This window comes from Patiria miniata, unplaced genomic scaffold (genome assembly GCF_015706575.1).
Source record: "Patiria miniata isolate m_02_andy unplaced genomic scaffold, ASM1570657v1 HiC_scaffold_19, whole genome shotgun sequence".
In the NCBI taxonomy this organism is placed as follows: domain Eukaryota; kingdom Metazoa; phylum Echinodermata; class Asteroidea; order Valvatida; family Asterinidae; genus Patiria; species Patiria miniata.
The window spans coordinates 1,052,420-1,124,508 of NW_024037057.1; the positions used below are offsets into that span (position 1 = coordinate 1,052,420).

Here is a 72,089-nt window from a genome sequence, read left to right on the forward strand (position 1 = left end):
GTTATCGACCTGTTTCCAACATTCCTCTTCTGTCCAAGGTTATAGAGAAGGCTTTGACATGTCAAGTTATTGACCACATGGAAAGCTACAAACTAGGTGAACAGTTCTAGTCCGCGTACAAGCATCATCACAGTACCGAGACTGCCCTTCTTAAGGTCAAAAATTATATTCTTTGTTCCCTAAAGCAAAGCTGTTTTTATGGTTTTGCTTGACATGTCGGCTGCCTTCGACACGGTCGATCACGACATCCTTCTACAGAGACTCCAGAGCCAATTTGGAATAAGACGTACCATTGAGTCTTGGTTCAGCACATACCTAAAAAACCGCACAGCTAAGGTTTCCATCAAAAGAGATTTGTCGGAGGAGCACATTTTCACCTATTCCATACCCCAGGAATCCGTAGTAGGTCCGTTGGGACTCATATTGTACACCAATCCTATCGGTGAGATCATTCGTAGGCATGACATTTCATTTCATGAATATGCAGATGATATTCAGCTTTATGCTGAGTTCGACCCTAAATCTAAGGGTGACTGTCAACAGGTGCTTGGCAATTTATCATCTTGCGTTTTCATGATCAATGAATGGATGTCTCAAAACATGCTGAAGCTTAACCAAGACAAGACTGAGTTCATTGTTTTCGCCATTGTTGTTGCTAATCTCCCTGATCTCCAATTAGAATTGGGAGACTTATGCATTCCAGCTTCCACATCCATTAAGGAAACACACTGGATTCTCTCTCATCACGTTGGCTCTCTGTGTAAAACTGTTAATTTCCACAAACGCAACTTGTGGCGTATTCGCCGGTTTATTACACAGGATGCCTGCCATCACGCCGTCAGAAGTCTAGTCCTGTCCCGTCTCGACAATGCGAACTCTCTTTTGCTATAGGTGCTCGTGAAAAAAGATCTTAAACGGTTTCAGCGCCAACAAAACAAGGCTGCTCTGCTAGTCTTCCCATGCGGCCGGGACCAGCCTTCTGAGGGCCTGCTGGCAGAGCTACATAGGCTCCCTGTTAAACAGAGGATAACCTTCCAAATCTTCACCCTTGTGTACAAAATTCTCAACACTCAAGCTCCATCATATCCGGTTGACCTGCTACATTCACATCACTCAAATATTCCTGAACGATGCTTACAGACACCGACTCCGCTCATCATCCGATCAGACCCGGCTTTCTGTCCCTAGAAGTAGGAAGGAGGCCGGAGATAGCTCTTTCGTTGTGGCCGCCCCTCGCATGTGGAATGAGCTTCCTTCTTGTCTGAGAGAGGCGGTCTCACTGCCTGTATTCAACGTCTCCTTATGACATATTTGTTCCAAGTCAATTCGTTATCGTACTGTTTCTGTTTTTCTTTCCTGTTATTTTTGTTGTGGATGTGTGTTAAGCGCTTTGTTCTTTGTAAAGCGCTATATAAATACTTTGTATTATTTTTGTTATTATAAAGCTTTTTGTGAACGAAATCCCCAAAGTTGCCAGCCACAAGTCTAAAATGTTTGATTTCCAGAAAATGTTCTACAAAATGCCCCAAGTATAGGCCGCAAGGACCTCTTATTCCAAATTTCCTGTGGGATCACACAATATTAATGAACTCAGCACACACTAATTATCAGGTTTTAGTAGCGTGCACCCTGAAAACTGTTCTTCCCGCAACAAAATAGAGATATCTCTATATCTAGAGTTTCTGTTTTGACGAAGTGGCGAAAATCTTTGTTTTGGCTATTTAATTGCTGGGCTATCGAATCAGTTATATATTTTGCAATTCTGTTGGACAAATGTACGCGAACAAGCGATTTAAAGAAAATCGACAAACTTCAAACGGACTTTCTCAAAACTCGGTTTGCAGCTGCGTGCAAACATTCGTCTTTTTCGTCAAAACGGTGACGATATGAAACCTGTTACGAGGAAGATTTTAATTGGCACCGAAGCATAAAAGCAACCGACGCCGGGTCATCAGGCTGTACTCAGGGCCAAGTTCAAGACGGGCCGCATTCAAATGTATCATCATTCAAATGCAAATATAAAACTATCAATTAACAAATATTTGCAGGTAAATTTATCTCCTTTTTTGATTAGTTATAATATTATTACTGGCTCTGTACCAACAAACTTCTATCGTAATCATTGTATTACAAATTGTAATTGTTCCTTGTTAATTTGACACATGCAAAGTGGGGTCTTTCTGGATGCCTCCATCCATACACAATTCCAAATGTTAGATAATTGTATTTGTACATGTAATGTGTTGTTAAAAATTGCAGATTTTGATTTGTTTGATTAATCGAGCATGTAAGGGGGGAACGTTTCATCAATTTTAGGCATTACATTTTTATGATCGATAAAGGAGAGAGGGCGCTTCAGAGAGGGAGGTCATGCACTTACCATCGGCGGCAAACTTGAGGGATAATCACTGCTTTTTACCCGAGATAGACACAAAAACGAACTTAAATATCAACATCCATCACAAGGAATGCTTACACCATCCTTTTATCTTCAAAATGCTGAAGTCTACTTAATCAGTGGCTGGTTTTCCAGCACCAAAATACCACCCTGACGGTCGGCCTGTGACCGCCATATTGGTCAGCCATCTTGGATGATTGGTTTATGCGCATATGCATGGAGCTGATGCATGTATGTCAAACACATGATGGCCCTGCATCTGTTTTTATCAGTTGTCTCTTTGCTACTTCTATATCAACAAGTCATCCCAGAGCACAATCCAGCTATCTCCAACCCTGCAAGCAACATGACATTATTGATGGCAGGTGACATCCATCCAAACCCGGGACCTCGTGTAAAATATTCCAGCATATACCCTTGTGGATTATGTGAGTACCCTGTCACATGGAACTGCAAAGGTGTTGCCTGTGACGATTGTAGTATCTGGTATCACCAGTCCTGCATTGATTTGTGCTCAGCTGACTTTGAATTATTAAATCATTCCAACATTCAATGGAAATGCCACAAATGTGATAGCACAAACTGTGATAGCTTTACATACCATAGTTATGAACTACGCTACCCCAGCGATGACTTGAACATCGACTCAAACATCGAACTTGGCAATATACCATCATCAGAAAATTCCTTTAGACCACTGCAGACAAGTAGTCCAATAGCAAGTACCCAGACTGATGATGAAAGAACTAGGGAAAGTTACACATTGTCACAAGTATGTAGCCCAACCATGGCAACACAAATGCCAAGGGCCCACAGCTCAGTCTCATATCGGCCAGGCACACAAAATCTAAGAATAATGACAGTAAACTGCCGGAGTGTGCTGGCCAAAAGGTCAGAACTTGCCATCGCCATTGAATATATCAAACCGGACATTGTATGTGGAACCGAATCTTGGCTGACAGGAATAAAACCAGGCCAAAACCCTTCTGAGGGTTATGTGAAATCAAGTGAAATCTTCCCAGAAAATTACATTGCCTACAGAAACGATCGCTGTAGCCTAGGTGGAGGAGTCTTCGTACTTGCTCATCGAAACTTGGTCACAGTTGAGCTCCCGCAACTTGTGACAAATTGTGAACTCGAATGGGTCAAAGTAAAACTGGAAAATAATAAAGAACTGATCATTGGATCCTTTTACATGCCCCACCGAAATATTACCACATTGAATGAACTGGATAAGTCATTCAAACTTTTGACAAGCTGTGGTTTCCAAGATAAGCATATTATCCTTGCAGGTGACTTCAATTGCCCCGACATAGATTGGGAGCACTGTATTGTTGACCCAAGGAGCAAAGACAATACAACACAACAAATGTTGCTTGACATAACTTCTCACCTCACTCAAGTCCATATGTCACCCACGCGTGAGGACAACTTACTGGACCTTGTACTTACATCAAACCCAAGCCTTGTAAAGTCCTCGGTTTCTGCACCAGGGATATCTGACCACGACATTGTGATCACCGACATAGCAACTAAACCGACTATTACTAAACAAGCACCAAAGAAATACTACCAATTCTCACAAGCCAATTGGGAGAGCTTAGCTGGAAACTTGGATGCACTCTCACAGGACATCATAAGTATGCAACAAAGCGGCTCCAATGTACACCAGATGTGGGAAAAATTCAGTTCAACGGTACTAAGCGAAATTGACAAACACATCCCCCACAAGATCAGGAAAGGTAACAACTGGTTACCCTGGCTAGACAAATCCATCGTGAAAATGATCAAAAGGAAAAGAAGACTGTACAAGCGTGCAAAGAAAAACAACAAATGGGAAGCATACCGTAGCCTCCAAAAACAATGTAGGAGGAAAATCCGAAGAGCCCACTGGAACTACATCAATAAAGTCATTCAGGAAAGTCTCGCAAACAACAACAGTAAGCCATTCTGGAGATACATCAAAAACAGACGCCAAGATAATGTCGGTGTTGCCCCACTAAAGCACAAGGGGACCTTGTACAGTAATAGCTCATCTAAGGCAAAAATACTCATCGAACAGTTTAAGTCAGTGTTTACACAGGACAAAAATCGTGATCTCCCAGAAGTAAACACAAAAGTAGATCAACCAATTCCACGTATCGTCGTCCACTCAGTTGGTGTAGCCAAACTGCTGAAGAAGATTAACATTGCAAAAGCACCTGGACCAGACAACCTACCAAACGCCGTGCTGAAAAATTGTGCTGACAACATCGCACCTGGTCTTGCAGCAATATACCAAACTTCTCTTGACTCCGGCATCCTACCTGGAGATTGGCTTAAGGCCAATGTATCCTGTGTTTTCAAGAAAGGAGACAAACACCTAGCCGAGAATTACCGTCCAATCTCCCTAACCTCAGTACTCTGTAAGCAACTGGAACATATCATTTACAAACACATCATTTCACACCTTGAATATCACCAAATCCTCACACAGTTAAACCATGGTTTCCGTCGTGGCTATTCCTGTGAAACACAACTTACAGTTACACTACATGACCTACAAAAATCTTTTGACGAGAAAAAGCAAGTTGATATTGCCATACTCGACTTCAGTAAAGCATTTGACACCATCCCACACAACAAACTCCTCCACAAGCTCCACAACTACGGCATCAGGGGCCCTCTACATCAGTGGTTAACCTGCTTTCTCACCCAACGCACAATGAGAGTGGTATTGGAAGGAGTAGCTTCTCGGGAAGTGCCGGTCGACTCTGGGGTCCCCCAAGGGACAGTGTTGGGTCCATTGCTGTTCCTTTGCCACATCAATGACCTTCCAGCCAGTGTGACATCCAAAGTCCGTCTCTTCGCAGATGACTGCCTGCTGTACCGACAAATAGATGACCCCAGTGATCATGTCATCCTCCAACAAGACATCGAAAACCTGGAAACTTGGGCGGGAAAATGGGGAATGCGCTTCAATGCCAAAAAATGTAACATTCTCAGCATTAGGAATAAATCAACACGTTTCTACACATTAGACAACACTGTTCTTCATCAAGTACCTAGCAACCGGTATCTTGGTATACACATCTCTGAGGACCTCAAATGGAATACACACATATCCAGTATATCCAAGAAGGCTGGCTCCACTTTAGGTTTTCTTCGCAGAAACCTTAGGGGTTGCCCAGTCAACTGCAGAAGAACTGCCTACCTAGCTCTGGTACGACCAATCTTGGAATACGGAGCTACAGTATGGGACCCTTACATAAAAGCCAATATTGACCGACTGGAACGCATCCAACATCGAGCGGTACGCTTCATCACCGGAGACTACAGATCACAGAAGCCCAGTTGCCTCACAAAAATGCTACAAAATCAACAACTACCATCTCTGCAAGACAGAAGGAAACAATTACGACTCACATTCATGTACAAAGTGGTTAAGGGGCTAGTGCCAGCCATACCATCTCAGCTCTACCTAACATCTAAAAAACCTGGGAGACAAATTCGACCAAGAACACTTTTCAACTCTGCAACAACACACTCCATTGAAAGCTCCGTAGCTGTCAACTCAAGGTGCTACAGAGTTCCTCGGAGCAACACAGATCAATTCAAGTACTCCTTCTTCAACAGAACTATAATTGACTGGAACCATTTAGAGGAATGCGTAGTCCAAGCCGACTCTGTTGACACCTTCAAATCCCTCATCAGCCGCGGACCTCTCTCTCAATAAGTTACTGTACAGTGAACACCCTCTCTCTCTCCCGTTGCTCTTATGCCAGAATTGGTTTCTTGCAACGTACACCTACAGATACAGAGATACAGATCTATGTAATCTTGGAAATACTCAGGTGCTTCGTTTTAAGCAGGTGGCACGGCACGTTTCCAAAACAACCACTTGTAAAAAAAACGGGGATTTCGTAAAAAATAAACCCAAAACGTGAAAAAACGCATGTTATGCTAAACCCGCTAATCATGGTAACTTATAGGACTGTGCTTCTCACCTGTTGCTTGTTGGGGGAGGGGGCGACGGGGGTGGGGCGACCACCTTTTTTAAATTGAGCGATGAAATGGGAAGCAAGAACGACTCTATCGTACCTTTTGTAGACCAACCTTGAGTGTCATTTTTGTTGAGTGGAGCACTTTTTCCGGCGAAAGTTCGTGTCAGCAGCGTATCCAGCATTTGATGTGTGTGTGTGGGGGGGGGGGGGGGGGGCGCGACCGCACATCCGCAAACATATATTTAATTCATTGCTGACCAAAAAAAAATGTCAACAAAAATCTGCCGGCCCCCCCCCCCCTTGATACGCCACTGGTTCGTGTTCTAGTTCACACGCACGGGAAGTTGGTTTTGCGCGTTTCTTTCCAAATCGTCAAGCGGTAAAAAACAAACGTGAAACAGCCATAAAATTTGTAGTTTTGATGGTCTTGCTTAAGTGAAAACAGACTATAGGACGAATCTTAGTTCTGATCGATTTTAGAGCGGGGACTCCGCGTCTTGAGTCATCAAATGAGTCGCAAGATAAGACACGTTTTGTGAAATCGGCCCCAGGTGATGCGTGGAGTATTCTATTTTCCCTCAGCTTCGCCAGGGAAAATAGAACGCTCCACGGTTACCTGCGTAGTTTAACTTAACTATTTGCGCCCCCCCCCCGCCTCGAACTGATAATAGCTGTCATTGGATGGATTTTATTTAGCCTATATGACCAGGGGCATAGGCGTGACGAGAGACAAGTGGGCATTCCACCACCCCACCCCATCACCCATGGAAATGACAACTTCACAACCACTTCTAGTATTAGAGTTGATGGACACCATTTGCAAACATTCAAAAATAAAAATGTCAAAATATCAAGAAATATCCCACTTGATTATTAGTTAATAATAGGATTCTGCGTCCATTGAAGTCAATACGCAGTGTGCTGTCATTTTGAGCGCAAGAGGAATTCCCCTCATTTCCTTGCGATGATTTGGACCGAACCATCGCGCTGACAACGGAAAACTATGCTTTGAGTAGAGAAAAATAAAGATGAAGTATCAGGTTAGTGTTTTCACAACCTGCTGCAGATTGTTTGTTTTGTTGTCATTAAATCGGCGAATGCACTTTTTTGCAAATGCTGTCCTGTAGTTGTAAGACCAAAAATATCACTCAGTTATGTCCGCTTCGAAGAGCGCCCTCATTAGTCAGATGGTATCAACCTCCACATTTTGAATTTACCGCAGCTGGGTGGCGATATATTTTCCCAAATCACACAGTCGCTACTATATTACATGCCAAAATATGGTGTTCAAAACTACCATCTCGATCAAGTCACTGATCACAAATCCAATGGTGTGAGTTCGATTCCCATTGGATGCTTCTTTTTGTTTTATTTCTTCTTCTTTACTCCTTTCATTTTTTAGTAAAAAGGGTTTGTTAGTCATTTTGGAACATTTTTCTTTTACCGATTTGTGTTTTGGAGGATTTGTTCAGGCAGACTAAAGTCCCATAAAGTGACTAGCACCTCAAAGTACACGCCCATAGCAAATTGGTATGGAATTCAAATCGCGGCCAGGTCACCGTACAAAACCCTTGCAAGGGGTGGTCTGTTGGCAAATTTTGCCCACCAGTGAACTAGTAACTCTGACCCCCTTCAGAACAAATAATAAAACCTGGTGACGCCCAGCATCCGGGGTCAACTGTTGGGCTTTCATTTGTCATTTGAGTTACCAAGTTGCCAGGGTCAATATCATTATTTATATTTCGCCAACTCCGGAGAGACTCACCCTGTAGATTGTTTCTCGTATTGCAATCTGATCCACCCTTAGAAGCTAATAGAACATACCTCATTAGCATAACAAAAGGCCCTTCCCCGGCGTGGTAGTGAAGCTGCGTTCTCCCAGGGTATCTGTGTCTTTGTTTTTTTTGTGTCGCAGTCTATCCACACGCTTTTATCTTACTCGCGTTCTAAACGACAACTTTCCGTGATAGATTACAAGGATTTACTCCATCATGCCGAAGTCTCGTCAGAGTTTTCCTTCAGCTCCGTGCACGGTGTCTCGACCCCCTGACGATGAGAAACCCCCTTCGCCTGCAGAAGACATCTTAGCTATGGCAGCTAGAGAAATTTCCCCGTCGGGGGTAAATTTGGCGGACCAAGCCAAGGCTCCTCAGTGGGCTGACGGCTTTTCGGGCGGCGGGTCTCCATGCCCAAAGCCCCCTGCAAGTGTAACAGATCCGCGGCCTAGTACGTCAGCTCCGTCTGGTACTGGCCCTGGTGCGCCACGCCCACCGACTACAGCTCAACCGCACTTTCCACAGTTCCCCGCTCAGTCGGGCTACTGGTACCCTCAGCCACCATCAGCTCCCTGGGGAACCCCTGGTGGCCCTGGCCCATCAACGATGCCTGCTGGTTTATTCAATCAGTGGGGCATCCCTGTCCAGTATTTTCCGCAGCCGATTTACAGCGGTCTCTCGGAGCATCCTCCCGCTAGCGCTCCAACTCTGACGGCCCCTGGCTCACATGCACAGCGCCCTCCTGCTGCTGCGGCTGATGACGGCGGCCATCTTGAAATAGTCAACGTTAGTGACGACGAGTCTGAGTCCTCCTTTTCCGCAGTTTCTACTGCCGGTAGAGAGCCCTTTCGCCTTCCTCACAAGAAAGACACAGGTATAAATCCTATCTCAGAGAAGGTGATTTCATGGTGGGAGGAACTGAGAACCCACAAGTTGTCCTCCGACGATTATAAAGAGGAAATTTCACCGTACAACGTCCCGTCGGGCCAGGGAAAATTCTTTTCCGCCCCGGAACTTCCGTCTGGTTTGAAGAAGGTGTTCAAACAGGTAAATTCCTCAACCATTAACAGTGATGAGAAGTTAAGAGCTTCCCATACTCATATCCTCGAGGCAGTCAAACCCTTGCTACGCCTTTTTGACGCAGTTACAGATGATGAGTGCCCCAATGAAGTTCCTAAAGAACTCGTCCAGGATCATCTTTCGTCGGCCATTATTTTACTCGGCTCTGGCAGTCAAGGGCTCGCCTTGGCGAGACAACATGCATTTGATGACATTGTCGACCGCAAATTTGATGTCCTCAAGAAGAACCCTCCTTCGTTAGGTGAACTCTTCGGATCATCCTTGTTGAAAGACATTGAGGAGACAGAAAAGGTCAACAAATTGGCCTCCAAAGTCACGGGCACAGGCGGAAAATCTCAGCAGTCTAACCCTTCTAAGGATAGACGTTTCACGCCTTATCAACTGGCCTCCAGGTCGTTCAGAGGGCGTCGCCCATCACGGGGTGCCTACAATCGCTTCCCAGGTAGGAATTACCAACAGTTCAAGGATTTCCCAAGATCGCGAAATCCCAAGACGGCCTACGCCACTACAGATAAGTCTAGTTCAAAAAACTAGATGCCCAGCTGTTTATGCCCATCACTGGTGCCTCTCCAGCATTTTCTGTACCCCCTGCTGGTCGTTTGAAATATTTTTCTCACAACTGGTTGAAGTTGACTCATGACCCTTGGGTTCTTCAAGCCGTGGATGGTTACTGTATCAGTTTCACATCTACGCCGGTTCAGTCTTTTGTTCCTGTGACCCGGGCTCAGTCCGAGGAACACGCTTCAATTTTTAACCTCGAGATACAGAAGATGCTCGATAAAGGTGCAGTTTCAGAAGTTCAACCCGTTCAGGGACAATTTATTTCTACTTTGTTCATGGTTCCTAAGTCTTCTGGGGATCTCCGTCCAGTGATTAATTTAAGACCTTTGAATAGGTTTATCTCGTACCATCATTTCAAGATGGAAAACATTTCTTCAGTGAAAGATCTCTTAGTGCAGGGGGATTGGATGTGTAAAATAGACCTGAAGGATGCTTATTTTTCAGTTCCTATTAATTCTGAGCATAGGAAATATCTCCGTTTTTTCTGGAACAAGGTCATTTATGAGTTTACTTGTCTTCCTTTCGGATTGTGTAGTGCGCCCCGAACCTTTACTAAGATACTTAAACCACTTGCCTTCCACCTCAGACAACGTGGTATTCGTTGTATTTTTTACCTGGATGATATCCTTATCCTCGAGTCTTCCTACGAGGGATGTGTGACAAATACTCAAGTGGCAACCAGTCTCCTTCAAGATTTGGGTTTCATTATCAACATAGAGAAATCCATTCTTGTCCCTACTCAGAATTTAACATACCTTGGTTTTCTTATCGACTCTTCATCCATGACTCTCTCTCTGAACCAGGAGAAGATCGTAAAGATAATCAGCCACTGCCAAGAGATTTTGGAGGCGCAAACTGTCACAGTTCGACAACTCTCAAGCCTCATCGGCAGGTTATCGTCCACAATTCTGGCAGTTTTTCAAGCCCAGATCTTCTACCGCAGTCTTCAGGAGGACAAAATCTCCGCCCTCCACAGGGAGAACAGTTACGAATCAGCTGTCACCCTTTCACAAGCTTCCCTGGAGGAGCTGCGAACATGGGTGCAATGTCTGCATGCATGGAACGGTCGGCATTTTCTTCATCCGACGCCAGATTTGACCCTTCAAACGGACGCTTCTATGTCGGGATGGGGAGCTTGTCTTCACTCCACGATAGGCGGCCGTTGGACAACTCTAGAACAACAACATCATATCAACTACCTCGAACTGTTAGCAGTTTGGTATGCCATCCGATCTCTCCTCGCAGAGAGGCGGGACATCCATGTTCTTCTTCAGATGGACAGTTCAACAGCCATTGCATATATCAACCACCAAGGAGGGACTCACTCGGTTCCAATGTCTCGACTAGCTGTCAAGATCTGGGTATGGTGTCTCAAGAGAAACATCACTCTAGCAGCTCAACATATACCGGGGTCCCAGAACATCACAGCAGACAGGATGTCACGAGTGTTCGACGATCGGGCGGAATGGCAACTCCGCCCAGAAGTCTTCCGCAGCATCATGGATGCCCTACATTTTGTCCCATCGGTAGACCTCTTTGCGTCTCGCCTGAATACACAACTAGAAACGTTCGTTTCATGGCAGCCAGACCCCATGGCTTGGAGGGTCAATGCTCTTCTTCTAAACTGGAAGGATGTAAACGGCTACGCTTTTCCTCCGTTTTCACTTCTTCTGAGAATCCTTCAAAAGATCCGCAGAGAGGAAGCTACAGTTGTTCTTGTCGCTCCAGTATGGAAGACTCAAGCTTGGTACCCCATGCTGCTGGAACTAGCAATAGACGTGCCACTGCTCCTCCCACGGAGAACAGATCTCCTTCAGCTTCCCCACAATCGGTCACAAGTTCATCCACTGATAGGCCACCTCCAACTGGCCGCATGGAAGTTATCAGGGCAAATCTCTCTTCAGAGGGACTTTCACAGACGGTGTCAGCCACAATCCTTGCTTCTTGGAGACCACAGTCCAATGCCCAGTATAACTCAGCATGGAGAAGGTGGGCAAGCTGGTGTTTACAGAGGAAACTTGATCCAGTTCACACCCCTGTAGCTGATTTCTTAGAGTTTCTTCAGCAGTTGTTTGACGAAGGTCTGTCCTACAGAACCATTAATGGCTATCGTTCTGCGATTTCATCAGCTCACTGCTTAATTGATAATTTGCCTATGGGTCAACATCGTTTAGTGAAACGTTTCTTTAAAGGTATTTTTGGACTTCGCCCTCCAAGACCGAAGTACAACAGCACATGGGACGTTGGGAAGGTCCTTGGATTCATCAAGTCTCTCCCCGACAATCGCCGTTTGTCCTTGAGGCAGTTAACCCTCAAGTTAGCCATGCTGCTTGCACTTGTAACTGCCAGTCGCCGAGCTTCCTTGACAGCTATTGATGTCGATAACATGACTCGATCATCTGATGGAAAATACCGTTTTCTCCTTGTCAAGCCATCGAAGTGTGTTTCTGTCAGTAAGCCCTTCCATCAAATTGAGATTTCCAAGTTCCAGCCGGTCAGAAATCTCTGCCCAGTTCGTTCTTTAGAAGAGTATCTTCAGAGAACCCAACATCACAGAGGTACTGGTTCTTCTAGGATGACCCAGCTTTTCCTCTCCCATTCAAAGCCATTCCATCCAGTGGTCCCCTCAACAATTTCTAGATGGTTGAAAGACTTAATGTCTCAGTCTGGCATTGATACATCACAGTTTCAGGCCCACTCAACAAGAAGTGCAAGTACTTCAGCCGCAGCTCGAGCTGGGGTCTCCACAAGTGAAATTTTAAAAACAGCAGACTGGTCATCAGCCTCTACCTTTGCCAATTTCTACCACAGACACCTCCCTCTGTCAGACTTTGGAGGTGCTGTGCTGTCATCGGCAACACAACAGCTTTAAAGTCTACAGGGTGAGTCTCTCCGGAGTTGGCGAAATATAATTCCCCAATTATGTAAAGTACTTACCTGCAATATAATTGGAATTATATGAGACAATGGAGGAGAGACTCAACCTCCCTCCCTTTTTCTTCATTTTCTTACTGCAGATAACCCGCCCGAGTAATTCTGGTTGGTTTCCGATGAGGTTTACCTTACTACCGTTACCTTACTACTAGCTTCAAAAAGACACAGATACCCTGGGAGAACGCAGCTTCACTACCACGCCGGGGAAGGGCCTTTTGTTATGCTAATGAGGTATGTTCTATTAGCTTCTAAGGGTGGATCAGATTGCAATACGAGAAACAATCTACAGGGTGAGTCTCTCCTCCATTGTCTCATATAATTCCAATTATATTGCAGGTAAGTACTTTACATAATTGGGGAAATCTACGCGTTGATTTGTTCGTATATTGTTTTGCAAGTGACCGATCAATAGTGCTTTGTAAATCTGAGTTTCTTTCACAAGATTTTCGTTAAAAACAGATTAGCGGTCGCCACAGCTCTTGGATAAGGGCGGTAGGGACTAGCCAACTTTTACTTCACCAAATTGCAGCCAATTAAACAATAAAACAGCATCGCTACAATATCCTCACCACTAAAAAGTACCTACGAAAAAAACACTTTTCGCGGCAGCAATCTGATGTTAAAGTGACTAGTTTTGTTGGATCTGAGTCAAGGACTTTAATTTACAAAACAAAAGGCATTCTTAGGAAAATTGATATGTTGGTCATCGTTTTCAATGAATTTCGCCATTCAACAACACTTCAGGTTAAAAACACAAATTAATGAAAGTAAGGCTCTCGAAAGTCAAAAAGAAATTCATTTCATCAATAATTTTGTTGAAAGTATATTTATGGGAAAATAATTGGTCCTACGCCAAAAACAGGCTAGATGCCCGCCGATTAAAATGCACAGAAAACAGTTACAGAGTAAAGACTGGAGGTCAATTGGCCTTCATGAAATCCAAGCGGGTGACGTTGCATATACCTCGTCCAATGAGATACGATTACCCTTACAACTATGTTTATAGCTGTTTGCAGTTGCCATAGCTATTCTATTTTTGTCCACAGAAGAAGTACCAACCTGAAACGAAAGTATAGGCTTGTTATAGGACCGCGTGTGTTTGAAAGAGCAAGATCCGTGTTCTCTTGTACCAGAACAAAGGCGTGCAGTTACCTCAGGCCTACCTGAAACCGGAACAATAGCTATAGTACAAAGTCTACCTTGCATTGAGTGAGATCAAATACATGTACATGCACGTACAACCCGTTGCACTGCCATCCCCTTCTAGTTAGCCGGAGCTGAAAAGCCATGATGATGATGCAAATTGCACCAACAAGATTACTGGTACGTTGCCCCTTTTTCCCCGACTATTTTGATTCGATATGTAAATTATCCTTACTTCTATAAACAGTAGAGAATGTGGTTTCTAAAAATTTGCGATCCTTCATATTTTTTGTCTGATGGCATCAGCATCTGCATCTCTTGCAACTGTGTTCTTCTGTACAAACGCCTGGTGTGGCTATCCGGCACAGTTAGCGCAATGCAAGGAGTCGGTGCAAATTTTGTCTGGTGGCCATGATCAGATATAGACTTATGTAAATCAGCAAATGATTTATGTAGATATTAAGCAATCGCGATATTATGCAGGGTTCACACATTCCAAATTTTAAACCGAATCGCCGCGAAAAGCAATTCTTGAGTAAATCGGGGAACGGTTCTTGGCTGCCTCGGGATGATTCTGTTAGTTCGGTGAAAGATCGTTAAAGACAGGTAAGCGACCCGACAGTTTTGGATATGTTCAAAATTGACGGGGTGACTCAGGAACCAATTTCAATTCTTGGTCTATTCTTCTTGTAAACTAATTCTGAAAATTCTTACAGCATTCGGACAAGTTTCGTAGAATTATTCGTGTTGTTAACAGTCCAGAATCAAATATCAAGACATGTACACAACTTATAAGAATAATTTACAAATACAGATTTTACTTGGAATAAATGAGAATAATCAAAGAACTTAGCAAGAATGAATAACGAATAATGCTGAACTATCCAGATTTTCCTAATAATTGAAATCGGCATATTTCTCGGTCATTCTGGATTTATTCTGGAGTTTTTCATATATTATTGATGACAAAATCGCTACAATTCGGCTTTTTATTCTGCAATAAATCGCAATAATTCGGCTTGATTTGGTCTGGTTCGGCTGCCAATTTCTGTTTCATTCTTTAGTTATTCTTACAAACAGCGAATGGGGGCTAATTTCTCCTGATGCCATCACTGAAGAATTTTTTTCGGGAAAGATCGGGGTATTCGTGGCAATAGCTGGGGAATGTGTGAACTAAGCTTTGTAACGTTGAGGCACAACGGGCGACACCGGGTAGCATATTCCACGCAGGAAGTGTTTTGAGATACAACGACTTCTGATAGAAGATTTCTAGATGAATCTCCCAGTAGTCTGACGTTTTTTGGCCTTGATTGACACAAATTGTGGTAAATGAGATAATGAAACATGTTGTTAGGGATAGGGCCATGGGTTTCTTTGTAGATGATTGTGAACGAGTTGCCCCATAACAGCTTCCCGGCGCGCGTCCAGTGCATATTTTGTCGTTCAAATCTCTCGAAACACATCCCCACGCACCCAATCGTGTTCACACCGTCGATCGTGAACGTCCAAATGTCCCTCTTTTGTTGTACCTTAACTTTTTAGGAAGACTCCCATATGTTTTGTACACGACCACAATAGTAGTAGTAGTAGTAGTAGAAACATTTATTTTAATGTTGCCATTTGCACACAATGACATGTTACAATGCCGTGTAAACATACTATACAGAGCAAAATGCAATGAATTATGTAATTGTGTATAATAATGTACATGGATCAATACTGACACAATGTTACGACAACATTTAGGTATGAAGTGAAGCGTCACGCTTTTGTACCCTTACCTATCGACAGACAGTGACAAAGGACAAAATGGACAACAGTGAGACACACAAAGACACAATCGAGGACGTATGCTGGGAATCGTGGACGATATTGTTCTCTTTTGTTCTCTGGTATGTTTTGCCCACGGTTTGAATAAATGAACACACCCACCTATTCATTTAGTTGACTAATTACGTGTACAATTGGAATTCGTTACAAAATCCATCTTCCGTTACATCTTGGTTAAGTCACAGCATCAGATAAAGGGCCTAGCTTTGTGCGTGAACTTACCCTGTCCTGGCCCCCCACAGTTAACCGACTTCGACTCTTGTTTAAATATCAATTGGTGAAGGTTTGTGGTAACACCATTTAGAAATCTCTTTTGAGAAGATGTGCGATTCTGAAAAGAACAGGTTGGTTGTGAAACTCTACGTTCCGATCATTTTGGAAAAAAAACCTGCCAAAATGCCAAAGAATGACCTTTGCTGTCAAATTTTGAATAATTATGAAAAACCAGTCCGTTTTAATTTGCTTTCTGAAATAAAGATGGCGATTTTTCTCTGTTTTCATTTGCAAGTTTTCGTTCATTCATGGAGGTGAGAAAATGTCCATGTTCCATTGTAATGGGTATTCATCGGTTCGTAGAACGGTAAATAATCAGTGGTGGACAGCTGAATTTTCTGATGTTTTTTTCCTAAAATAGATATAACTTTGGAATAAAGTATGCAAATTACGTTAAATTGTCACAATAATTTGTCAATAACGTGAACTTTATCTGTGTTATTTTAATGAAATGGAACTGGCTAAATTATAAAAAAAAATTATTATAATTCGGTCTCTGTCTTTTTGACCTGCACTGAATAGTTTCGAATTTCCACGGCCGTGCTATTTTATGACTTTTGGTCAACCGCCCTCCCCCACCCCCACTCGCCGACACAGATTTAAGCCATTGTTTGGCAACCAAAGGCACATGCATGGTGGTGTTAAATTATTTTCAGGGGATGTTGGGTTTACGGTCGAATTATAGAAATGTTCCGGTTGGTGGCCGGTCATGGACATTTAATCATAAGGTGGAGGGGTGTATGGAAAACGGAACTCTCATTGTCTTTTTCCCTTTTTTTCTGTTGTTCTTTTTGATGAGCAGGACGCCTTTGTTTTTCACTCTTTTTTCTACTCTCGCCTGCACAGTGCTTCTCGGTTAAATGACATTTCAAAAGGTGGAAACCCAGTATTGGAAATTGACGCAGGGTTTCCTGAAAGTTAAAAAACGTGTTCGAAACCTTTCTGAAACCCGTAGGTCGGACAAAAAGGCTGTAATCGCGCTTTTATTTACATTTAACGACACTTGACAAGTTTCCATTGTCCATTAATTGGCACTTACCAGGCCGGCTTCGTGTTGAATTATTTGCATCCGCGCATAAGCTGTTTACCGCGACCTTGGGGTCATTTGGTTTATGCACGGTGAATGCTACACTTGCTGAAGGCATTCGTCATTGTCTGTCCATACTGTATATTTGGCGGCATATCCTCGCTATGCATTGCATAGAAAATACAGCGCGAACAGGGAACTCATGCGGCCACTAGTTATAACAACAACAGCAACAGCACCAACAACCAACAACAACAACAACAATACTACTACAAGCATTTATAAAGCACATTTTCCCCAATAGTTACAATGCGCTAACAACTCCAGAAGGTACAACTAATGAAACATAACAGGTGGGGAATGAACAATAGAAGTACAGTTAATATGAAAATAGATATGATATGATTTGAGTTTACTTTGAAACTAGTGGATGGATTTACAATGACGAACACTGAGAGGGAGTGAGTTCCAACATTTAGGTCCAGCTACAGAAAAATCCTTGTCACCTGCGTGTTTGAATGTGCTTGGTATTTTTAAGTTTTGCTCTGAGCAGAGGCCTCTTTGGTTCGGAGGCCTCTTTGGATTCTAGATGCTCTGTGGTGGGATCTGAGGCAATTTCTGACCACTTTGACCATTTTTTTAGAAAAAGATGGTGGTGTATGTAGTGCCTGCCTTTATTGCGTCGTCACTTAAAAAAAATTGGGTTCGTTCTTTTTGGGGGGAAGAAGGGGCCCCCGATCCGCCCTTGGAGGGATGGGTGTATGTATCCCCCCAATTTTTGACCAAGGGGGGGGGGGGCTATTGGATCACACCCCACAACCCCGCCCACGTGGTGAGAAGACAAAAAGGGCAGATTTTGAGGGTTTTTTAAACTTCTCTATGCAACCAAAATGTATTCAATAGAGTACTGAAAAAGGGAGAAAAGGTTTTAAATGTTTTAAATGCGCCGTTTTGATGTAAGGTCAAGGGGCGTAGATATACATGATGTACATCTGTTTAATGAATAACTCCCCTGGTGTCATTTTGTGGTGCCCAGCAAGCGCCCCCCCCCTTCTTTGTTGTATTCGCGTTTTTCAAATTTGTCTCTGAAACACGCTCTAGGCATTATGTACCTACACTGGTATCGACATCCATACCAGTGTAAATCAACAGAATTTTCCCCTACAACTTACAAGACTTAGTCATGCTGGTCGCAATATAAAGTCAAAAATGTACATCAGTTCGCAGAGCCTTCGGTCCTCGGATCATTTGACTCCTATCCCCAAAAGTAAAAGAATGAGGAACGGTTATGCTGATGCTGATAACAAAACCCAATTTTCTTCTCCTTTAAATCAACTTTACTTCACGGCGGCAAATTGGCAATTTTCTTGGAATTTTCCAACAATAAAAATTATTCCCTAAATAAAGTTAGCATGCACATATCGGTCAATCCTTGCTATTTTCTCAACTAAAAATCACTTCTCCAAAAAGAAAAATACCCAATCAGACAAAAAAAATTGATCATGGTGGCTGCCCCCCCCCAAAAAAAAATCCCCCTCCAATTCGACTAGACATGTAACATAGTGGCTTCATGTATGATTACGCCCCCTCCCAAAATGCAATAAACACAAAAGTTGCACATGTACAGTCTATGTAGCGCGGCCGCGCTGCAGTGATTGGTCTGGTTACCAGACCAAAAGATTCTGACTGTTTCTGATGAGCGTCGGGAATAATTGTCAGGTCTGGGAACCAGACTATGATGTAACGAAATAATGAAATGAAAAGGGCTAAGGAATTTCTTTTTCATTGTTGAACTTTTCTATTTTGGTTAAAAATTTGAACAAATCCTTTAACTTTGTTTACTGTTCTTTTGTTGCTGTAAACTGGGGTTTTTTATTTATCGCTGATTCACCCATCGATCTCTTGACGTGCAAGACGCAGTGGCGTTATCAGGGGTTGGGGAGTGCAGAGTGGCATTTGCACCGGGCTAAAAATCAGGACGGCGAAATTGGCCTGTCGGAAAATCCTACGTCCTTCGGGAAATTTGCAGGGATGAAGAGCGAAAATGTCCATGATTGTTTGCTTTTAACAGTGCCCCCATCAGAAGATAGTGCGAACCACTCTCTCCCCCAGAATTTTACAGAATACGAACATGCAGCAATTCCAAAAAGATGCTTGAACAAATTTGAAATATGTTTACCCATTAATGAAAATGAATGCCCGATCAACCTCTTACTGCTGGTTCAGACGAAATTGAATGAACAGTATGATACTTTTAAAGGGACACTAGGTCCTGGTACAGCCCGATTGGGCTACAAAACGCGCTTTGAACGAGATAATGTTAATCGGAAAGAATATTTAAAACTAGGATGTAAACATCCACACAACTATATCCTTTAAAAACTGGGCGTTTTGTGTTATTCACGTACTATGCGTGCGAGAAGGAATTTCGGGTCCACTTTTGCGACCCCATAAATGCGAGCTGTTTGGATGCTAGTTGTGATTTCGTTCGTAAAGTGTTTGCCTTTGTCGGACGTTGAAGAAACTACATTTTTTTGCATTAGTGATTGGTCACCGCTGTTCCCGAGACACACAACGTGTATCGTACACTGTGTGAGAATGACACGAAAAACGTATTCGTACTCCGTCGTGTCCGATGTAAACAAGCGGGGATTTTTTCTCTTTTCTCGGGAACGGTAAGACATTAGGTTGGTTTCCTTTTAACCACATGTTTGAAATAGGCTAAGTAACCAATCCAAAACATGAAATTTTCGGGGATTTCAGGACCTAGTGCCCCTTTAATTTGAATGCATCTTTTACAGGGACGAGTGAAGCTAAAAGACAATAGAATGTTAGGATAGTGAAATTGGCCGGGAAAACCTATATTACTTAACAAGTGCCGTTTTTGTTTGTTTGATGGTTCATTCAAAATGGATATATTGTTTGTTTTCTCTAGCAAAAGCAACATGGTAAATAAATCTGTTTCCGAAAATGGAACGGATAGAACATCTATAAATTGATTTGAAAGACGTTATGGTCAAACGCTGGAATATTTTAAGATATCCCTGCTATTTGTGGTATGCACCATGCATGCCTTCACCTAGCCTTGGTCAATGCGTTCGTCATTATCCGTCCGGTATTCAGCGGTATATCCTCGGCACGCCCTGACTGTTTGATATGCAGTGCATGTAAAAAAAAATACAGCACGAACAGCGACCTCATACGGCCACTATTTATATGCAAATTGCTTGGATCGATCTAGACTAACGCCTTGGTCCAATCGTCCATGTGAGGTTTTAAGGATGGTGCTTATTATGCTAATGGCCTCAGCTGACCTTAAAAGTCGGTTTTTTTATTGGTCGACAGCTGCGTAATACTTGCATAATAGTAAGCGCGGGGTGAAAGGTCATATAGCGATAACGTGAGACCATAGAGCTATATCAAATTACTGAGTGCTAACTCCTCATTCTTGCGCTCGGAGAAGCTGTGAAGCCGTCCTGGGCGCAGACATTTTGAATTCATGTGCGTGTTGTAGAAAATTATGAATTGAGATGGATTGAATTTTGAAGGTTTACTCTAAATGCAACGCACAAGTATAACGTACGCAAACAACTTAACCGCGCCATTACGGTTTAAAAAAAAAAGTCACGGTAAACATCTGCAGCGAAGACGCGCACGCATTGCGCTGTTTAAGTAGAGCCAATAAAATGCTTATTTGCTGATCGTGCGTTGCGCAAAATAATGAAAAACATAAGCTTTCGCCGACGATTGGACCAAGGCGCATGAGGTCGCACTTTATTTTTACATGCACTGCATAGCGAGGATATGTCATGGAATATACCGTACAGACAACCTCGTCACCAGTGCTTACTTTATTTCCAACCTCGTTTCCAATAGTAGGCCCTGGATAGGAAATTTTCTTCCTGTATGCTGATTCGATACCGAAATTGTGTAGTAATGGATTTATATCGTGTACTTGGTGTTGTTATATCCAACGTGCATTACGTGTTTTCACGATCATTGTAATTATAACGTCCACGCCTTCGCAAAAATACACCTTTCCTTTCCAATTTGCTCATATTAATATGACATGTGATACTACATATTTGCGGGATAAGATTGTTACATTTTTACTTCGAAAATAATCGCGTGTTCTCGTAACTCACGGCGCGACGAATTGATGCTGTCTTTACCCCCAGACACCGCATACAAAAACAACCGCTAATGTAACGCGCATGCAGGCACCAGACTATTCCTTATTTGCATACGTGTTCAAACAATTTGCACATGCAAATGATCCAATACCAGGGTGAGAGAGCAGGTAGTGGGAGGCTGACCGTACGGGCGGATAATGACGAACGCCTTGACCAAGGCTTAGTAATAAATAAGGCTAAATAATGAATGTTTCACATTCGTGATAGGAAGAAAATAATTTCATTAGGTGACAGAATGCATGGAATGTTCCATTCCACTCGGCTTCGCCGGCCCCTTTGAATGGAACGTTCCATCTTTCTCAGCTCATGAAATTACACTGAACAGTGCACCCGTAATTATTCATTATTTATATTGACCCATCTTGAAATAGTGAAACAGCGTTCTCTCGTACCTCCCCCCCCCCCCCTCCCCCGCCCTGCAAACAAGACGCTGGGACACTCTGATGAATTCACGCTCTGATTGGTTGGATTTTGCGTGACCGCTGACCTGCGCGTCATCACGATCAGGACTCTGCAAGGTTTGAAACTGGCCGTTAAGATTGATTCATTACTCTTTTATTCCAGTTTAGAGATGTTTTTTTTTCGTTGAAAAGCGAAATGATGTAGGAAATTCTGTGAAACTTATCTGTTTTGTAAATTTACAATTCCCGTCACTTGCTCAGGCTCCGTTTCGAATCACGAACGGTCGGATTGCGTTATCATTATGCGACGCTCAAAATTTCAGAAAATCAAAGTTTAGAATATATCATACCTTAAAGTGACATTGTGCACTGTTGATCTATTTATAGAAAATAGCAAATACACGGCACACCAAACTACATTTTGTTCCCTTTGCACAGATTAAAGCGTAACCGGGGAGTCAAACTCCACGCTGTGGTGCTCTTCACGTAGGTCTACACGGCAGTCCTGTTAGGCCCGCCTGGCCGGGGTACCACTTTTGGTCCTGTGAAGACTTCAATCAAAACCGTCATCCTCCGCGCATTGATAGGACAAGCTCCTATGCTTATCATCCCTACTCATAATCAAAGGAAACGACAACATGATCATGGAAGAAGCTTCTCGTCACACAAGGTGTGCCCGTCCCAAGGATTACTGGTGGAGTAGTAAACACGTCTACCCAGACAAACCAAGGATCACCTGTCCTTCCATCTCTCGCTGGGCCGTACTGCGCAGTAAACGGGTATTGTCAACTCCAATATGCCGATCAATTCTTTTTGTGTTGACCTTAATGGTCCTTACTTCAGTCATGCTCAGTAGTCCAACCACCGATTTCGAGATGGAAGACAGGAGGGAGAATGTACAATTACGCAAAAGTACTCCTACCCTGGCCAGTGTAAGGTCGACAGCAATCACCAATACGAGGTAAGATCTGAAGAATATGTCTGACACAATGGTATCCCGATACAGTAATTCTCAAGACATTAATTTAAGCACATGGATATGAATCGTGTTTGTACGAAGTGGTTCTGAAAAAATCGGAAGTGATGATTCGATAATTGTCCTAATGACATTCAGAACATCTCTGGTGGAGTTAACATCGGTGGTTCGTTTCAGTACCACTTTTCAAAAGCTTTTACAAGGCAAATCCGTAATTGTATGGAGGTTTATATAGTATCGATACTCATTGAACAAATATTAAGCCCCAAAATAATTATTGTTGCCCTCACCCGACCTACACAACAATCTGGAAATCTCCTGTCTTTTTTTTTTACCTTGAAACAAATGAACATTTACATTGCTCATCTTTAAGTTTTTACATTTGTTTCTTTGCAATGCCATAATTTTGCATTTCGTTGCAAAGCGTACACAATTCTAACTTACCGTTATTGTTTTGTACGTGTAACTGAGGCCGAGGCCTAGGGCATGTGGTATGAATTTGTGATGTGCTATGTACACCAAGGGAATGTTTGCAGGGAGGCGTTCCATCAGCAAATCAATGCTGAAATGTTGACTTGTTTTTTTTTGTCTGGACAATTGACTCCGTAAAATCAATAGGTGGGGGAGCTCGTACCATACTTTCAATGGGGGCGCTGTTCAAATCCGACGATTATTAACACTATATAATACAGGATAGTGTACAAATACCCCCGTTACCCAGCAGGCTCTGTCCGTATTTTGTGCACAGGCGTATATTAAAACCAGTGTAATTGTTTTTTTTTGGTGTCAGAGCAGCGGGGGGGGGGGGTGGGGTTGATATTAGTTTTTAGGAATTTATATAGGAAAAAAAAACACATTTTGATACAGCTGTTTTTTTACCCCCAAACCCCCGCCCTTGATCCTTGCTTGATTGTCACCGTACACAATGCACATAATATGCACATGCACTGTACATTGTATCGCATGCATGTGTACATGTACACAAGGGCGGATCCAGGGGGGGGCCAAAGGGGGCCATGCCCCCCCCCCCCAAAAAAAAACCAATTTTTTTTTTCATGACATCGCAATAAAGGCAGGCAATGAGTTCACCACCATCTTTTCCTCAAAAAACATTGGTTAAAGTGGTCAGAAATTGCCTCAGATCGCACCACAGAGCATCTAGAATCCAAAATTGTTTCGGGGCCCTTAAGCGGACCCCGAACCCCACGCCATAAATTTTTGGACCCACTTTTTTGGGGACCAAATTTTTTTTGGGCCCCCCTTCGCGCATGGATGACACTTGAACACATGGCTTTATTTTTTTAAACGACTCTTGCCATCACAGGTAGACAAAATCTCCAGTGGCTCCACGAATAAAACGTTCAAGCACATCAACTGCATAGGTTTCAAAATACTGAAAATCTTGCCCCGCTCTTTATTGATAGATGCCAGAGACACTTTTTAATTCAGCGAAAATCGAAGCTTATCACCACACAAACTGCATAGCTGGTTCCGCGCTAACACTAGTTTGTGATTTTGTATTCAGGGTGCGGGAACCAGACCTAACCTAGTCCTGCATAATATAATCTACGTACACTAAGAGGAAAACCTATATTCAGGATTCATTGCTATCTACCTGTCCCTTAATTCGAAGGATAATGGAGTGACCAGGAACACCCATGTTTCATTGTATTTAATATGTATTCATCAGTTCGCAGAATGGTAAATGATTAGTGGTGGACAGCTGCATTTTGTGATATTTGCATTAAAATATATAGACATATCTGGGGAATAGAATGAGCAAATTACGTGACATTTTTCACAGTTACTAATCCATACCATGTACTTAATCCCAATGTTATTTTTATGAAACAGAGCGAGCCACATGTCTGTTTTTAATATTTGTATTTTGTAATTCGGTCACTGTTTAATTTTACTCACCCTGTATAGTAAGTTGGTAAATAAATCAGTGTTAAATCTCGTTACAGATTACAAGAAGTTGACGAGCGTGTTGAACAGACAACTAACTGGACAATCAAAGATGAATTGCAGCCAACAACTAAATCTTTCGGACCGGCTAGGTAGGAACCATGCACAAGAATTCATTTAGGGTAAACGACAAGGACTTTTCAGCATTAATAAAAACCTGGCTGTTCTAATTAAGGAGAAACTAAAAAACAGTTGTGTATACACACTAAAAAAAAAAAAAATACACAGGTTGTGTAAACATTTACCATATTTATATGTATATGCGAACTCGCTTGCAATTATGTTAGAAGTTACGTAACGTGTGTTTGGTAGACGATTTCTTGACAGTTGTGTAAAAGTTTACTGGATGTCTGTGTAAATATACAGGGCGTCCTGAAAAAAAATGGTGCACGCAAATCCCTTCAATTTTGCTAATTTACAACCAAAATTGTCTGCGGATGTTTACACCATCTTGAAGGTAATAGATTTAGCTTGAAAATACCGTTTGTTTCTTTGAAATTGCTTTTGTAAATCCAAAGATATGTTTGAATAACGGCAAAGCCAAGAAACCCATTTTGTGCCACTTTCTGTGAAGCAGTTTAAATCAGTATAGTCCTAGTCTAAAACCAAATCATTACTGTTAGTGATGTTAACACTTTTTTAAGCAGAGTGTGCAAAATTGAATCCTTTAATTGAAGTTTTAAGGAAGTGAACCTGTCTGTACTATTACATTGTTTCAACATAAGAACAAAACCCTATATTGTCGTATGAATGGAATGTTTGCCTTACACCCATAGGGATAATCTTATCAAAAGAGCCATACTGACATTGTCTGATCTTTGAAGCACTCGCTTCCTAAACGTGGCACAGAATTGTTGGGGGGGGGGGGGTTGGCTTTGCAGTTATTCAAACATATCTCTGGATTGAAAAAGCAATCTTAATTAGACAAATGGTATTCTCAAGCTAAATCTGTAACCTTGAAGATTGTATAAACATTTGCAGTAAATTCCGGTTGTAAATTGGCGAAAATGGTGGAGTTTACATGCACCATTATTTTCAGGACACCCTGTATTTACACGTTCATTAGTTAAAAGACAACTAAGTAAACTTTACACAACTTTCAGGTAAAGCAACACTCCCTTCCCATGTTAAAATTATGCTTTCTCAGTGCAAAAAAAACAAAAGCAAAACTCGACTTGTTTCATTTTCATTTTATATTGTCCTTTCCCGAACTGCTTAGAGTGTGTTTGTTATGGAACATAATTTAACTGATTCCTTTAACATAGAATATTCCAAATTGAAAACGTAGGCCAACATGCGGTGCAGCAAATTATAGCGTATAGGCCTAAGTGAAGATGGAGAACAACACGACGTCTTTGACAACGATGGTGTATGCCGCAAATATTCTCGGTCTTTGAAGGTAACATTTTCCTAAACCTCCTGTGATTGTCATACCATCCCCAATCACCAGAAATTCATCGACACTTTGCACGATTAGAAACAACAGGATATTCTTATATGTAGTGTATAACCCACGGCTCGGCCACGGAGAGTACGCACGCACATGTACAGAGGCCAGCCTCGTCCTCGGGGTGTCGAGCAGTACGCGCCCACTACTACCTGCTCTCTCACCCTGGTACTGGATCATTTGCATGTGCAACATTTTTGAACACGTATGCAAATGAGGAATAGTGGTCTGGCGCCTGCCTGTGCATTACATTAGCGTTTGCTTTGTATGCGATGTCTGGGGTCAAAACACAATCGATTCGTCGCGCCGTGAGTTACGAAAACACGATTATTTTCGAAGTAAAAATGTTACAATCTTATCCAGCCATTTATTGAGAAGATTGGATAGGGAAGGAGCATTTTAGAGAAGGAGTTGACATTATAATTACAATAGAGAGGTTTCGCATGCAAACGGATACGTTTAGTGCGACGGATACGTCATCAGTTATGACGTCATACGCCACTCATTATCCGCTAAACATGCAGACGACACGCATATCTTGCTCGCTACACGTAAGTAAAAAACGGATACGGATAGCTAAACGTAAGTGTAAGCGCATCCGTTCGCTTGCGAAACCTCCCAAATGATCGTGAAAACACGTAATGCACGTCGGAAATAACAACACCAACCACACGATATAAACCAATAACTAGCCAATTGTGGCATCGAATCAGGATACAGAAAGACAGTTTTCTGTCGGGCTTACTATTGAAAACGAGGTGTACAATTATGTGCATGTAGTACACTACATAATGTCCTGTTACATTTTCTCGTGCAAAGTGTCCAGGCATTTCTGTGGACTGGGGACGGTATGACAATCACAAAAGCTTTTGAAAATGTTACCTTCAAAGACCGAAAATAGCTGCGGCATACCCCAGAGTTGTCACCGATGTCATTGTGTTCTCCATCTTAGCTAAACTGACTGCTTTACTTATTCAAAATGTATTTTAAATTTACGTGTTTTCAAGGCATTTTTTCCGGTGAATCTGACATAAATTAGGTTTTATTTAACATACCCATTTTACCTAATTCTTTTTTCACATATCTTTTTGAGAGTGCAGCATCAACCTCTTTTTGACATCTTTCCTATGACATCCATCATTTTGTTTCAATTAATGAAGGGACAAATAAAACGAAGAAGAAGGAAACACGTTTTACCAAAATTCGAAGCGGAACGAGGAAACATCCTCGTAGTTGATTCATTGCTCCGTTTCTCATGTCTTCACCCCTCTCATACTTTGATATAAACAAGCACGATCGTAAAAGACAGAAAATACTGATAACAAATTAAGCTAATTAAAACTGATTAACGATTCCCTCGGGGGTAGTATTTCCTCGGACTGCATGACTACATAATTTTACGTTTAGTGTTTACAAGACTGTAATATGACTTTTACTACGACTGTCCTTTTTTATCATAATCCTCTATCCAGTGTCTTTGCACAGAAGTACGCCCCTGGTTACTCTCAAAACGACTCCGAGCTTTTTAGCTACCTCGCTGCCCTCAGCAAGCAGAAATGGGTGTACAATTCCAGCAATGCAAAGGAGTTCAGGTAAGAGCACTGAAATACATTTCCTTTTTTTTTTTTATAATATTCGACTCCTTAACCTAATCTAGCAAGGGTTTGACGAAAACCTAAACCAGCCAACCGATCCCGTTAGCTCGGTGGTAGAGTGGTAAGACATCTGCATTTGAAAGCAGGAGGTCGTGGGTTCGAGTCCCACCCGAGTGATTTTTCCAACTTTCACTCGGGAGGTAACACACTGAGTATACAGTGTTTAAACGTCCGTGAAGGGCAAAACCTAATTTGATTTATATCACCCCGACGCAAAATTCCATCTTATAATAGAAAACTTACATGTCAAGAAGTTCCGGGCCAAACTGTGAGGCTGGTTGGTTTTCAAAGTGTCCAATGCATGATACGAGCGTGTGATTGATTGACGGTGAACAGTCTTTCGGATCTCTCCCTTTTTCACATTGTTTGACAGGGTCGACTTACGAGCTGCTCTAGGGAAAGAAGGACGGTTTGAAAACTTCATCGCAACACGACGAAATACGCGGCCGGACCAAAATATCAGCTTTTATCTTCGTGGCTCTATGCTAATGTCCAAAACCTTGTGGAGATCGCTTCCAAGGGTAAGTCAACCAAATGTACCCCACCCCCCTCCAGTCCACCTCCCCCCCCCCCCCCCAAAAAAAAAAAAATTTAAAAAAAACCAAAAAAACAAATTGTGGCAAAATCTCGATATGACACCAAATGCAAGTTACCTGTGGAAACACTCGTATCCGAAAATATCTACTTATTCCTACTCGGTAAAATCTAACTATGTTTTGGTGCATCACTTGGCATTACTTTTGGAAAACACCAAAGACCGTCCGATGTTCATAAACTGGAAGGGTGTGAAAAAGAAAGGCAGAATTTTCAAACTTTTAACGCGTTTCACGCAAAATGTCTTTTTATTGCTTTCAAATATCTTAAAAGTTGAAATCAATCACATAGAGTTGACGATCTCAACACTTTGGTTACTCGGATACATGAAAGGCCTACCTTTTTAATTTATTTTTTATCTATTTATTTTTGGTACCATCTTTTTAAGGAAAAACACTCAAAATATATGTCTAGGATGCAGGTATCGGACAAAAAAAATATCACAAAAATGAAATTAGGCCTCAACATTTGCCCACGTTGCTCATTGTGCATAAGTCTTGAATTGACTGTTTTGGGAACTGAAATGTTAAGTGTCGCATGAATGATTCAAGATTTGAAGCAAAACTTTTGTGTAAATTTTGTATAATTTATAAATTAAAATGTTGTTTTTATCACACCTCATTAACTTGATTTGTTACAGGGTACAATATATAAACGTAGACGTCATCGGACCTGCAGTGTTGTTGGCTCCAGCGGTGTACTGAACGGATCCCGATGTGGAAATCTCATAGACAAGGCAAACTTTGTCCTCAGGTAGGTCATTTAAATTCACGAAAACCTCTCTGAATTAATGCTCTGTGGTGCAACACTCGCTTTTCGTTGACTGCACCATCGCAAATCACGTACATGCTTAACCGGTCACTACAAAGGTGTCTTTCATTATATTACTATTATACCAACAGATTCAACTTGGCTTATGTGAAAGGCTATGAAGCCGACGTTGGCACCAAAACACACTTCACGACGTTAAACCCTTCATTAGTACACAAAAGGTTAGTACATATAATTGCCCTATTAATCTTCTTCCTTTGTCTGGCCCGAAATCTCTCCACTAATTGAGTGTTCCAACTCTCTGCCTCCACATAACGCCTTCATTCATGTTTGCTGCGTTTTGCTATATGGCATAAATATAAACTATAGGGCATAGATATATAAGCACACGACTTTATGTAAATAGAGTTGTTGGCTATTCGTAACAGTTACCGACTTCCAACAGTTGGGTGAAACGTTACGTAATCCTCCTTTTAATGATGGCATTCAAATGGCGCGTGATTTCTATTGTGACATTGAAGTGGCGATCCTTCTCGCACGCACAGAGCAATTCTTTTACAAAGAAAACATCCTCTTCAGCGCTGACTGACTTCAATAGGCCCATGCTTATTTTGCATGTGACAGTTACAGACATACAGTCACCCATTGACTGTTATGTGAAACTGTTGTACAACTGTTAGACCGGACTGTTGTGTATAAAGCAATCAAATTGCACTTAAGAACAGTCGTTGTAAGTTGCCACGAAAAGGTCTCTGAGTCCACTGAGGCATCTATCAATTATCCCCATTGCATTGCCTTCTGGGAGTAGTGGTCTCGTCATTGCCCATTCCTGGGCATTCTGCCATTTCACATGGCTTCGCTAAATCAAGGGGGCTTAAAGGGCAGCAATCTCGAAATAATATTACATATATAATCTTCATTTTCACCAAACATTTTATGAAGGATATTACCATATTTTTTCGGTTTTCATTTTTTTTAAAAACATTTTAAATATTATTCATCAAGGCATACCATTGCACGAAGTTTCAAAGCTTCAAGAGCTTAATTGAACTGGGCTCAAATGCGAGCAACAACGTTTTCACGAAGTTACACTCTCCTAGTTTGAGCGCGCTGACCTCCGTTTCCACGAAGTAACACTCACCTAGTCTTGTGATACATTGAAGCGTTCTACTTATGAAAAAAAAAAGTTTCGCACCTTTTTTGGTTTTACAAACTATCACTCACCTTTTTCTCTTATTTCTTGTTAATAATTTAATATACAAACGAGTGAAAACCAGCAACTTTAATAAATTCAATACATCAATTGTCCACAACGAGAAACCCAACTGAAAATACTATGCAGTTTTGACGCAAAGTGTTGTTCTAGAAAACGTTCAACTTTAGATGCCGTTTACTCCGATTGCTAGGTTTTACTGGTATGTACATGAGTGTTACTTCGTGGTGTCACTGACGAAATAACAACAGATTGTTGATTGGGGAAAGTGCTTCTCCTCGCCTTCCCGGGATTATGACTTCCCTTGAATATCAAATATTGTGAGAAAATCTTCACGGGTAACTCCAAAGTAAACAATAGACGAAGGTGTTCAAGTTAATCATTAAAAACATCTCTTCCTTGTCTCGGTTCATAAAATGAACAGAGCACTGTAAATGTCCCCAAAATTATCTTCACACGCGCGAGAGAGATAATTTGATACGTCTGCTTGTCTTGTAAAGCAAGGCCAGTATAGCTGCGTCATCCATATATATTTGCTTTGAGCTCAATGATTAACAATTAGTCACAAATACTACATGGTACAACTCGTTGAATACTCCCGTTTAATGGCCCAGTATCGGCTCTGTGTGATTTGCTATTGCCATGTTTGAGGTAAGCGTGCCACTGTTACGTTATGGGCTGTATCAGATTTCACCCAGTGCTCTGTTCGGAACATTTTATGAACCGAGACAAGGAAGAGATGGTTTTAAATGATTTACTTGAACCCACTGATCTATTTTTACTTTGACTGGAGTGCATTTTCACACTTCAAAAGTGCACTTTTCACACTTCAAAACAGAAATCATTTTACTCACATTTATATATTTTTTTAATAAAAACATAGTGTATTGCTATCAGTTCACATCGGAAATTTAGTGGTGAAAAAAAGAAGGCTGAATGCCTCATACAGGCATGACCGCTTATGAAACTAATTAAAGGATTGAAGAATCTTAATCCTCCAACTAACCACACTCCCTTTTTTGACAAGGTTTTCCAAGCCGAGTGACCCACAGGATTGCTGGGGTTGATGTTAAGAAGGCCGATCCGCCGTAATGATCACCACTTCAATGTCCCAATAGAAATCACGCGCCATTTGAATGCCATCATTAAAAGGAGGATTACGTAACGTTTCACCCAACTGTTGGAAGTCGGTAACTGTTACGAATAGCCAACAACTCTAATAGAAACTTTATCTATTTCATGGAGACTGTAAGCATAAGCATAAGCACAGCAAGAGGCGCGCTTACTTCAGAGGAAACTTTTGCTGAGGTTCATCTGGACTTGATTTCTAAAGTGTGTTCCTTATTCCTCGAAGATTTCTGTTGATGATCCTGCAAGTCCTTTGCAGTGATACTTTCCCCTGCCCTTTTTGAGACATTCAGCTTTTTTCACAAGACGTTTTCGTATTGGCAGCCATCCGGGGTTCGTGAATGACAGTACTTTGTTCGCGACATTGTTTATCAAGGAAAGGCCCCGCTCAAAATTCTACAGACTCTATTATTTGTCATTATTTTGGTCAATTTTTAACCGGATGAGATAATAGTTTAATGATACTAATAAAGCACTCTCAAACCGATACATTATTATTTGATGCCAAAATACTCTGACTGTTATTGTTTGCTCGGTGCTGTTAAACAATAATAAAATGAATATACCAAACAAGACCGGTTTTATGCTGCACCCTTACAGGTTTAATAGGCTGAGGACCAAGCAAAACTATGCAGACTTTGAGGAGGTCTTAAAGCAGTTTAAGGGCAGCCAACTGTGGCTGCCAGCATTTGCTTCCACCTTGCAACATCGAACCCTCCTCAGAGTCGCGAGTGCTGCCCGATATTCCAAGCTAGTCACGCCCATCCTTGGCCACCCTGACCACTACACCACCGTGGCAAAGCTTTGGAAGAAAACGTTGAATGTAACTGGCTGGACCACAACAGGTAAGCCATTATTTTCGAGAAAAAAAATTACGAGAGCAGGAATTTGCAGCCCGTTAACCTTTCAGACATAATGATCCCCAATAACAGGGTTTTTTTTGTAAAGGGGAAGGTGGATTTATTGGATGGCTTCCCTCCTATACCTCCTCCCTTCTGCTGTCCGATAAAATCTGGAGGGTTTTTACTGACGTTATGTTTCATGCTGACCTATTTTTTGTATGTACAATCGTGTTGGCTGATGTCCGAGTTGTTTCTGTATCTTTTATTTTTGTTGCTCTTCTGATATCGTACCCAAGACCAAAATCTCATTTCGTTTAAACAGGTCTGCACGTGTTCACGTCCATCTTCGATCTGTGTGACCGAATTGATGTCTTCGGTTTCTGGCCGTTTGCCAAATCCTTGGAGGGCAAGACGTTACCATACCACTACCACGACGGCAGACGAGGCGCGTCAGCTCACAGTTTCACCAAAGAATTCAAGGCGATATTGCATTTGCACGAGCTTGGCATTATCAATTTTCATTTGGGTTCATGCGTATGATCGTTCTATGTGACCTGCTAATTTTGTTACATGTCCCAGAAAGCAATTTTAAACCTTCCCGCCTGCTTTAAAATGCATCATATGGCGCGAAACGGAGCTAACTTCTATTATGGACCATAAGTTTTACTTTTTGTTCAGTTGTTTATGATGTTAATAACAATCTCAGTTTATTTTATATGAATAGACATTTCTTTTATTCAAGGTTTAAATGTTTGACATTCAAATAAATTCCCATTTATCTCAATTCATAAAATTAAAGGGAGAAGCAGTAATGTTTCAAATCTCAGTATTTTGCTTGATAAGAAATCTTTATAGGGCAGGGCCGAAGGCAGGGAGGGGAGGTGGGCGCGGACGAACGCCCCCCCCCCCTAAAAAAATAAAAATAATAATCATAATTATAATATGCATGTCCACTGTTTCCTAGCAATTGACATTTGAGGTTTACTCAAATGAGTCTTTCCATGGGTAATCAAATGTTTATTAGACATGAAAAAGCCCACTTCTTGGTAAAAACGACCCTCCACTTCCACCTGGCTGGCTACGAGCCTACGGCCCTGCGGGGGGGGGGGGGAGTTTAGATTTTTAGGATTTCCTATTGATGATATCATCATCAAAAGTCACTTGAAGTACTGCCAATTCATTGAAATTGTGTAAAAAATGGAAGATTTGGAGTAATTATCACAATAAATATTGCTCCCTTTGAAAAACAAATATTGTCTGGTTTTCACCTTATACGTCTTGTATTTCTTGGAAAAACATTGTTCGGGAAAATACATCCCGTACGACTGGAGATAAACTACCTACTCTTCCAAAATTGAATTATTACCGATAACATGTAACACCAATTTGGGGCACAAAGTCAGCCTATAAGTATTTAGTGTGTTCAATGAATATATCTGCAAGCGCCAACTGGGGAAATGATTCTTGAGGGTGCGCGCCTGTAAAAAAAGCCAAAAATCCGTCCGCTGAGCTCATGAATACAAGTTATACCCTCAAAATATTCTATATTAGAGAGTTTTGAGAGCCATACAATTGGGGAATTGAAGAGATATGGTAATGAACCTGTGGCCCGGACTTCGAGCTTCAAATTCTGAGCATTTTGGATATTATTGGGTTCGAAAGTGGCGCTATTTTGCCATGTTGTGGAGGGATCGTTTTTCAAGATGGCAACTTTTCCGCTTTGGGAAAAATAGGGGTCATCTTCCTTGGGTGAGAATATCTCGAAAAGTCGATGGTCAACCCACCAAAAAATGAAAAGAAAATGAAAGATGACACATTGGTAATCCTTTTTCTGTGCAGTTTGAATACCTGTGAGATTTCTGAGTATTTTTAAAAGAATTTTGAAGTATGCGCATTTAGCACAAGTGTCTATGGGAATTTTTTTGCAGGGTTGCACCCTGGAATGAAATGTTTGTCACCGTGAGAGGGCGACAAATTACAATAAATATGGTCTTTGCGGACTGCTTCTCGGCAAGACGGTTATCGGCAATTATGTACCTCTCTAAGGGGTTTCCTGGCAAGGCACATGCAGGTTCTTAGATCTTTCTTGAAATAGATACTCCGAACCAGAGATCAGGGGGAAGGGGAGAAAAAAAACTACACAGAACGTTCTTTTCGATTTACTTTATTACTTTGTTCAAACTACTGCATTACTTTATACAGCAAGGAATTAAAATGGACCACATGGAAATATACAATGATGATCTCACATATACAATGATGATCTCACTGCCTAGTGCTCCTTTTGTCTATTTCATTCATTTAAACAATCGCGTGTATTTGATGTGATCTTTCTGAAGCTGGTGTTTCACATGCACAGCGGGGTAGCCACGATTATCACGTGATGGCTAATCGAACGCTCTCGTGTATGTTTTACTTACATGTGCAAGCTACTCGAACGTACTCCATATCAGCCGTAAGTATAGCTTTTCCCGGCCACTTTACGAATTTTTCTAACCATTTTCATTATCAGCCATTCAATTTGCGTTATTTTTACACGTGATCAAAATGAAGGTTTCTTTTTAATTTGGGGGCATTCATTTTCATTTTCAAGCACCCCAGATTTTGCTCCGAATGTTCGTTTTCGTTTCAAGGCATTCTATTTGGTTTTAGTGCATTCAATACTTACTTTGTAGCATTCTTAAATAAAGTCTTTTAAAAAGTTTGATAATTGACGCATTCAAAGTAGCGAACGTCGGTGCGCCTATAACGTATGACCATGCTTTCCGTTTCTTATTCGTTCATGGGCAATCACTTTCATCGTTTGGTCATTCAAGCTAATGAGATATTGGAATTGATATTTTTCCTATTTCCCTCCGAGGTTGATGTTTTCCCCGAAATCTTGGTAACTGTAAAAATGTATAAATTAACCAATTAACTGTTATGAGGTAAACAAGATATATGCAATGAAATGATTTTTTTTTTCACTGTTGATCTTTTCTACTTGATTAAACGTTGCAAGTATATTTACGTTGACGATTTCTTGACGTGCAGGACATCGGGGCATTATGTTTGGCAATGGTTTTACCATCGGGAACACGTCTCTTGGGAAATTTCTCAAATGTTTTCATAGGCCACTTCCATGAGACGATCACAGTTCCACTCCTTTAGGTTTATTCAAGCGTATGTCTGTCTGAACACCTATGTAAAGGGCCCATGCAAGGTAATTTTTCAAAGCAAACCTTGAAAATACATCTTTGTATCACATTTTAACCTTATTTTCAAGTTTTATTGTTCCATTTTTAAAGGCATTTTGGTGCCTTTTCCGTTTACACGGCTATTTCAGCACAAACAGTTGCTAGCATTTTGGATATTTTGCTGTCATGAATTTGTTTTCTTTGGTGATTCTTTTTTGCGATGGTACATGGTAGTAAGCCAATGAGCATCCCCTTTTCAAAAACGTTTTCAAATAGCACATTTTGGGTTCACAATTTGAACAGAAAACCCCTAAATCTGAACAGTGTCTTCCTGAAATGGCATAACAGCAACAGCAACAGTCCGGAAAAGCATGGACACTTTCAAATGTTTAAAGAATATTATTAAGTGCACTTTGCAATAAGATTAACCAAAAAAGTATATCAAATATATAGTTTTCATACAATTCAAGAATAGTAGAAAGTTGCACAAAATGTGTTCCTCGGGAAAGTTCATTGCAGGGACCCTTTAGTTAAGAAGGAGAGGCTTGCTTCTACGGATTGAAGCCGTCAGGTATGATTGATGGTGGCAGCGAGTAGGTGGGGAGTCCAACCTTCAAAACCGTCATTCTTTAGTGTCTCACCCCGTGCATTTGGGAGGGGACACCGTCTAAAGACCCCCCAAACTTGACTTTTCATTAAAATATCGCGCACAAGCACGGTTCCAGCGCGAAAAGGTAGTATTCGATTAGTATTTAATAACTAGTGTTAAATGACCAATAACTTAAGAATGAGAAATCCCGTGCGTTCCATGCTTAAGAATGGCCTAATTAGCGCTAAGTTTGACCGTTAATTAGAATATTGAGCACATGTGCGAAACCTTCACTTAAAGCTAATTAACGTGACTAAAATGTAAGATCCACAACTTAAGAATGGATACCTCCCAGCATTTGTGCTTAAGAACGAGTTAAAGTTCCATAATTAGCCGCCTGTTAATGGAATAAATTATGTAGGTGTTTAATTAGACATTAAAAATTTCACCCAGTGCAGATTGGCCCTCATTGAATTTAGAAAATCGTAGATTTTGGTTCTCAAAGGGCCTGCCCGGCATTACTGTTATTTTTTTTTGTCTAAGTTCCCGTGGCGCTTTGCATGGTAATCATTATTTTTGATAGGAAGGGGTGTGAGGCTGCTGAAAAAAGAAGACTTTTTGACTCAAGTTTTCAGAATTTGGTCATCAAAATGATGTGAACATTAAATGTAGAGGAAATGGCAAATTCCCATCTCCCCAGGTGCCCCCCACTGAGAATTCATAATTTGCTGCTTGCCAAGGAAGTGTCTTTCTAAAGAATTATTAAAAACAAAGAGGAATACAGATGACTACCCCCTTACGTCACACTTTTGTTAAAAAGTGTGGATTCGGATCTACGAATATCTCTTACACTGGTCACAAAGTGTGGATTCAGAGGAATCTTTAGTAAAGTGTGGATTCGTAATTACGAATCCACACTTTGAACACGTCGAACTATTGCTCTCCATAATGAGCATGAATAGGACCGTCTGCGTGAAAATTTGCTTTCAGAAAATTGCAACGCATCTTCACCGTCAGATTTTCCGCCGTCACTGCAAAATCTATTTTTTAGTCAGAATGAATCGTCGTCTGAACTATCCATTTTGACGTAAGGAGCCTATACACACAAAATGACTTGGTTTTACGGGTGTGGCAATACACATGCTGAACACGCCAGGAAAAAATGTTGCAACCTGACGCCACTTCCGCGCTGGTGTACAAAGTCTATGGAGAGTCATTTCAAGTATTTCCTAACAAAATTGGAAGCATTTCTTAGTCCCAGATTCATGTCTTATCGTCATTTCTGCAACGAATGGCCTTCATTGAGATGATATATAAAGAAAAAGTGGCGTCAGGTTGCAACATTCTTTCCTATACTTCTGTTGACGCAATCGCAGAATACGCTCGCAAGTGTGGATTCTTAATTTACGAATTCACGAGGCACGAACGAACCCACACTTTCTCGTGTATTCTCCTGAACTTAATGACCTACCTTAGCCGCACAGCTTTATAAAATGCGAATAAACTAATACGAAAAAAGGAGCGACCTGGAGCGCCAAAAGAGGTCCAGCCCATCTCCCTGCTTTTCAAATTTGCAGCACTTGTGGTGGCCTGGAAATTAAGGGGAAAAGATGTTGGTCCGCCCTCGGTGCCCCCTCGGTGCCTGCTGAAGGGCCTTAGTAAAGTGTGGATACTATGTGCTCTGTACAGTGGTGCAATCCGAGGAATTTGGCCTTTTTCCCCTGAATTTGGAGTAAGTCATGATCAGAAGTTGATTTTATCATTTGTTATTTTTTTTTTGGTTAGTTTTAAATTTCTTTGCGGTACTCGTCATCAAGGGGGGGGGGGGGGTCGTTTGAAACCCCAGAAACACCCCCAGCGTACGGCCTGATTATAAATTTAAAGGCCCTAACTCAGAAGGAGCCAGTAAGAAATTGTATCTCACAGTGTATTGTAGCAGTTCTGATTGATATTTATTTTATAGGCTTAATTAGTACAGTGACTGCAATAAATTTGCACCGTGTAAAAATGTTTAATTGTTTCGGGTTTTTTCCGGTTTATTTTGGGTTTTTCCAAAATGGCTTAACCGACCCTACCCGACCCAAAAATTGCAAACGCAAAACCGAAACCAACCTGACCCGACTGAAATGATGGACAAACCGACCCAAACCGAGGTCGTTTTCGGGTCGTTTTCGGGTCGGGTTAGCACAACCCTAATACGGACACGAAGTCTCTTTTTCAATTTTGGTACGTGTTTTCTAACTCTGATTGCCCATTTTATGCATATTCAATGCCTTTTCTCTCAACAACACAAACCTTGTGCTGATTTACGCCTCACCTACTACTGGAGACTTTCAGTTTGAAGCGATGGTTCCCTCTCATTTCTTCCAGTTTGCGCTGTACACGTGCGTACGAATACATGTATATTGATTATGGCAAGTGACCTTACCACAATGATGTGCGATTATGTGTTTCCCTCATTTTTTTTCTGAAAGAGATCAGCTGCTACGTACCAGCGCCAATGGACATGGTTTGTTTGTTTGGCTGTCTGTTGTTGTTGTTGTTGTTGTTGTTGTTGTTGTTGTTGTTGTTGTTGTTGTTGTTGTTGTTGTTGTTGTTGTTGTTGTTGTTGTTGTTGTTGTTGTTGTTGCTGCTGTTGTTTTTTGTTGCTGTTGTTGCTGTGGTTGCTGTGGCTGCTGTGGCTGCTGTGGCTGCTGTGGCTGCTGTGGCTGCTGTGGCTGCTGTGGCTGTTGTGGCTGTTGTGGCTGTTGTGGCTGTTGTGGTGTTGTGGTGTTGTTGTTGCTGCTGCTGCTGGTGCTGCTGCTGCTGCTGCTGCTGGTGCTGATGCTGCTGCTGCTGCTGCTGCTGCTGCTGCTGCTGCGCTGCTGCTGCTGTTGTTGGGTTCCGTTTGAAAATTTTTGTTGGAGTCTTCTTAATGTTTTGGTGTTTGTTTTGTAAACAATAATCTACAGAATTATATGCTAATATTGATCGTAAAGTTAAAAAGTGGCTATCTCAAGACAAACGCTTGGTGGCACCCTACCAATAAGTAGCTGGAATTGGGGATCACATCTCGCAACTTGGCCAAAAAAATGGTTTTGACAGGGGAGCTAGGGCACTCATGTTGGATGAGCTGCTATAATGAGCATCGACGGAATTCATTACAAACATGCCGACAGTTTCCCCCAGCACCACTTGCTACTACTGGAGACGTTCAGTGCGGGGGCGTTGGTTCCCTCTTTGAAACCTTCCAGTTTGCGCTGGACACGTGCGTACGAAATAAATATGATGATGGCAAGTGACCTTACCACAATGATGAGCATCGACGGAATCTATTACAAACTTGCCAACAGTTTCCCCAAGCACCACTTGTGATAGTTAAAAACGTTAATTAAACTGTAATAAAAACAATCGGGACGCTAGACAACCAAATGGAAATATAAAAATTGGATAAACACAATAATGACATTTGGCTCCACCGGTAATAATTTTTATTAAATACCATTAAAGATAATTTTAAAAAACCACTCCAGTCTCAAAATGTAATGAGAACGTAAGATATACTGGTAGTCAATTTTAAGAATTGTCAATCGTTAGCTGAAGTGCCTTTTTTTCTCGCACGGTTAAGAACATTTAGGAATATTGGTGAATTCACTGGGCCAGCAGAGTTCATAAAAGACGCTGTTCGTGATTTGTCACTCCGTACTGTGCGGACCGACCACCGTGTGTGCTGCTGTTCCCACCGCCGTCTGCAATCCCACAACCACTTCGCCATGACGCGCTGGATCCTGGCGCTGCTTCTGTGCGCCTGTTTGGCAGTCGCCCTTGCGGATGATGCCGAATTCAAAGGTAATTGCAACGTGTTTGCTACGGTTTAAATCCTCTATCGGAACGGCTGAAATGCCTGCATAATCGTTTAAGCATGTTATCGTTACTTTATTAATGTATAGAGCAAAGTAATTTCGGCGCGAGTTTTTGAAGAAGGAATGACAAGTACTAGACACAAAATTAATTGGTAAATCGCAGGAACAGATGAAATTTTTTGATATAGTACAAGCAAGTCCATATTTAAGACCATCTACAGATTTTTCCACACATGGTTAATGGGGCAAGGATGCAGAGCTTAATGCACATGTACAATCAAATATTCTTTGTGACTTGAGTGTGGTTCTGAACAGGTGGAAACGCGAGTTCGTACAGTCGTCAGCAGACTGGCCCTAAAATATAAACTGGCCCTTGGGATGGACACAAATGCTTGTAATGTTTCAGTGAACCTGTAGGCCCGAAAGATACAATTGCCTTCACAGTTTTAGATTTCCTTGTATATTAAGTCGATTCACTTTGCATTTCTGTGATGCAGGCTTTCATCTTGTTCGTCTTGGCCTAATTCAGTACCCTAGCCCTAGTGCATAGCCAAGGGCAATTTCAATTGCCCTTGTTTTAGAACATGTTTTCAGCTTGGCCCCATTGGGCTCGAACAGAAATATAAGCTGAACTGTAAAACTGTGTGTTTTACGGAAATTGGTTGACAATGTTCTTTTCAATGTTTTCAGATGGAGCCATTGTTATCGACGACGAGGTTTGCGAGAAACTGGCGGCTCAAGTGAAATCAGAAAAGTGAGTCCCAATTTTCAGTCCGTGGAGATGTTAAGCTTAACTACCAAGATTTAAAGTTTCTATACTTTGCTGGGAAAAAAATCATCCAAAGTAAAGGCCTATCCTTCTCTATGTTTCAATATAAGAAATTGCTGACTACTGTACTGTCAGCCGTCAAAATGGCAGCCGTCAATTTTGAATCATGTGACTTCCTTCGTGAATCTGATTAGTTAGCATAAATATGGCGTCCCGTGAAATCGGAGTGCTGCCCGCACACCTTGCCGGTGACTTCGGATCCGGTGAAATCGGATGCAAAAAAAACCCAAACATGTTTGATTTCATCAGGTCGCCATGTGCACGGTCAGATCAGTCTGAATTTTCAGCGCACGCCCCTGCACGATGGCCCGATGATCCGATGAACCGGTAAAATCGGAAAGGTGTGCGCCGGGCTTTACCACACCCTATCCGTGCCCTCAACTGCCCCATACTGCACTGGTTTACGGTACATCACTGTTACAACTACGGGAAATCTGAGCAATTAGAATGTGGTTAGTCGTTATTTTTGGAGCCCGAAAGTGACCGTATTAACTCCGGCATATATTTGCAGCCTCTGATTCCTGTAATCATGTAAATCCTGTAATACCGTAATTACATTGACCGTAAATGTTTCAGGAATTAACCCTGCTGGCAACCATGACTAGCCGCCATGTTAAAATGTAAAATTATAATCCAAAATAGAATCCTGGGCGTCAATTCTTATTTGGTAAAGATTGCTAAAGGGGAGAACGACTTGTGTTCCTTCTCTCATGTAAAAAAGGAAACTCTGATTCACTTATTTTTTACTTGTGAGATTTCTTTATTGTTCTGGACCCAAATTAGGGATGGGATTAAGAAGACTTTGAATATTAATGTGTTTGTAGATTGCGAGATGATTTTATTTGGCACAATTAACAAAAACTGGAGCGCCCTCAACTTAAGTCTTCTCATATGCCGTAACCATAATTACAAAATGAAGATGAATGGTAGCAAACCGTCTCTTTTAGTATTTAAGAATGAGCTAAAACGATACTCGGAAAAATTTATATTTACTAGAAATGGTGATCGTGCTAAACTTAATGCAAAATGGGACCCATTCTCTCTTTTATGTAATGATAAATATATCACTTGTTTATACTTATTGTAAAACGCAAAAGAAACGTTTCTTCTGAATAAATAAGTTTCCCCTGACGAAAAAAAAGTAAAAATGTTACGCAGCTCGGCTTCCGGAACCCTCGTGCAGCCGGCCCGCCTGCGATTTTGTTTCCTAAACAAAATCAGCATTACATGGTTGTTGAGCGCGCTCTACGACCCTTTAATGATACGTATGCAGGTATATAGGCTTAGGCCTAATATATTATCAGGAATTTCCAGGATTAGCCGAGCGGTTCGATAGCTCAGTTGGTGGAGTCGTGGTTTTGTACCGCGAGTGATCCCCGCGATGTGGGTTCGAAACACCATTTTACCCGATTTTGTTTCTTTTCTTATCTGAGACTTGTTAAAGGGAAATAAAGTTCGAATTTCATTACGTTCGAATTCTTTTTTTTTCTAATTTTATATTGTTTCACGGTTTAAGAGAATTACAGTCCAAAACGTCATAGCATTCACCATATGCGGATGTCCGTTTGGGGAAAAAAATCGCGGCCCTCCTATGGGCATTTTACACTGGGTTGGCCTTTCTCTTGCTATGATTTTTGGCAGAATGATACGCTCATGTTGTGTTATATTGGTATCCTTCTAGAAAAATTGGGGAAGAATCACTTGAGATGGGTAAAACGAATTTCATTTGCGACCTTTCACATCCGGCATTTTCGTTTCTATATTCTCCTAATTCGTTCACGCTTGTTTTCACATTGCGTACTTGCTCGAGAACGAGAATGTATAACTACGCGAAGATTTACCTACCTACAGCCGATGGGTTCTAGATTTAGTCGGGCTGGCTTGAGTACAGTCCAGTATCAGCGGTCACTTAACAAAATGTCACACGTAAATGCTAATGAGTCCTTTCAAAAAAGGTTTTCTGAGGTTTCAAAAAAAATTACCATCAAAGACATCTTTTTACCTAATGACCGTCACAAAATGATTTCATAAAATTTCATCTATGAACGAGTACACCGAGTCTAGTTACACTTGTCCGTATTCATTTTAGATATTAAGAAGTGGGAGGTCAGTTTTTGACACGCGGATATTTCTCTTTCATGCAAGTCAGGCGATTTATCAGTTTCCATGAATTGGTACGGTATTCTTACAAAGGTCTTTTTCTTGACGATTTTCTTGCAAAATCACTGTACTAAAAATAATCGCCAATTCTACGAAATGTTGTGCACGTTACTTTTTCTATTCAAGGGTTTCGTAGGCGCCATTAGGGGCTGAGTTTGAGGCTCTACTTCCAGTACAACTTCCTGGACGAGCAAGACCTCGAGCAATTAAAATTTGGACGTACATTTCAGACAGTTAATGAGCTGATGTTGGAAAAGTGAATGTGATACACCACTGATAATGTGACATGTAATGAGTAGAAAGCAATTTACAAACCAAATTAAGGTACCACCACCTTAACGACCCGTGTACATGTGCATCATGTGGTCGGACGTACGTTGAATTTTACGGAACTGCCCTTGTACGGGAATTTGATGGCACCCATGGGGTAACAGGATATTTTACAGTGTGGGTCAGCGCCATGGGCGTTGCAAGGAGGGGAGGGGAGGCAAGGGGGGGGGTCTTGGAAAAAAGAGGTGCGAAACCATATTGCTGTTAATTTGATGGGGGGTAGGGCAAACGCTCCCCTGCTCACGCTCGGAAATATGATAAATTGAGAATATAATGAAAAAGTAAAGGAATGTTTGGGGAAAATTTGCTTTGCCCCACTGAAAAAAAATCCTGGCGACGCCCATGGTCAGCACGGGAGGGGGAGGCAAAGGACCATTGATTGGCGCATTACATTGTATCCCTTTCATCTTACAGAAAAAGAACCCGAACTTTTAAGGATCTTAGACAAAAAGCCTTCTTCTTAAGCCCGGTTCATACTTCATGCGAATGCGAAGCGAATTTGACGTCATGAAACATTCGCTTCGAAATTCGCCCGAGTTGAAAAAAAATTCGCAATCGCTTTCGCCTTCGCGCAGAGTATGAACCGGGCTTTTTAGATTCTAAACTTCATATTGATTTACTCTTACAGGAGCATATTGGGTGTTGGCCCCAAACACTGGTACTGTAACCCGACACTTGAGAGGAAAAAAGAGCAGTACTGTACCTGTTCAGTCGTGCCGAGGGAAAGAGATGCCGACCGAGCAGGTAGGTCCGAGGCACTGTTTTATACAAATCTAAACAGCTCACTGGCCTAGCGCGCCGTATATACACACATTTGGAACTACAGGCTGGTTCCGAATCTCTTAATTCGAATATGGCACGGGAACCAGTTTTACCACCCTCATCCTACATTTATAATAAAATAATATAAAATAACAATTAAAGTACATGAACACAAGTCTTTCTAGTATCTCGACTGAATGAAGTAACTTGTACTATTTTTAAAAACAAATTAACTTAAGTAAAAAGGTAAAGATTGCGGTTAAGTAAGGTACTAGAGCGCTAACTCAAGTACAAAGTAATGCCTGATGGGCGCATCCATGTTTATACACAAACCTATGGAGAACTAGCAATTTTGTACGGCTTTTGTACGGCTATTTGCATATCTACGTTTGTATTCCATACCAGTGCGTTATCGAAGCCGATACGCCCAAAACCGAAACGCACGATCAGCAAATGAGCGTGTCATTTTGCTCTACGCAAACAGCGCAACACGTGCGCGTATTCGCTGCAGATGCTTTTTGCCGTGACTTTTTTTGAACTGTCATGACGCGCTTAAGTTGTTTGCGCAAGTTCTACTTGCGCGTTGCATTTAGGGTACACTTTCAAAATTCAATCCATCCGATTTCATTACGTTCTACAAACACGCGCATGAATTCAAAATGTCTGCGCCCAGGACGGCTTCAAAGCGTCTCCGCGCCCAAGAATGAGGAGTTAGCGCTCTAGTAATTTAATATAGCTCTATGGATCTCCCCAACTCTTCCTTTCATGCCTGTGAGGGGTTACTTGTGCACGAAGCCACTAGGCCTACTTGCCCATTCACAAGGATAACTTGCTTTTTCTTTCTCGTTTCAGAGTTTCTGGAGCCAGAGGAGGCTGGCGGGTTCCTGAATCGTTCCAAGCGAGATCTCAACCACGAGTGTTGTGACGAGGGTTGCGTCTGGGAGGAGGTCGAGGAGCATTGCCATTAGAGACATCGAGACAAGAGATTGGTTCTCATTTTGAATTAAATTAATCATTTACCTTTCAATTTCTTTCGAGCGGGCAACGTTTACTTCGCTGTTACAAATCTACTCAAATATTATTTGCAGAAATGAAGATTCCTGCTGTCCAGAGAATTGTGTTTACTGAGATGTAGCCAAGTTTTCCGCCATCTTTGCTTCATACTATTTCATTCACCGGGACAAACAAATTGTGTCAAAAACATAAGCAATCCTCTTCTATCGACTACTTGAAGAACTAAACATGCCTTCCTATGAATTTTTTGATTATTTGTGGTGATGGGCGATTAGCATATTTTATTTGTACAACTGTAAATACAACCGCAGCAAATGTTTATATTTGGAATGTAAATAAATACTTTTACACAGACCTGAATATACTGCGTTTGTGCGTGAGTTATTCTCAGTGTGTGATGTTTTATCCCAAAGACTGTACAAGAGTTCATGATTTAAGAATGCCGACTTAAACTGACATGCAAACCAACAGACAGATTATCTGAGAGATAACTGAATTTATTGACGGCAAATGGTTGAAGGTTCACTACGTGGTGTCGCATTCTCTACTGCAGTTCGTAAAACACGGACATTTTACGAGTTTGTAAAATCTTCTAAAAATCCCCATTGCAGGAGTAATAGTCAAATGTATGTCTGCCGCATTATCACTAGATGCTTGCTTGTGCGTACAAAGTACAAACTGAATATTTTTTATTAGAACAGGTTAAATTGTACTCGTTAATTAAAAACAAACAGATCTCCAGCAGGCCTTGAATTGCAAGTTAACAAGGGGCACTCCATGATCAGTTTGCAATTTCCCCTTTAAGCACAATTGTGGTAATTACTTTCTGGGTTTTATTTACAGACAGCAAACCTAATTAAGTACAGATGCAATTGATTATTTAAAGTATTTGCTGCACTGCTTCACCACAAAAAAAATATCATATACTTTTATGACAGAGAAACTAATTAAAACTCATTTGCCAGAAAAAGGAGCGGGTACCATAAAGTGCAAGCCTGCAGAAGAGTGAACTGTGCTAAACGCTGTTAAATTTCGTGGTTTATAGCACAGAAGATTTCATTGTCAAAGTTCTACGTGATCATGAGTCTTGGCGCTTACCCCGTTCATTAAATCAACCTGCCTGTGGCGGTTGCAGTTCGTATTTAATTCACAAAGTGTGCTTTACTCAGAGTGTTCAATCAGTAACTTGGTAATGTCCACTCTGTCTATGCACTTTGTTCATTGTAGCTGCTCCCTTGATTTATTCTGTTTATTCTGGTTCATGTATTCACAGAATCACAGGTTCACAGGTTCCCGGATCATAAATCACAGATCACGTAAAAACTGCAATAAAGCAAAACAAAACTAACTCTTAAAAGAATACAAACAACTAAAGTACAAGATATCTTATAATAAAGGAGAACTGATCTACAATGTGCAACAGAAATAGTAGCAATAAACCCTAGAAAATATAAGGTCAAAGGTCATCTGAACAGTAATAATCAACTCATACAAATAATGTCATGAAAATCTGGCCCTAAATTCACCTAATCGCACCCTTTGGCACAAAAACTGTAATCATATACAGTTCTCCAATAATCAAACTTTCTTCACCTCTGTCCTCGGGTCCTGGGGTGGAGGGATGATCAAAATATACTGGCAAGAGTATGAGTCAAGAATTTAGAACAAAGACAATGTGTCATCAGTAAGGACCATGTATCTGGTTGCAGACCAGTAAATCGGTCCGAAATTGCCTGCGCCGGACAAATCACGATTTGCATGCCCTCAAAATCTTCAGTATTTCAGCATGCTGTGGGCCATGAACTTGAGGGTTTGTAAAAAATATGGGTGAAAGCCGTACAAGGACTGTGAGCTTGTAGATCCGTTCCATTTGGATGAAATTGGGGCCCTTAAGCGCTCTATTTTGCAATGGAGTGTATAGGCATCGGGGTTTTTTTCAACATGGCGATGGGTTTCAGGACTATTTTCAGGGGTGATCATCTTCGGATGGAAATTTCTACTAAAAATTCATCAGTTAACCCCCAAAAATTGAAAAGAAAATAAAAGATGATGAAATAAGCTTTAATTTGATGTGTGTCTCGAACACCTTTGAGAGTTGTGAGTATTTTCCCCGAATTTCAGAAGTGTTAGCATTTACCATTGGGTCTATGGAAGTTTATTTACTGGTCTGCAACCATTAATAAATGGCTTCTTCCATCGTTCGTTTTTGATGAAATATGAGTCATCCATCCTTCCTCGTGCCTTGCAAATGGTTTGGGGGATTTTTTCGAAACCTCGCTTCTTTATAGGTAGCAGACCAGTAAATCGGTCCGAAATTGCCTGCGCCGGCCAAATCACGATTTGCATGCCCTCAAAATATTCAGTATTTCAGCATGCTGTGGGCCATGAACTTGAGAATTTGTAAAAAATATGGGTGGAAGCCGTGCAAAGGACTGTGAGCTTGTAGTTCCGTACAATTTGGATGAAATTGGGGCCCTTAAAGCGCTCTATTTTGCAATGGAGTGTAGGCATCGTTTTTCAACATGGCGATGGGCTTCAGGACTATTTTCAGGGGTGATCATCTTCGGATGGAAATTTCTCCTAAAACGTCATAAGTTAACCTCCCAAAAATTATTTTAAAAAGTAAAGATGATGAAATAAGCCTTAATTTGATGTGTGTCTCGAATACGTTGGAGAGTTGTGAGTATTTTTCCCGAATTTCTGAAGTGTGAGCATTTACCATTGGGGTCTATGGAAGTTTATTTACTGGTCTGCAACCTTTAATTTCAAAATGGCTTCTCCCATCGTTCGTTGTCAAACGTGTGCGCTTGCGCGTTATATTCCACGACAGTGGTTTTTGAGGGGGGGCGGGACCTGGGGGGGGCAGCGTTTCAAAAGGGATCACCAATGGCGGTTCCGCAACAAATGCGCCCAAAATCTGAATGGGGCCCCTTAGACCTTCGTCTGAATACAGCAATTTCGTGCGAACAAGGGGGGTGGGGTAATTTGGGGTTCGTAGAAGCAAAAACTCAATTAACTCCTGTTGGGGGCGCCCTACAGAAAGTAGCCGCAAACAGAGGGCTTGTTTTCAGGCCAAAAATCGCAATCCAAGATTTTTTCTGCCATTTTTTTAATGTAATATGAGTCATCCATCCTTCCTCGTGCCATACAAATGGTTTAGGGGAATTTTTCAAAACCTCGCTTCTTTATAGGTTGCAGACCAGTAAATCGGTCCGAAATTGCCTGCGCCGACCAAATCACGATTTGCATGCCCTCAAAATCTTCAGTTTTTCAGCATGCTGTGGGCCATGAACTTAAGGGTTTGTAAAAGATATGGGTGGAAGCCGGGCAAAGGACTGTGAGCTTGTAGTTCCGTTCAATTTGGATGAATTGGGGCCCTTAAAGCGCTCTATTTTGCAATGGAGTGTAGGCATCGTTTTTTCAACATGGCGATGGGCTTCAGGGCTATTTTCAGGGGTGATCATCTTCGGATGGAAATTTCTCCTAAAAGGTCATCAGTAGACTCCCTGAAATTGAAAAGAAAATGAAAGATGATGAAATAAGCTTTAATTTGATGTGTGTCTCGAACACCTTGGAGAGTTGTGAGTATTTTCCCCGAATTTCTGAAGTGTGAGCATTTACCATTGGGGTCTATGGAAGTTTATTTACTGGTCTGCAACCTTTAATTTCAAAATGGCTTCTCCCATCGTTCGTTGTCAAATGTGTGCGCTTACGCGTTATATTCCACGACAGTGGTTTTTCCTGGAGGGGGGGGGGGCGGGACGTGGGGGCAGCATTTCAAAAGGGGTCACCAATGGCGGTTCCGCAACAAATGCGCCCAAAATCTGAATGGGGCCCATAGACCGTCGTCTGATCACAGCAATTTCGAGCGAACAAGGGGGGGGGGGGTAATTTGGGGTTGGTAGGAGCAAAACTCAATTAACTCCCGTTGGGGGCGCCCTACAGCAAGGTAGCCGCAAACAGAGGGCTTGTTTTCAGGCCAGAAATCGCTGTCAGAGATTTTTTTTTCTTGCAATTTGTTGATGAAATATGAGTCATCCATCCTTCCTCGTGCCGTACAAATGGTTTTGGGGAATTTTTCAAAACCTCGCTTCTTTATAGGTTGCAGACCAGTAAATCGGTCCGAAATTGCCTGCGCCGGCCAAACCACAATTTGCATGCCCTCAAAATCGTCAGTATTTCAGCATGCTGTGGGCCATGAACTTGAGGGTTTGTACAAAATATGGGTGGAAGCCGGGCACAGGACTGTGAGCTTGTAGTTCCGTTCAATTTGGATGAAATTGGGGCCCTTAAAGCGCTCTAGTATCTTGCAATGGAGTGTAGGAATTGTTTTTCAACATGGCGATGGGCTTCAGGACTATTTTACAGGGGTGATCATCTTCGGATGGAAATTTCTCCTCAAAGTCATGAGTTAACCCCCAAAAAATTGAAAAGAAAATGAAAGATGATGAAATAAGGTTTAATTTGATGTGTGAACATTTACCATTGGGGTCTATGGGAGTTTATTTACTGGTCTGCAACCATCTATGGTAGAAATGAAGAGCGCCCTCAAGAGAAGTGAATAGCGCCACCAAGTGGCAAGCTCAGACTCACTCACCACCAGTTATACTGCCTATATTTTGATTTTCCTTCATGAACTTTTAGCGCTTCTCGTTAAGTCCGAACATTTTAGACAGAGCGACATCAGTTGTTCATAATGAAACTTATGCGAAGTTCACTTCAAAAATATTTACGTGCACATACCCTGAGGTTTTGAGAATTACATGCTAATTCCACCTCCTTCTCACCTGGGCTCGATATTATTTGCTCCGCCATTTTGTTTCCCGACATGCCTTGCGCGATCATAATGTACCTTTTCCCGGGTAAACTGAAATCGCTGTGTGGGAGATTTTGAATGCTTTCACACTTGTGTAACACGTTTCAGAGGCGTTTCATTTCCTATCCACATTCGTGTACATTTTTGAGGGTCAAGTCTCAAGTTGGATTCTATTTAAAACTCCGGTCACTTCAACGCCTGAATTAAAATTCTCTTGAAGACACCGGCCGTCACTGATAATTACCTGGCTACAGCTACAGCTGGCAATAACGCATGCGCTTATGGAAGCCGCGAGAATCCGCTCTCACAGACGCGCGTCTTAACGTAGCCAAGTCATTGGGACGCGGCCAAACATTTTTCTTATAACTTGTTTCCTCTCACATCAGAACCACCTGTAGTTGAGTATGTATGGGGGACCCCCCGTGCACCCCCCCCCCCCAACTTTCACCAATTTGTTTGGTGCCTTTTAGGGTCCTAAAACACATTTAGGATGTTAACAGTAAAACAAAATCCGATGCGAAGGACATATCCAAGATGGCGGCCAATATGGCCGCCAAAATTGGTAAAAACTGAAAAAAGACATGTACCAGCCAAATAATGTGATCAAAGCATAAATAAAATGGTGGGGTGGGGTCGGGTGGGGTGCGGTGGTGTGGGGTGGGGTGCGGTGCCGTGTGGTGCGGTGCGGTTGGGTTGGGTTGGGGTGCGGTGGGGTGCGGTGGGGTGCGGTGCGGTGCGGTGCGGTTGGGTTGGGTTGGGGTGCGGTGGGGTGCGGTGCGGTTCGTTGCGGTGCAGTGCGGTGTGGTGAAGTGTATCTACGTACCTTTAAAGGCACAGTCCATCGTTTGGACATACAAGGCATACTTGTTTTAAAGATAGTAATGGCACTAAACTCCCTGTGAGATTATTCTTTCTGGCAATCTGTCATTTGGAAGAAATCAATGTAAGAAGTGCTTTCCAGCGATGCGTCTTATTAGACGCATCATAGGAAATTTCCGTTAGTAGTTCGTTTTTTTATCCTGCGAAGCGCGCACAATCGTTGACATGATGCACGGTAACTATAATTCGTCGGTTCGGTGCGGAACATTAACATAGCGTAGCTGCAATTGGCTCAGTGAGAACGCGTTGTCCGCTGTAGTTCCCATGATCGTCCGCTTTGAACAGCGCCCCCCATTTTTGTACGTCTCAAGTCCTGTTAACTGTCACACAAAATTAATTTCCAATTGTAAAAAATGTCAATATCTGTAAATACTATAAGAACTTGAGTTCTTATAGTATTTACAGATATTTATATATTTTTATTTACAGTCACAAGTCCTTATTTACAAAAGTTTGTAAAAAACCTTGCTTGCTCATAGTGTTCAACCGACACTATAGTTTGACTATAAGTTTTGACCAATATACACTAACAACTATTAGAACTAATGAATGATTTATTAAAATTTAAAGTATATGTATATACTAATTTCCCTATTTTCTTAATTCACAATGTTTAGGCTGTGACTGTTTACAAGTGTCAGCAGCTGCGGCTGTGCAGCCTCCCTCGTGTGATTGTGGCATCACTGAGTCGGTGTTCTGGTCAGAAACTTGGCCGTAACGCTTTGCCCGTCAAGCCTCGTCCGTCCAGCAGCCCTTTGCTTTCTGGTTCTCACGGAGGAACCCTATTATTGAAAACAATAACGCATTCCTGACTAAATATCTAGCAATGAAATTGGCCATGCACTCCCAATAAAACAAACATACAGAGCACAGTGCAGGAAGCTAATCAAGTACTGTTTTCAGTATGACTTAGATGAATTGCATTACTCAACTTTAGGCAAACAACCAATGTCAAAATGAAATGAATTATTCACATCTCTACACAAAATTCAAGGGTCTTAAGCAAATAAATCCATTCGTGAACGATATACCAAAATCTTAAACTGTATCAGAATTGTACATTTATAAAACGTACAGGTCTGTGATGATCCTGGTTCTTGATAGCCGAAGCTCTCAATATCTCAGACGTGGCTCACTTCACTAAAATTATGTACAAAGAAGCTTTAAAATAATTAAAAATAAAGGTACGCGAACTTTACAAAGTGCTTTGTGTTTTTTTCCTTTCAGATAGATCATTTGTATAAGTAAATTTTATTTCATGTATTTCACTTGAGCACATGTAGCCAGGGTACGCCTACATTTAGCATTGTTCCTCTTACGCAAAGATACTCTCCCGCGAAAATACTTTGGGCAGTTTAGCTATGTGGGTAAGAGTATAGACAACACGGCATAATGTATAACATATACTACTAATTGGTTTCTAACTTTAAACATTGAATAACACAAAGAGAGAAATGGTCCTATTTTCCATGCCGATCCATTTCCTCGATCACCCACCAACAAATACTGCCAACGATCACCAGGTTGCAAGAAGGGGTGTTTCGTTTTAAATCGCCGAGTTTCAAAATCTACGAAAATCTCGCATCTAAAAAAAAGGAAATGGTACAACATTAATAAATGCTTATTTTGAATGCTTGTTGTTCGGCTGTTTCGAAATTATTTTTCTCATAGTTCCATGGTGAATGTAGTTTGGGGGAATACATTCAATATTTTGTTGCACATAATAAGCTTTTGAAATAGATAAAATGTGAGTAAAATATCATTAGCAATTACAATTCATTCGACAAGTCAGGTTGCAAGAAAAAGCGGAAAATGGGATAAGATTGGATAACTAACGATTGACTTCCAGAGTCCTGGGATGACTTGATAAAAGGTCTTTACCATTATTACTTCGGCTTCCGTTCCATTTACAAGGTACACCGCACGAGACGTGGATCCTCTATGGACATTTGGTACATTCCGAGCCTGTTTTGATAAACCAAGTTTGTTTTTAGTAAATATCGAACAATTGTACAACACAATACGTGGAAACAAGCTGAGGCAGTCAGTCATGTTCAGTATGTCATATGATGACACATTCAAGTTCACTTTTTTGATCGAGATGATCTCTGCATTGAACGATGATCTTATCACAGAATGGACTTCAGTTTCTATCTCTGTTCTGAAAGCGAAGGTAAATAATTAATCTAATACTGCAGGCAACTGTCGGTGCAATCTCACAGGCAGACAACTGTCATTATTATATACTTTAAGGTGGGAGTATTTGTAGTGTTGAAGACAATGTAAGTCATATACATTTCATGCTATGGTCTCACCGATCCAGTTAAGTATTTCAGGTTGTAGAAGTAGTCCATGTTATTGGCTGAGAGCGGTCTCATATAGTGATGGTCAGCATACATCTCCTTAATACGGCGATTCCTCACAGCCACAGCAAAACAACAACACAATGCGACGACAACGAAGGCAATGATGAGCAAACAGCCCAGAGGAATCAAAAAAATGGCCACAGATAAAACACCTGAATACAGAGAGAAAATAAAGTAGCAAAAACAAAACTCAAACAAGTACTTCGTCATTGATTCCTGCTTTATGTCGATAAAAGTTGGCCGCCATCTTGTTTATGTGTAGCTAGCCGTACTACGCATGCGTGAAGTGTAAAGAGCCATACTACGCATGCGCGAAGTCTACGGCGCCATCCAAACAAGATGGCGGCCTACTTTTATCGACAAATTCGTCGTACATTTCGCGTTCAAAAAACCAAGTTTTAAAATAATTTTAACTTTAATTGATATGCAGAAGATGTTCATTATTGCTTTTCCTACCATATAAAGCTGTTTTTATTGTTCAAAGGCCTATACAAAATTTGTTGACGCGCACTTAACGACTACTAAAACTTGTTGACGCTTGTTGACGCTTGTTGACGCTTGTTGACGCGCTTTAGTAGGACCCAAGCTGAAGGCATGCTTGCCCCACATTTTCTCAGCACTACTAGCTTCGTTTGATGGTCGTTTGATGCATTGATTATGCTACAATTTTCTCTTTCAATGGTAAGTCCGGTTTGTGCTATGACACATTATAGATTATAGTTAGTAGTAATTCTTTCCAACACCTCTGGCAAAGGATTATAAGTATTATAAGTCACTGCTGGCAATGACAATTGTTGTTTGTGAAAAGTGTGACCCAATCGCGTGGGCCTCGGACATGGCGATCGTCAGATCGTGTAGTATTTAGTAGAAGGGCCCGGTTCCTATAGGGAACAAAATCCACTTTAAAAAAGCCCGACCAAAATAGTTGGAGACATTCTCAATAAACAGGTATGTCATAGATAGAGGGCCGGGTTTTGATTTTTTTTTTTTTAGAGAAATTTGGGGGGGGGGGGGAAATTACGATGACAGCACAGCGAAAACACGCAACCCGAAAATAAAGATGGCGATTTCTGCGCGATGTGCTGTGAGCACGAATGTCGGACACTTCGCCCCATTTCCACGTCGCCCCATGTCACTTCGCCCCTAACCACTTCACCCCATCCCCACTTCGCCCCATCCCCACATCGCCCCATCCCCACTTCGCCCCATCCCCACTTCGCCCCATCCCCACTTCGCCCCATCCCCACTTCGCCCAAGCCGTTACATGTAAAAAAAAAATCTCATCTATTTTTTTGGCTTAAAAAAAAACTATTTCAATAGATTCACTAATTGCTAACCAACGGAAAGAATTAGCCCATCACCAAATGAACAATTCATAACCAACCTCTCAAGCTAGGCTCTCCCCTACCGAGAAAAAAAGCTTGAAGTAAAAGATCCAACTTTGTTCCCAACCCGGCTATACCAACCCGTCTCCCACTTATCTGAGAACGACAATACCTTTGACATCCTAATTTCACTCTTGGAGGAACCAATCTCATCAATGAAGTTGTAAGTCTCACATATCAGACACATTTTGACGGAACATTTTCCTCAAGGCAGTGAGTTCCTTTGAACTCACTGACCCATACCTACGGGATTCTTTTGAATCCAGCGGCTGATGATTTTATTTAAGCCATCATTTCTCTCATCTGTGTCTCGAGCACCTCATCAGAGAGTTTGTATTTTTCCTGAGTTTCTAGAATTGGGAGCATTTATTATCTGGGGTCTTTGGCAGTTTATTTGGTCTGCACCCCTAGCCTTCCCTTTTTTATACTACATGGGGCGAAGTGGGGATGGGGCGAAGTGGGGATGGGGCGAAGCGGGGATGGGGCGAAGCGGGGATGGGGCGAAGCGGAGATGGGGCGATGTGGGGATGGGGCGAAGTGGTTAGGGGCGAAGTGACATGGGGCGACGTGGAAATGGGGCGAAGCGTCCGACACCCGTGAGCACGCACGGGGCGCAGAATCGTAAGGCACAAACCGCGCAGGAACAATTTATTTGTAGCTATTGTTAGCCGATGTATTTTTTTACAAGTTTTCTTTGTTACTCCTTTACACAGGACTCCCGATGACACCCACATCACATGACCAGCTCCAACCATGCTCCAAGCATGCTCCAGTGCATGCTTCAACCAGTTCCCAAAGCAAGAATCTCGACTCAAGACGAAGACGTGACGTGCTTTTTCTCTTTACCCATTCAAAACACATTTTTCTTCTAGCCATAATTTTATTATTTAGAAGTCATGAAAATGAAATAGTGCAAAAATAATCACTCTTTTCTGCTGTTTTATGTCCATCCTTTTTTAAAGTTATATCCTTGGCTTAGTTGTATCCAAGAATAATTATGGAATGATTACCCGTCTCGCTTGAAAGTCTTTCATGGCATGTTTTTGCCTATGCTAAACAAGCCTGGACCGACGTCCCTTACGAAAATCGCTCCGAAAATTTGCTACAATTATATCCCCTGAGTTTTGTCAAAGTACTACCCTGTATTGAATGCAAATACATTATTACTAAAAAATCTGTGTGTGCATTGTACCTGATTTCATTTTCACAGTTTTGTAATAAATACATTTAACATGTGGTGCTTGACATAATTATGAAGTGCTCCAATATGTCCTTTCTTATAGTTTTACTCTCTTCTGCAAATAAACGTGTTACAATACTTTGCTCTACAACCCCATCACCATAATAAAAACACGAACTGTTATAATGACATTAACTACTACTTAATACATAAAAAACACCCCCTTCACCATAACGAATATAAATTGTTGCCCACTTCCCCGGAAATATAAGTGACCATTCACAGGTGTAACATAAGTAGGCATGGGCGTCGCAAGGGGGGGGGGGGGGCAAGGGGGGCACTTGCCCCCCCCCCCCCCGAAAGCACAAAAAAAAAAAAAAAAAGAAGGGGAAAAAATGAGTTCAATTTTAAATTTAATGAGTTGGGGGGCTAAATGTCCCTGCCCTTCTCTAAAACTGATAAATGGAGAATGTGTTGAGAAAAACAGGCATTTTTTTGGCAAAAATATGTTTTGCCCCCTCTAGAAAACAAATCCTGGCGACGCCCATGTAAATAGGCCACACAATATCCAACCCCCATCCCCACTGGCTTCCCCCTCCTCTCCTCTGTAGTGAGAACTATGAATACGACGTTGTAAAGGTCAAGATCAAACCGCGTTTCATCTAAACTACCTAATTGTACAGTTGGTGTATACGTCCTTTATGGTTTGGCACCTTGAAAAATCAATGTTCAATTTGACTGGACAATATTCCAGCACAACATTAGTTATGAGCTTTATATACATGTAATGAGACATTGCATGAGACAATCGGTCGGCAATAAATACTTAATTTCATTCAACTGTTGACAGCAAGACCTTCCTAATCGGTGCGCAATTTAAAACAACATTTAAACGGTATGAATCCCAGCACAAACATAAACCTCCACAATATCAGCGATTTCAATATCACCATCTCCCCTCTATAACAAAAACCATTTCTCCCCGTCCCTGGAAATATTTCTCCCCATCCCCGGAAATATTTGTGACATGGTTGACGGGTTGTACGGAAATTGGGCGTTCCCACTAGCACCTTTCACCCTAACTAGCCCCTCCCCTATATTGACAATATGTCCTGGACCCTCGCACAATCTCCACAGGAAATGTTATGTGCGCGCACATTGCTAAACGCAAATACAACTTAGGTGAGACTGATGGCGAGCCCAAATAGGCTCGCCTGCAGCAGAGCGTCTGATTCTTTATTTGACTTAACAGTTGTTTGGAGTTATTGGAGTTATTATCGAGATTTCACTGTATACAGTAATTATTACGAAACAGTCAACTCCACCCATCTAGCGGGTGCCGCGCGAAGCGCGGCATCCCGCTAGTAAGATATTACGACAGTACAACCCCGAAGAACTCAGCACACAAATAAAGTTGACGAAAATGTACACCACTGCGCAATTTTGTGCATGCGCGTTGAAGCGATATTTCCCTTTTCGGAGAAGCTAGCACGCCGGAGAAGTGAGACTGTGACACCGGATGATTGTAGCAGCTAGCTGCATGTTGTGAACACGTGCTTCAACAATGCGCGGCAAATACTAGCGCCGCGTCGCGTCGTGGACTGAGATCAGGAGCCTGGCAGCTGCCTTGAGTGTAAAACAGTTCTCGTTTCATTTATTTAGGGTGAGTTAAAAAAAAAAAGAGCTGAACCCAAACCTCCAAAAATATATTTCATATTTAAAAAAAAAAAATATGTGTAGCACCAAAATCAGTATAAATGACTGGAAAACCTAGCTATTCCAGAATTTTTTTTTTTAGATAAAAATATACTGAAATTGCTCAGTCCGTTCATTTCTCCATGGTTCAAATAATATCACCATTTAAAACGCAATGACCCTAAATACCGCTTTCGTCAAAAAAAGAGCAATTTATTGTGCATCATTCTGACTGCTTGGAACAACGAAGAAATTGACACAGAATACATGTATTGCTAGGCTATCGTTTGCATACAAGCCAGCGCTTTCATCTGGCGCATGGCTTCCATGCGTCGGCGCGGCCGTTGGCACGGATCTGCATAATTCATGTTCTAGCGACGTCATACGACCTGCTCATCAACTTGGTGACGTAGGCATAAATTATGATAAGTGTACCTTCCTCCCAGTGTGATACTGACGCTACCAAGTACCTCGGGGAATGCGAATTGAACGACAACTGCTTTAAAATAATAGTGTCGACTTAAAAATAACAAGTTCGTCTATTTCAGTAGTTGGTATCCGACAGAGGCTGACCTTGAGATTCGTCGCATCTTGTACCTGTATAGCCGGTAGCGCAACTGTAAAAAAAAATACAAAGCAGAAACCAATACCCTTGAGATTTGATAGCTTGTGATTGGTCTAGACTCGATCATGTGGAGGTGTATTGACGATGATGTAAAGACAGGTGTAGCGTGAATATCCGACTCGATCAAATATGGACTCGTTGGTAGTATTGCACATGCGTAAGCATGATAAGAGCCTATATAACCATAAGAGGGATTAACCAATAATAGGGAAAAGGAATCCGCGTCCGATGTTCAAAGGAGTCGGATTTTCATATGACACCGGCTTCAAAAACAAGCGAATAAATGGACCCTGAACCAGCATTGATCCAGCACCATGTAAGCAAAATGATTGGCCGTATTAACAACAGTCCTACGGTAGCTTGTTAACAATGCAGCAGTACACACGCATGCGCTCAACCACCATCGTGCTAGAGGTAACACAGTTGCTATTTTCGGGTGCGTGCGCCTAAGGAAATTTTCAAACGTAATTGTTCGTGCTGCGGTACTGAGGATGTTTTTGACGAAAGCGTGGATCGATCTGCGATTTATTTTCTGTAAACACTTCGCCCACTGACACATCATTTATTATCTTTGTAATTCTGGACACAAAGAGAATGTATACGAAATTTCAGCTCCGTTCATCGGGTAAAAATATTTTCAAAATTGTTGCTTTTCCGCTTCAAAGCATTGTTTTTGTTCCTATTTTTTTTTCCTATTTCTTTTTGTTTTGTTTTTGTTCTATCCCAAATCCCATAGACTTTGTACACGTTTTGTTCCCCGCGGCATTTTGGACCTAAACCAAACTCATATTCTAATGAAACTTGTCCCATGTAAAGACCCCATAGTGACAATGTGTACCGAAGAGTGACGTCACGATGACGTTATCATTGATCACGTGACGTCATCTTCAATATGCAAACTTTAACACCCTATATCTAAAGAACTGTGAGTCCGAATGAGTTGAAACTCGTTATATAGGTAGACAGGGATGTGTTATAGACGAAAATTGAAATGACGTCATCATGACGTCATCATGTGATTTTACATCGATTTTTTAAGTTTTGGACCTTTAAGCCATATCTCACGAAAGCAATATGCTTTGTATTATGTTTGTTAGGTAACAGGTATACTCACAAAATTGTGAAAAGAATGTGACGTCATAATGACGTCATCAAACAACACATATAAGGGAATGTCTAGCGTCATGAAACTTGGTGGGTTGGTAGATAATAGTTCAAGTACAAAAAACTGAAATGAGGTCACGATGACGTCAGTGGTAGATTTTTTATGATTTTTAAATATTTACAATTTTATTCTGCTTACAAAATTTAACACTTTTATTCATCCGATTGGCTTCAAACATGCAAAATTCAAAATTCTTGTTGTATTAAGTTTGTTATGTAAAGGTATCTGCACATTTTATTTTGAAAAATGTGTGACGTCACGATGACGTCATTAAAAATAAGATTTTAAAAACACTTATAAGGGTAAGTCCAATAGTCTTGAAACTTGCTGAGTAGGTAGATAGTGTCAATAGTATTCAAAATCTGGAGTGACGTCATGATGACGTCATCACCTGATTTTTATTAATTTATCAACTTTTTTACATTTTCTTTTAATACAACAATTTGACAAAGTATTTTTTGAAAAGTACTTCTTTACACGTATTATTTCAAAAATGCGGAAAAGCCTGTGTCCTATTCATCGAACAGGCATAGCTCTAGTTGTAATTTGTTTCGCTGCGTACTGCGGAAGAGACAGGGTACCACTCATAAGCTAAACATGGCCACTGAACATGAACACAAAAAAGTCTGGAAATATTGCCGAGAGAAAATTCACAAAATCGGAGCATTTTAATTGTTTATTTCATTAGAAAGGTATTTATTAATGCGATTAACAGTGCGAGGATCAGATCTTCACTGCGTGATAATGACCAGGTTGGGGGTGACCGCTGTTAATGGACCCTGACGAATGTTATTCCCTTAGTGGAAAATAACTCAGAGATGAGGAGCTGTTATTAAACATTGGATTAGGCCTAATGGTCTTCATCTGTGTGCTTAAGCGCTGCTTGCTCAGTACATTCTGAGTGCTAATAATGGAAATTCACAAGCTCTATATACTGGAACAAGAACTCGAAACCACCCTTTGCTCCTCGGCAGCTTGACAGTGTTGACAGTTGGAAGGTGATACAGCATTGGGTAATGCAGTCAATGACGTTGATATTGGTGAAGGGGTAAAGATCGATCAAAAAAGGCATAGACATTGCACTCAATAGTGTCTGTTGTAGCCGCTATACAGGGTGTCCTAATAAACGTAAACCAGAAACAAAGGGGTATTGTGATTAAGCTATGGAGTGATTGGCCATTATTATGGTTTGAACGTAAACTAAGGGCAGTACGCTTTGAAATGATATCTTGATTGCATTTTTTTGGTCATGCATCACCAAGCACCGATGTCTTAATTATGGTATGTAAGAACCCTCTTGGGACGGTTTGGTGTAAAACATCATGAGCATATCCAGACATAAGACAAGTAGGTCCAATACGCATTTCACTTATGAAAACATAAACAAACAAGGGTTTATGTCAATAGTAGCTTGAGTTGCATTCTGTAAGTCAAGAAAATACCTTTTAGCGTCATTGGAATTCACTTCAAGCTAGCGTCTATAATGTGTGCATTATATTAGTTCGGAAGCAACAGAAGTGTTCTAAATCTGAAGAAGGGTGCTGAACAACTAACCTGATGAACTTTCAGCTCAGTGATTGTTGTATATTCCGAGAAAACAGTATTCTAGAATCTCGATTTCAAATCAAAAGTTGTTGAGTCATGTTTTGGATTGGGCCTGAATTCAGAGTCCGAGACACGTTCTCACTGAGCCGATTGCAGCTACGCGATGTCGCGCACTGATCCGACGAATTATCGCGCGCGCGAGTGCGTCGTATCAACGCTTGCGCGCGCGCTGTTGCTATAATTCGTCGGATCGGTGCGCGACATCGCGTAGCTGCAATCGGCTAGTGAGAACGTGTCTTGGACGCTGCATTCAGGCCCAATTCAAAACACGATTCAGCAACTTTTGATTTGAAATCGAGATCCTACAATTTTGTTTTTCTCGAAATATACAGCTGAAGCTGAGCTCAGAGCTGAAAATTCATCAGGTAAGTTGTTCAGCACCCTTCTTTAGATTTTAAGCCCTTTTTGTTGTTTCAAACGAACAAAATGCACAAATTACAAATTATAGACTTTACCTTTAAACACTGCCGAGATAAGTTATGAATATGTTTATGTAAGAACAAAGGATCACGAAATTGAATCCTTTCCAATACAAACAATTATTTTGTTAAAAAAAATACATCTTTAACGGTTTGATAAATCTCAGTAAACTTTATATGTATACATGCAAGTTATTTCTGGTTTGATGACGTCATTAGTCAAGAACGGGAAGTGAATGCTGATTTAGTTCGGAGTGGATAAATGTTCATTGTGAAGTTAAATAACGTATGAAAATATGAAAAATATAAGTGTATGTATTTGGAAGCAAAAGGTGAACATTGTAATGGGCTACAAAGATATCAGACAGAGATCACGGGTCATAGACACCAGGATAAACGACTGTTCTGAGCTCTAGTACAAAATGCACTGAGCGGACTTGCCTTAATTGGTTAGACGCGTGATAACGGTTATCGCAAATTTTCCAGATGTGCCATTGTGTTGGGTTTTTGCATGACATCTAAAACGGAAATATTCATAAAACTGTAACCAAAACTACTTCTTATTTAAGATATAATTGTTCCAAATTATTTAAGAAATAAATACTTCAGGATATAACAGATGATATTGTGCAGTTTTTGTCGTCATAGATGAAGTATTTACCCGGGAAATAAACGTCAAATTTCGAGGAGAACACCGTTTACACAAATTTCGTTTTTAATGAGGCTTTTATTAAAAAGTTTTAGAGAGATGTGATGCCGAACCGATGAAGCAAAAGCGACATTTCATTGTTCATCTTAAAGCGAAAGATATTGTGCTCGGCATTACCATGGTTATGTAGTTATCACTTATCATAATTCCATAATAAAGACCAAAAACGTAGACTCATGAATATTCAAAAATATAATTCGCTGGCTTGACAGACTTCGAGGCCAGATCGGGCGAAGAGCCTTGCAAATCTGAAAGCCACCGCGCGCAGTGGTCTTTGTTGAAAAGTATTCATGGTATTTGCCACCAGTACAGGCCGTTATCACGCGTCTAACCAGGAGTTGGGCCGAGTCGTTTATCGTGGTGTCAAGGATCAATGCAGGGATCAAATGATGAAATTAAATTTAAAATACGATTGTTTTCAAATACATTGAAGTCACTTCCGGTCTGATGATGTCGTGAATTTGAAACCTTGCCAAGTTATTTGTTGTTAATTAGGGTAAATCAAGGGGGGATTTGTTTTTTTCTCCCAGGGATTCGTATTTATTGTTCACTCTTCTCTTTCTAAACATACAAGCAATTAACGTACAAGTAATGTATATAAAGCAGATACAGACGTAAATTCTAATAAAATAAATTAACCTTGACCTAATATCAAGAATTGGTCCCATTTCTGATAGAATTTGAAGCTGACTCCGTTAGGCCGAAAAAAAAAAGTCTCCGGTTTCTGGTATGGAGCTTGCTCAAAAAGTGGTGCGGCGACGCGGCTTTTTTTTTTTTTTTTACTCGACTTTTTTGCTTCAAATGTCGGCTGATGACTGCAAATGGTGCCCGACTAAACTTAGTGCAAATATATGGGAGTCCAGAGAGGCCACATAAAGCTTATTCTCGATCATAACCCCATCTAAAAACACGTTAAAATTGTGCAGCAGCAGGATTCCAGTTAAAGCAGTGAGTTTGGCGGTTTTGAGACATCATCTTTCATTGAAAAAAAAAACTTTTTCATTTTGCCGACGTGCATGGCTACGGCGACGCGCGCGCATACCAGAAACCGGAGACTTTTTTTTTTGGCCTTAGTGTAAAACATTAATTTTTCCATCTAATAATAGTTCATCACATATCTTTTTAAAAGCGAAGTAAGGGGCGTTTCTCATTCATTTTCATTTTGTACACATGGATGGAATCTAAAAATCATTCATAAATACCTCAGACAGTTTAGCTATTCCTATTGGTCGAGAGCCCGTCACGTGGCCGGTCTTAAACGGATGATAAAGACATGGCTAGCTGGTCTTAAACACTTTTCCAGTGTCACAATAAAATGTGGACTCCTAAAAATCCAGTGCCTCTTACCGTTTCATTGGTTGAACGTTCACAATCATCACGTAGGTATGCGCAACACTACAAGCGAGTCAGAATTTTATAGTTCTAAATTCAAAACGCAATGCCCCAGGTGCGTTCTGCGTGACATCGCGCAGAACATGTTACGCGCGCGTCAATCTCCATAAAAGGGTTGTTTACATCTTACTCGCCAGCTGAACACTCCATTATTTTGCTAGTGGGATGTTTCAAAAAGCATGAAGTGAACTTGTTGAACAAAATCGGGATTTTTTGAACGAATTATTTGATATTTTTTTACGGATAAGGTATTTATGAATGGGAATAAATATGTGCTCGGTCGGTATTTATCACTCTGTTTAATACCGCTTAGAGTCTGGGTGCTGATAATTACCCTCGCCTCCGGCTCGGGTAATTATCAGCACCCAGACTCTAAGCGGTATGAAACGAGTGATAAAAACCTCCGGAGCACACATTTATTCCCTTAATAACATTAAATTAATCATTTTGCTGTTAACATTATTATTACCGAATAAAAGAACTTCATTATCCATTGATATAGAAACATTGGTCCTCTCCTTAATCCATAAAAATACCGAGGACCAGAATGAAATAGTATGAGGACAGGTGCAAAAAAAGATGACTAATGTCTCCTCTTCATTATACAAAATGTACACAGATTAGAGTCCTTCCTATCGATCCTAAACAAAAACAAATTAGTACACAAGATCCGATGAATTAATCTAAACTGAAACCGTCTAATATCAACAGTACAAAAATAAGGAATTGGATGAATCAAGGGTTGATTTTGTAAAATATGAACAAATGGTTTGAAAATTGAAGAAAGCAAACTCTATTTTATGTGCCGCTAGGGAGCGTCCTTTCGGATGATGTTGTCACACTGTTTTTTGTGTCTGACATCCCTCACTAAACACTTTGATAATTTATATGTCTGTAGTAAAATGCTTCCGTATTTGAGTTATATTTAGTTTTTATTGCACTTCCGGTAATACCGGAAGTAAAGGTCAAGCGGTTTTTTGTCCTGGAACAAGAAATGTTTCTCACGGCATAGTATACAACCTGACGAAAAAAACCAACACAATACTCTATTTAGTTCAAAAGATATAGCGCAAACTATTTTGTCAAATTTTGCCCTTAAATCACTTTTAATTTGATACCTTATGACGTCATTATGACGTAACAAAATTTATAACATCTCTATAACATGGTACAAGTTCACGCTAGGTTTTATGATCATACCGTAAACCGTGCAGAAGAAATTTTGCTTTGTTTTGATTTCAGGCCAACGTCTTCATTTTGAATTCACCTAACTTTGACCTTCCGCTAGACCCGGAAGTAAAGGTCAAGCGAGTTCACGGACACAACCAAAAAAGGTTGATCAATAAATGGTCTATCTGATTACAGAATACAAACATCATTGATTATTTTGTTCAAGAGTTATAAGTGAAAGTAAATGCCGTCACTTTGCAGCTACAATCGCTTGTTATTTGACACCCAAGGACGTCATCGTGACGTCAGAGTAATATACACCACTTGGGAGGAGGGTCGATATATAGTGAAAGTTACAAGTTCACATCGTAAACCGTTTAGGGGGGGGGGAGAAAGATTTATCAGAACAATAATAGAAAGGGGTTGTGCCCGACCACTCAAAAAGCAAATTTTGGCTATTACTGGATTTGCGAACAAGTGCAAACAAATGCCAGATAAATGTTCAGTGTTCGTTTGGTATTGTATCGGCATTACGTGCGTGAACACAAGTTTATCCCTTCGATCAATAAACATACTTGAGCAAACACTAAAATAACTAGAAATATGTTTGTGGACAAACACAAGCTGTTTTGCATATTTGAAATACTCTGTGCACGTAATGAACAACTAGTGACGTCTCTACAAATGTCATCTATAACAGCATACTATACATACTTGTCAAGTTACAACCGGAACCAAATGGAACATATATATTTCTGTAGATATAGGCCTATAATAGAAAAATGCCCCTTTAAGGGACGTCACATGACATTTAATGATGACATTACTTGAATTTTCATCTATAACACAACTCAGCATGGGTATATCTATCAAGTTTCCACCCAATCAGAGTTGTCCTTCCGACGTTATAGCGATATGCAAAATGCACATTTAATATGCCGTCACGTGACACATGACGTCATCGTTACGAAAATCATCAGGGACCATCTTCGGTTGCTGGTCTAAGCGTCTGCCGAGTGTAAAGTCAATCAGACATACGAAAGTGCCAAAGTGTAACTTTTGAAGAAAAACGTTTACAAAACCTATGGGAAAACAAGCATATTAAATGTGACGTAACCTGACACCTGATAACGTCACGATCATATAGGACCATTTGTGGGTAGTGTTCTAAGTATGTACCAAGTCTGAAGTCGATCGGATTTACGAAAGTGCCAAAGAAGACTGGTGGAAGAAACGTGTACAAAACCTATGAGGAAAAAGTCTTTAAAAAAAAGAAAAAAGAAAAAAAAATGATCCAAGTATGTGCTAAAAGTCGTTGTGATATGTTCGTTACTTTTTGTTGAAATTTGGAAAATAGGCCTCGCTATATTCAATTTTGATTATAACACTGGCGTGCACAATATCCATCAATCTTTTCAATCCTCACGAATATTAATGAGGTTCCTATCCATTACGGTGTGCAGTAAACAATTGCACAAACGCCTCCTTAACGAGTTGTTAATTAACAAATATCACCCTTTTTGCCGGCTTCCATTGGTCGAGTGACGCTAATGATTATGAATATGCTAATATGTCCTGCATCTAAGTTTCACTGCTGTTTTCAGGGCGACATTAGGTTTGTGTGCATATTTCCGTGCTTTAATTCGTATAAAACGCCCTCTTGTGACCGAATTTCTCCAGTTCGTTTTGCGTAAAAACAGCTCACCGGAGGACGTCTTTTCAATTGCTTTTTGATATTACAAATACATTTATGATATTCGAGATATAACAATAAATCGACAGAGAAAGGACAATCACTGTTTATCAAATAGTCTGTGAATTTTTCGGCAAGACATTTGATTAGAAAACACCTTTATAAATGCCTCAATCGGAAGGAAAATAACGTTCAGGTTTCGTGGTATTTTTATTCATCTGGGTAAGTTAATTCCGAATCAAGTAAATTACCATTGGAAAGAGTAATTAAAGGAGAATACTACTGTTGACGCCTTTAGAGAAAAAAAACCGATGGAGCCACGTTCGTAGCTATTTAATACATACACTGAATGTAAACAAACAGCGCCCGGTGCACAATCCAATAGCAGGCACTACGCGTTTTCCCGTCGCTGGAAATGTATACTCGCGGGGCACTGGCCAATCACGCTTCGGTGCACGGTGGTAGGCCTACTTGTTTGAATCGCGTAAACCCCGCGTACTGTGCAGTTGAATCGCGAAAACCACAGTCCGTGTTCAGTAAACCCACCAGGAAATCCCCCCATTTGCAGGCGAGATTGAGGTTTTTTTCTTTTGAAATCACTGTTAATACAAAATATTAAGTCTCATTGATGTTTTCGTGGCAGTCTTAATTTTAACTTAACTTACTTGATTGCAAAAAAAGCTTTATTTCGGACCCTTTTTCCGCTGGTTGCTGGCTTTCATTCAGCAAACAGAGGCCTTTTTTTTCTTATTTCGCGAAAAAAACGACATCGCATTTAAAATCTTTGATGGAGATGCTCAAGTAATTCATTTTTTAACCTAAATTGGGACAAATCTTAAAGCTTCAATAACTATTTCTTGTTTGCATCATGAGCAGTTTTTCGAAGGCCGTTCTCAGCGATTTTTTTTTACGAACGTGCTCATAAATATTATTTTTACAGCACAACCTGGAAAAACTGGCGCATGCGCATAAATCTAATGTCGCGCTGTGAGCCTCTGGAACAGCGGTGTGTCCACCAACGCCGTTCATTTTTGACCAGAAGCCAACTGACATTGGCCACGTTAAATCACTCGAAATTGCAGGGAAATGCTACCATGTAACGGGCTCTGAATGATTTTCATTTTCTTTCTGACGGAAAATTCAGGCCATGTACATAAACAAGTATCTCAAGATAATTTGCCAACACGTTCCGTACAGCGCGGCATTGGTGTGCACGAACTGCACCCCACGTGAACGCACCGTTGGCGATTCATGGAAACTGACACGGTGCGTTTTCGTAAAGCCCGGCGCACACCTTTCCAATTTTACCGGTTCACCAGATCATCGGGCCATCGTACAGAGGTGTGCGCTAAAAAAAACCGGGACCGATCTGACCGTACACAGGGCGACCAGATGAAATCAAACATGTTTGATTTTTTTCGCATCCAATTTCACCGGATCCGATTTCACCGGACGCAGTATTTATGTTAACCATGTCAGATTCACGAAGGAAGTCACGTATGGTTATCATCATGTGACTATATTCATCATGTGACTGATCATCATGTGACAATTTTTGGGGACGGAATCGGGCATACGTGCGAGTAACGTTGCGGATAACCACAACGGTGGAAAAAAGTACCGGTGATGGATGTGGTGATCCGGGAACCGGTGTGCGCTGGGTTTAACAAATACGGAATACACGCACTAAGCACTAACACTTATAACAAAAAATCGAATTAAGAACGCTGCAATCTATAATTTACGACTGGAATGGCCGTCCGAATGTGACTGAGTCACAGATAATCTGTGTGTTCTTTCAGTAAAACAAAAACGATTCACACACATGCCTATGTGATTTGTTTTTGTTTTGCTGAAAAAAACACTTACCTTTTTGTGATTCGTGAAACAGAACTTTAAAACGGTGGTTGTGTTTAAAATTCCGTAACTTGAAAAGTACATGAGTCATTTGAATGATTCCTGTACTAAAGGAAAGCTTATGAATTGGGTTTTTATATCCTAGATTTTGAAAGTGCTACATGCAGAACTTCACTAAAACAATAGTCCCGACATTTGGGTTTCGTCTTTTTTTACTCACCCTGTACAACACCAAAAATTCCTACAAACGAAAGTGTAGTTAACTTATGATAGCTAATCATAACACAGTCATTAAAAAGTTCGTATATATTTTATCTCCAGTTTTGTATTCGTTTTGTGCATTACCTCAAAAAACGCAACAGAGCTACTAAAAACATAAAAAGGTTAAAAATGATTTTAAAGCAGAATATGGAGCAAATTAAAATGAACTGTTAATGTGAGCTTCCATGTATGGTTAAAAAGTTTCGTTGTAACTTAATCATTGTGATCAAGCTGTACGTGTATAAGATTGATATATATAGATAGATTTAAAGGGAATACACAAGTCATTTGCAAACATCAAAAGACAAAAACTACAAAATTATTATAAAATACCTTACTGGACTGTAATGACAGTCTAAAGCATCCTGTAAAATAATGGCGCCTGGTGTGCTGTCATTTTCAAGAAAAGTGGTATTTTTGTATCAATTTCCAACGCTAGTCAGCCAAAAACTGGATTTTTTTCAGATACTAGCTGCCCCCAATTTACCACACCTATAAACGGATACAATTAGCCAGCTAGACTTCGCCCGTTCCGATGTTGCTACTATCAGCATCCCCATTACGCTTTTAAAAAGTCTTGCCCGTTGCAATTGCCACTCTGCACTCCTCGACCCCTGATAACGCCACTGTGTATTGCACGACGAGACATCGATGTGTGAATCAGCGATGAATATATACATTCAAAAATATACAAAACAGAACAGATAACAAAGTTAACCCCAAAGGAGCCGGGTTACTTTGACCATCTCACAGCCGGCCCAACCCCTCCCCTCAGATCTCGGCCATCGAGTGACGCAAAATTATAAAACTCGGTGCGTGCATAGAACAACTTAATATAAACATACCCAAGAAATTTTATGACTATAGGTTAAAGGGTTTAGGAATGATCGGCTAAGTAATTATTCATATGCACCAATGGTACTTCTGCTTTGTGCACACTGCATATCGTGAAATGTGCGGTAACCCGTGGTCGGAATTTTATGCTTTTGATATCAAAAGATGCGCAAGACATGAGGCTAAAAAGTCAGGAAAGTTCGGGTCGGGGAATTGTTTTTTTGCAAGGGTATCGCGGAAAAAGTTGAGGGGGGGTTAAAGGATTTGTTCAAATTTTAAAACACATAAACACTGTAAAGTTGCCTGCTATAATTTTACCCAAGAACGGGTAATAACTGCAACCAGGCAGATTTGGGTTGTTCTATAACCAATTGTTTGGGTTAGAATTTTTCTTAAATTCAACCAAAACTTGTAATCAAATTAAATTTAGTCTTCTATGACCACAAGTTTTGGTTGAATTTAAGAGAAATTCTAACCCCAAAAGTTGGTTATAGAACAACCCAATTCTGCGTGGTTGCAGTTTTCACCCTTTATTGGGTAAAATTAACGCAGGCAGTTTTTCAGTGTGGAAAAGATCAACAGTGAAAAAGAAATTCCATAGCCCTTTTCATTTCATTATTGCGTGACATTATCCCTCATATTGAATTTGTTGCATTATTAATTGTACAGACACAAAGCTTTGAAGAAAAAGTAGACCTTAGAAAAATATCAATTAAAACAACTTATTAATTTAATAAGGACGCGGTGTCCCGTTAACTGCTGGATTGATACTGATCATGAAAACGAAACTAACCATGCAACTTACAATAAAAGTTGGAGCGCTCAAATGAGTTTTAACCTTGGATTTCAAAAAGTGAAGAGTACCTAGTCTATTGCATTTTCACACTCATATTTGCCGCTACACGGCCGTCTAGATACAATACTTTGGTTGGTGGATGACACAGTGAATATAAAGCCTACTGTCCTTTGTCATATTCAAAACACAGAAATAAATGAGATGTTGCAAATGTATATGAAGGTACTTGTATTTGTCTATTTTTGTATACTAAGACTATGTAAATAAGTTGCTTCTCATGAAGTAGTTGATGCTACGGAAGCTTACGCAAACTTTTACTTTAGTCACGAAAACGCTGTACATTTCCAATATCAGCTTGTTTGAACTTAGACAATAATACATTTAATCCCATCGACAAGACAATAAGAGAAAGAATTTCTTTTACTTATTATCTGAGGCATCTTCTATCTTTGATGATGTTGTAGCAAGTCTTCGCTGATCAACGGTTGATAGCTGAGAGGTTTGCTGTCCGTCTTTGCCATCGCGCCGAGACCCGAGACACGTCTTGAAGGCCTGGCAAAACGCTTGCCGATAGCGGGGGTTGCTGGCGTTGTAGATGATGGGGTTGACTGCTGAGTTGATCAGGGTGCAAGCAATAGCCGTCTGGATCATTGTAGTAATGACGTCTTCAGGGACTATCGGCATCCCGGCAAATAGAGCAGAGATTTTACAAGACGATGTGCAAGACGGTGCTCGGGATGTTGCAGATGAAGAACACCGTATTGTTGACGAGCAGCATTCTGGTGACATGGAGACGAGCCCGCTCCGCTTGATTCTTTGGGAGGGGCCTCTTACCAAGCGCCGCGACGATCTTGATGCACATGATGGTACACAGGATGAATGGTATGCCGAAAGTAAGCGCTTTACAACCACGTATGATGATCGGAAAGATGGTGAAACGCTTCGGAATGAGAGACCCAGTACACCATCCTACTACCTTCGGTAAGTCAGCGAAACGTTCCTCGTCAGGCCAGTTGACGCAGATCTTCTCCACGTACAAGATCGGCATTATGTACAGAAACCCAACGACCAGGGAGATCAGCCAGGCACCCACTGCTAGCTTGAAGATACGTCTGCGGCGGTTGAGAGCCAGGCTCTTTATCGGATAGCAGATGGCAAAGAATCGCTCCATCGTGACCAGCGTGATGAATGCCAAGGAGGCTATGTAGAAGATGAACTGCAACAGTAACATCACGCACGAGATGTGGCCATCTTGTACCGTGTTGCATGACACGGTGCCCGACACGATGTAAGCTCGTATCTCGTAGGACGCAGACAGAAGATACAGCCCGTCACACACAGCCAAATTAACTAAGTAGAAGTTGGTAGTAGTTTGCATTGACTGAATGCTGGCCACAACGTACAAGAAACTGCCGTTAAGAAGACAGCCCAGGCAGATCGCAATCGGCATCAGAATAGTAGTCAGGACTACGTCAACAGAGGAGTAGAGGTACTTGTGGACAAATTCTGCTGGTATGGTGAGGACTGGACAGGAATCATTCCAAATATTGACTTCAGAATTGAGACCAAAAATATTCTCACTTTCAGTGATGCTGTTCAGTTCAGACAGTGGGGTTGTTGTGGCAATCTCCATTTTGCTCGCACTTGTACGCACACACTACAGGCTACTTTTTACTAGCTTAGAAAGGTACACTCTTAAATATCACGGTTGAGAATTAAAATGGTGACCCATTGTATGTTCGTGTATTTGGATATCTGTGCGTCTGTAACCAAAACGGACTGTTATAAGCAGCACTAGTCTTGTATCGTAGCCACTGCAAGTTGTCTGGTCACGTTCAGCCAATGAAACTTGCTCAGACTTTTCCTGAAGTATCACTAACCAATCAAACTATAGCTCCACAAAAGAAAAGAACAAACTCAGAGAAAAACGGCCAAACAAAATCAAAACACCACCTCCAAAAGTATACCCACGTCACCGGCGTGACTATGGCAACAACAGACAGCAGTTGTTATGTGAATTGCAGTTGTCCGTGAATAGCTACGCCAGTACTCGGTCTTAATAAATGCAAACCGTAACTGAATCTCTTTCGCGGCTCATTGACCACAGCACTCTGTCAAACGACTAATGCAACGCGCTGGTTAGAGGCCTGTGCCCCTTGTGCCTTCGTTTAGAATTTGGAGAATGCAAAAAAGTAGCTATGTATTGTTTAAACTAAGTATTATTGTATGCCCTCTCTTGAGAATGGACCCTCCCCCCGCAAATGGGACCCAAGTTACACGACTATAATCCTGCTCTATGCGACTAGTCATGTTCTACTTAGAAATAGGCTAGGCCTACATAATTATTG

General features: G+C 41.2%; 4 protein-coding genes and 1 non-coding gene across 8 annotated transcripts; 4 read left to right on the forward strand and 1 right to left on the reverse strand.

Moving 5' to 3' along the window:
• The first annotated feature begins 8,129 nt into the window (after positions 1 to 8,129).
• LOC119725272 (vegetative cell wall protein gp1-like) lies at positions 8,130 to 12,962 on the forward strand. 3 transcript variants are annotated; one of them, XM_038196627.1, is made up of 2 exons: positions 8,130 to 9,203; positions 12,815 to 12,962. In XM_038196627.1, exons 1-2 carry the CDS (start codon positions 8,373 to 8,375, stop codon positions 12,881 to 12,883), a joined length of 900 nt encoding a protein of 299 aa, XP_038052555.1. In that variant the 5' UTR covers positions 8,130 to 8,372; the 3' UTR covers positions 12,884 to 12,962. The 3 variants fall into 3 exon arrangements, with proteins under 3 accessions (XP_038052555.1, XP_038052556.1, XP_038052554.1); XM_038196628.1 differs by having other exon boundaries at positions 8,130 to 9,030; XM_038196626.1 differs by lacking the exon at positions 8,130 to 9,203 and adding an exon at positions 11,281 to 12,679.
• A 941-nt stretch (positions 12,963 to 13,903) lies between these two features.
• On the forward strand, positions 13,904 to 33,443 carry LOC119725273 (CMP-N-acetylneuraminate-poly-alpha-2,8-sialyltransferase-like). 2 transcript variants are annotated; one of them, XM_038196629.1, is made up of 9 exons: positions 13,904 to 14,054; positions 22,037 to 22,559; positions 24,542 to 24,634; positions 27,462 to 27,581; positions 28,018 to 28,165; positions 28,879 to 28,991; positions 29,141 to 29,230; positions 31,951 to 32,195; positions 32,515 to 33,443. In XM_038196629.1, exons 2-9 carry the CDS (start codon positions 22,237 to 22,239, stop codon positions 32,730 to 32,732), a joined length of 1,350 nt encoding a protein of 449 aa, XP_038052557.1. In that variant the 5' UTR covers positions 13,904 to 14,054; positions 22,037 to 22,236; the 3' UTR covers positions 32,733 to 33,443. The 2 variants fall into 2 exon arrangements, with proteins under 2 accessions (XP_038052557.1, XP_038052559.1); XM_038196631.1 differs by lacking the exon at positions 13,904 to 14,054 and adding an exon at positions 21,684 to 21,715.
• On the forward strand, positions 27,689 to 27,761 carry Trnaq-uug. The gene has a single exon. It is a non-coding gene; the product is annotated as a tRNA-Gln (tRNA).
• A 6,157-nt stretch (positions 33,444 to 39,600) lies between the features above and the next one.
• Positions 39,601 to 45,254, forward strand: LOC119726089. The gene is made up of 4 exons (XM_038197705.1): positions 39,601 to 39,785; positions 40,490 to 40,553; positions 43,747 to 43,862; positions 44,733 to 45,254. Exons 1-4 carry the CDS (start codon positions 39,710 to 39,712, stop codon positions 44,846 to 44,848), a joined length of 372 nt encoding a protein of 123 aa, XP_038053633.1. The 5' UTR covers positions 39,601 to 39,709; the 3' UTR covers positions 44,849 to 45,254.
• Positions 45,255 to 70,447: 25,193 nt separating this feature from the next.
• LOC119725994 (P2Y purinoceptor 4-like) lies at positions 70,448 to 71,374 on the reverse strand. Its single transcript, XM_038197615.1, has one exon. The coding sequence runs from the start codon at positions 71,372 to 71,374 to the stop codon at positions 70,448 to 70,450; it is 927 nt and encodes a 308-aa protein (XP_038053543.1).
• Positions 71,375 to 72,089: the final 715 nt, after the last annotated feature.

Bases quoted from the DNA above. Each gene is read 5' to 3' on its own strand.
- LOC119725994 (XM_038197615.1), bottom strand. From the start codon at position 71,374: ATGGAGATTGCCACAACAACCCCACTGTCTGAACTGAACAGCATCACT.
- LOC119725273 (XM_038196629.1), top strand. From the start codon at position 22,237: ATGATCATGGAAGAAGCTTCTCGTCACACAAGGTGTGCCCGTCCCAAG. The intron at 28,992-29,140 runs GTAGGTCATTTA...TTATACCAACAG, and splicing joins AAGGCAAACTTTGTCCTCAG to ATTCAACTTGGCTTATGTGA. The intron at 32,196-32,514 runs GTAAGCCATTAT...TCGTTTAAACAG, and splicing joins AACTGGCTGGACCACAACAG to GTCTGCACGTGTTCACGTCC.
- LOC119725272 (XM_038196626.1), top strand. From the start codon at position 11,374: ATGGCAGCCAGACCCCATGGCTTGGAGGGTCAATGCTCTTCTTCTAAA.
- LOC119726089 (XM_038197705.1), top strand. From the start codon at position 39,710: ATGACGCGCTGGATCCTGGCGCTGCTTCTGTGCGCCTGTTTGGCAGTC. The intron at 39,786-40,489 runs GTAATTGCAACG...CAATGTTTTCAG, and splicing joins GGATGATGCCGAATTCAAAG to ATGGAGCCATTGTTATCGAC. The intron at 43,863-44,732 runs GTAGGTCCGAGG...TTCTCGTTTCAG, and splicing joins AAGAGATGCCGACCGAGCAG to AGTTTCTGGAGCCAGAGGAG.